The following is a 72,089-nucleotide window of genomic DNA, read 5'->3' as shown; positions in this document are numbered from 1 at the left end:
TTATGTATATTTTCGAACAGTCTTTCTCTTAACTCTATTTCTCTATTTTTCTTTATTCTAAAACATAAATCTGTCCTTTGTTTTTTATTTTTTCACTTCAAATTGTTTGAAATTCAAATGCAAAGGTAAACCCATGTTTTAAATAACTTCCAATGCTGTATTCAAAGGACAATAGGATTACTGTCTTAGCATAACTAATCAAAAGAAATTGTCCATATTTGTAGCAGGAAAAAATATATCTAAAAATTGCTAAACCTTAGTACTACAGTAACTCTCATAGTAAAGAAAGAAAAAGGCTGGGATTCCTCAGGGAAGCATACTTGGTCCAATACTTTTTTGAGCATGTGGGTTAGGTCGTTTTGGCACTGAGCGCCTCGTATATACCTACTTTTGTTGTGTTTTGTGATACACAAAAGTCTCTTATGGTTTAATCATAAAAATAATCTGCACTTACAAAATTGTGTCCACTCTATAAATTTGTGTAGAATTACATGTCTCTGATATTTATGAATTAAACATATTTTACTTATACATTTCAATTTATAATTTATATACATTTAAATATGCGTTTAAAAATACATAATTGCTAATAACTTAAATATAACTTTGGAAATTTTAAATTATTTAAAATACTTGTTTTGTTTTAAATCTGAACAAAACATTATGGCAAGTTAAGGATTAAATAAAAATCTACAACACAATATACCTAATAATGGATTGTTTTTAAACAAAGTTAAATATATACATACCAGATTAAATACGTATTTGCATTGGTTTAATTGTATTTTTTAGTGAATTGCTGTCATTTAATTTGTTTTTGTAATAAATCTATAGTTCCCGATTAAAACAATTAGTTTTATTATTTGTTAAAATTGGGAGAAGTATAATGTGTTTCGACATTTGTATGTTCTACATGATTTATCCCCTGTACGACAACATACATTTAACTTGTGCCGTTATTTAAAACTACAATTCCCTAGTAGTATGAAGGAACCCCACAAATACGAAAGTCTCAAGGAAACGTCACCAATCCCCCAATAATTGTCTCCTGTATGCCACACTTTCATCAGTCATGAGAAAGCTAAATGACCTACTTTTAGAAAGTTCACCATTGCGACCCTTTTGATCTTCGGGTAGCAGAAACAGCGTTCTCATCACTGCTGTAGCCGCTCGGCATATATCTGCCTACCAACAGAGGCCACCGGATTAGTAAATGGGAGTGATGAGCTCTGTTGTGCCAACCACATGGACAATAGAGTCAGGGAGCTGACATTGGTAGTTAACAGATTGGTTGCTGAGCAAAAGCTGAACATGTGGCTGAATCATCTGAAGAGTTGCAAAATTGGAGTCGGAATAAGCGAATTGTGGGCAACGGTTAAGTCACTCTCGAACCCTGGATGTTGCGAGTGATATCAGGAACGCTAAACCCGTCAAAACGTTGGGCCCTAATGACATATCAATGGTAATGTTGAATCAAATGTATAAGCCGGGATTCGAGTATATCATCAAAGTTCTCAACGTGTCACTAGCCACTCACATTGTTCCTGAAGTCTACATAAAACTGGCAATGATTCCGGCAAAGGTTAGTCGACCGATTTCGCTTCTGTCGCCTGTAGCAAAGACTCATGGAAGATTCAACCAGAGCTGTGATACCCTACACCACTACCCCTGGGAATTAGCTTCCCACAAATCAAAATTTTTTTATGGAACAAATAAACTTATCGTAAGAAATAACTTTGTGGATTCTGGCACCGTATTACACCAAGCTTTAATAATAATATAATAATTGTTTCACAAACATCCCAGAAGGAACAAGAGAGACTTCTCTCATATCAACGAGTTAGTGTAGACCGATTCATATTCGCTCAATGATATGGGACCCACGCTTATCTCCTAATCCGAACGGGGTGTCCTAAGATAACACTTGTAAAGAAGTTTTACATGGCTGAAATACTCAGAAAATGTCGCCAACATTACTGAAGGGTATTTTGCCACCGTTGAAAATTTGATGTTGCCTGGCTGTGGAATTGTTAAAAAAAAAGGTGGCAAAGCGACCCATGCTGCAATGTATATAGAAAAATCCAATTGGACAATTAAAACGTTAGGGCACCATGTAATTTTCCAAAAAGCAAAAACTGGGAATGGGTAAATGTGGTTCTCTACACAAAACCCATTATATATCAGGGGGAAAGGTCAGTAGTACTTTTTCCACATGTAGGCTACTTTGCCGGTACATGCCTTCCAAGAAATAAAATATATACCAAAAATATTTTTTTATTCATGCAAAAGTAACGGTCCATTTCACCCGCTAAATAATATAAGATCATCGTCCAAAAATGTAGGCATCTTCTTCTATCTAAACTCTTAACTCGTGAAAAATTCGTAAATATTGAGCTATAATTGCGACCTTCAGCGTGTTTATGATTACACTACAAACAAATAACTGGGTATATTATGCTGTAACTCAGTTATCTTATCATGTGCACCAACCTAATTTACATTAATAGAAAGGTCATGCGTTCCACTTCCAAGCATAGCTTACTTGCCCTTAATGTCTCTTCCAGGAATAAAGATATAAGCTGTATATTAAAAAGTTCCACAATTTTCACACAAAAATTTTGGTCCATTTAACCCTCTATATATTATCTGATCGGCATATCAAATTGCAAGCTTCTTCTTTGTCTATACTCTTACCTTATTTAAAAGTTCGCGTTGATCGGACTATTATTGAGACCTGCAGAGCCGCTACAAAATTAGATAAATGTTATGTTTTTGGTCCATTTCACTCGCTAAATAATTCACGATCATCACCAATAACATAGGGATCCATTCTGGTCTGAGCCCGACCTCCATACAAAATTTCGTGGCGATCGTTCCATAATTGCCTCCTGGAGTTTGATTACAATTTATAATGGACATACGGGCGGACGTACGGACACACATCTCAAAATTGCTTTATCTCGTCGAGATATGAAGATTGGTATACCACATTGGCGGTCTCCGACGAATATTTCGTGGCGTTACATGAATTTTTACCAAAAAAAATTATAATACCCTTCCCACATAGTGGTGTAGGGTATAATGATGGTGGCACTCGACTTATCAAAATCCGTTGATACTGTTAAGCACTCCACGTTATATGAGAACATTGAGCAGACTACCCTCGGGCCAAGTTTGAAACGTTGGATAAACATTTAGATTGTGGACGCCAGTCGTACTTGGAATTCAGGAACAATAAGTCCAAGCCTCATAGAGTGAAACTGGAAATTTCCCAAGGTGGGGTGATATCTTCGAAGCGGCTTAACTTCTGCCTGTATTCCTGTATTTCATTGAGATCATAAAGCGTGAAGATGATTAAATTATCTTGGCGTCGAGTTCATTATACCCTACACCACTATGTGGAAAGGGTATTATAAGTTTGTTTTGGGGAAAATTCATGTAACACCGCGAAATATTCGTCGGAGACCCCCAATGTGGTATACCAATCTTCATATCTCGGCGAGATAAAGCGATTTTGAGATGTGTGTCCGTCCGTCCGTCCGTGTGTCCGTCTGTCCATTATAAATTGTAATCAAACTCCAGGCCGCAATTATGGATCGGTCGTCATGAAATTTTGCATGGAGGTCGGCTTCACATCAGAATAGATCGCTATTTTGATTGGTGATGATCGTGAAATATTTAGCGGGTGAAATGGACCAAAAACATAATTTTTATCAGATTTTGTAGCTGCTCTGTAGGTCGCAATAATAGTCCGATAACCTCGAAATTTTAAATAAGGTAAGAGTATATGACAAAGAAGAAGCTTGCAATTTGAGATGCCGATCAGATAATATTTAGAGGGTTAAATGGACCACAACTTTTGTGTGAAAATTGTGAAAATTTTTAATAAACAGCTTATATCTGTGTTCCTGAAAGACACCTTCCCCACTCGTGAGTTATATTTGGAAGACGATCTCTTGACCTTTCAATTGATGTCAATTATGTTTATGTACGTGATCAGATAACAGAGTTACAGCCTAAAATATCCAGTTTTTTGTTTGTAGTGTAATCATAAACCCGCTAGATGTCGCAATTATAGCTCAATAGTCACGAAATTTTGCACGAGGTAAGAGTTTAGGTTGAAGAAAATGCCTATAATTTTGCATGATTATCTGATATTATTTAGCGGTTGACATAGACCATTATTTTTGTATAAAAAATATACATATTTTATTTTTGGTCCATATTTTCATTCCTGGAGGGCATATACCGGCAAAGGAGCCAACATATGAAAAAATGATGCAAATTGCAATAATGTGTCTGCTAGATAACGCATCTTCTGCCTGATATATAATGTGTTTTGTGTAGAGAACCACAATTTCCTCCAATGCTACAAATTGTCTCTACCATGATAGAGAAATTTTCAGTTCAGTTGTCAAATTGAACTTTTATACAAATATTGCAACATGGGGTCGCCTCGCCACCTATTTTATACCTCAGGATTTAGGGTAAAGGGGATACAAACAAAATACGACCAAAGATGTGTCTCATCGAAATATAGGTTTTAGACCCCAAGTATATTTGGACGAAATTCGTTTCAGACACTTTGGAGTCTATTTAGCCCTGTCCGTTCGTCTGTCTCTCTTAATGTCTAGCTGGCTGGTGCGCACGATAACTCTCGAACGGATCTACCGATTAGAACCAAATTTTATTCTTCGTAATATTTTGCCCAAGCTTGGTTTAAGTTCGAAATAATTTCAAAATTATTTTCGAAAATTTGTGTGAACGATAACTGGCGAAGTGAGCAATCGATTTGCTCCAAACTTTCCATATATTATTATTCCTTCCAGATATAGATCGGATAAGACTATATCGGTCCTTAGGGTACCTCCCACACAAAATTCGGAAAAGGAAAATTTAAGAGTCCCTTTGAATCGTTATGATTTTTTTAGCAGATTGTACTTGCGCCACAAATAAGCAAGTTCACTCTTAAGGGTATTTTCTGATTGGTCGAAACTTTACACATCGTATTATTTCATCCAGTCATGTGTCAGGTCGGAATATGGACTATATCTGTCCGTCCTTCGAGTACCTCCCACACAAAATTTGGGAAAGTGCAGTTTGAAGACCCGTATCGGATCTATTTGATTATTATTTTCTTTTTGAAGAAGGTTATTTTTACGTTCCGTATTCTGGTCCCTTTCCCGGGGTAAGTCATACTTCCTGATATAATCGTTCAGATGCTCCAAAAACCCCTGCCGGCTCCAACTAAAATTACAAATTTGAACAAATAATTCTCAAATATTTCCAAAACTTAGAATTTAACTTAATAAAATTGATTTGGTATATCCCCATATTACGATACCTACAGATTCCACGTATTTTGAAGCATACTCGTGTTACAAAATAAATATATTTTTAGAGGCTAAAGGTATATCACCGTTAGCGCCGCTGACTTATACTCCCTTCTTTGCTGTTTAATTGAATATGAATAATTTTGGGATTTATAAATTTGTTTGCATGCAAAATTTTTGAATTTTTATTCATTGTTAGTTATTTCTACCGGTATAAAAAATATATTTCAGATATCACAATATATGCCCACAATGAACTATTTTCGAAGCATATGTGAGGAACAAGTGCACAATTTTGGACGATAGATCTTCAATAAACTTCCAATTTTCCCAATTATGAAATATACCAAATTGCGTAGTATATGTATATGTATTTATTTTAAGTGTATTCCAAAGAGGAACCTGATACTCAAAGACAATTTGAAGATGTAGCAGGAGGGGCTAATCAATGTGAATTTTCCAATTTTCGAATATTATTTAGAAATGTATAATTAATATATATTTCCACAAACATCCCAGTAAAGACAAGAGAGGCTTCTCTTATATCAATGGATTCATATTAAGTTATTGATAGTGTCCTAAGTTGCCACTTGTAGAGACGTTTTTCATGGCTGAAATACTCAGCAAATATCGCCAACATTACTAAGGGTTGTTTTGCCACCATTGATATTTTGATGGGAATCGAACCCCGAAATTCGGCGTGCAAGGCGGTTGCAGATACCTAATTCCGACAGGTTGTGGTGTAGGGTATCAAATGGTCGGCCCCGTCCGACTATAGCCTTTGCTTACTTGTTTTTTTAATGTCATTTGTAGGTCTAAATTCCTATTTGACTAAGCTTACCATCTCTTTCCGTGCGAGCAGTATGCAATCTATGGTCACTCTGTTCACCACATGGACTGCAGAGGTGAGGATTTGAATATCATTATCGATGGTAACAGAATTCCGACCACCAACTACCCTAAGATTCTAGGAGTCACATTCAACAGGATGTCCACTTTGTCTGTGCATGCCACAGCTATCTCCCTTGCCGGCAGCACTTGGAGAGCAAATAAGGAAATCTGTTGATCACATACAACGCGATAGGCTGGCCTGTGGTAAATAAATAAATGCGAACTTAAAAAAGTCAAAAGTCAAGAAAGGCTTGTCCTGTTATCCTCTATAATCCAAACTCACTTTGCTCAAATTACTTAAAACCATTTTTGATCAATGTTTACATGAAAAGTATTGAACAATAGTTTATTGTAGTTTTTGTTTTTGCTGAAATTTGTTATAAATTACAATTTAATCATAAAAAAACACGACATAGTTAAATAAACATAATGTCAATGGTTGAACTGTTGTCAATACCTGATTTGTATGATTAAATGTATGTATGTGCCACATTTTAATACAAGTAAATATTTGAACGTGTTTGTTAATGAGTCTGAACGCATTTTTGTGCTTGTTAAATATTTGCTTTTTCTGATTAAGCCATTAAAAAGATTCATGGTTGAAATAATTAAAAAGTTTTGAAATGACATACATAAATATTCGCAAACACACGTTTTCTATGTGGAAAAGTACGATTATAAATGAAATGGAAATTGAACAAAAACTATGTACGAACGTACAGTATGTTTGTTTGACACATATACTTTCACATGCTAACATTAGGATGTCGAGGAGAAAATATATGCACGTATTTTGTGGCAAATATCAACTATATATTAACGTACAACTAAAAATATTAAGGAAACACCCAAACGATACGCGTTTTTGGAATTCACCGATACCTCTCAGAACCCTGCGATTCTACGGAATCTATTTGTAAAACCCTACCGGAAAATCGCAGAAACAAAGAGATCAATGGCATAGCAAATTGATAGTTTATTATTAACTTTCTGTTGCAAGCACCTTTCAGCAAGGTCACATGGAGACTCCACCTTTAGAAGATTTCCACCTGTACAGGTCGATTCATTCGTTAAATGCCATTATGCCTACTTTAAGATTCTATCACTCCCGACTTTCCGTTCACATAGAAACAGTTCATAACTCAAAACGCAACACTATTATTTCCTTATACAGCTCCTGCTTATTTATCTAAGGAATTGATTCGCGAGAATTTAAAAATACATTTTTCGCCATCGATTTGAGTATTTTTTTTATACCCTCGAAAATAGTATGGAGGGAATCTAAAGTTTGTTTTTCCGTTCGTTACGCATTGATATTATCATTTGTGGCACTATAAAGTATATGTATGAGGAAAAGTCAATATGTTGAAGTTTTCCATTAAAAAAAGCTTTAAAAGTTCTTTTGAAGCTACATTAAAGATTTTGGTACATGGATTGAGAAAAAATTCCTCCTCTCAAATCTGTTCGAGATACTAATTAGCGCGCAAAAGTTATGGCGGGCTCAATTCTGATTATAAGAAAAAAATCCTATAAAACAGCTACTGATTATATTGAGAATCATTGTTAATTTATGGCTTTCTACATACTATATAATTACTGAGGTCCCATAACTTTAGTGAAGAAGTTGCAACTTGTTGGCGGAAATTAAGAATGAATTCGAAAAAGTTGATAGTTTGCAATTTGGTTTAATAAAGTTCAAGCTATCTATGCATCTTATACATATTTAAAAACAATTTAAAAATATCAGTCGGCCTTGCCGACAGAGATACATATACCCTCAGCCTGTGTGGATTGAAATTCTTTTTTCCAAAAAAAACTTATGTATGAACCGAAAAAAGTATAGATTGAATTAAAGCTCAAAAATTTGAGGGGATAACGATATATAGAACTTTTTTATCTCACTAGTCTACGAAAAACATAATATCGCTGTAAACAGGGCCACTAGGAAAACCTTTGGTAAAAATTTCAAAGGATCCTCAAACAGACCCTTAACCACACAAAAATGTTGAACATTTGTGTTGGTGGTACCACAAGGATTGGACAAATAGGGCTCAAATTTGAATATAAACTAAGTTTCGGCAATATTTAGAGATCCAAAGTTTGGACAAAATCGGTTGCTACGTGTATGAGAAATCGCACGTACCATTTTAGCGAATATTTTCGAACTTTTGTGGGGGAGGTATCAGAAGGAGTGGACCTATAACCACCACCTTCGAATTTCATCTAATATTCGAAGAAATATTATAATATCCAAAGTGTGGACGAACGCAGTATTCGGTTCGAGCACTCCAGCCACTACATATGGTGCCATAGGGGTGTTTTACAACTTTCGGGCTGTTTTCTAAATGAGTATGGACTTACCCCTTGAAAAAACGTTTACTGTCGTGATTGAGGCGGCGGATGCAAGTTGCTTCAACAAAAAAACAAAGTGATTTGAGAGTAGGTCTTGAAGAGAATTTATCCAAAATTTTGTGTGGAAGGTACCCGAAGGAGTGGACAACTTTTGTCCATATTAGAACCTGATCTATATGTGGTAGATATCTTGCGCTCCAACCACTACACACGGTGTCATAAGGGGTTTTGTACCTTTCAGGCTATTTGCTCAGAAAGTATGGACTTGCCCCTGATGAAACTTCTACCGTCGTATGGGTGGCTGTGAATACAAGTTGCTACAACAAAAATCAAAGCGATTCGAGAGCAGGTCTTAAACGGAACTATTCCGAAATTTTGTGTGGGAGGTACCCGAAGTAGTGGACCGATTGAGTCTATATTGGAACCTCATCTAAATGTGGTAGAAATTTCGCGACGTGCAAAGTATGAACCAAATCGGTTACTTCCTTCAAGAGTTATCGTGCATACAAGTTTTCCGAACATTTCCGAACTTTTGTGGGGGAGGTACTGGAAGGAGTGGACCCATGTAACTCATCTTCGAACTTAAACTACGTTTGGACAAAATATTACGACAGCCAAATTTTGAATCGGTTAATCCGTTCGCGAGTTATCTTGCGCTCCAAATTGTCCAAACATACTTGGAGTCTAAACCCATCATTTCGATGAGGCACATTTTGCCCTTATGAAATTGTATATACCCTTGTTAGCATAAATGCTGAGGGTAGAAACAAAAAATACCTAAAATCGAGCGGTACCGTTATATGGAGGTTATACCAAAACGTGAACCTATATAGCTCATCTTCGAACTTGACCTGCCTAAGGAAAAAGGATACTAGGGGGCAAAATCTATAGCGTTCCATCTCAATTATTGCGGACGCTAGAGTGATTACAACAGACGGACACGGCTAGATCGTTTTAGAATTTTATCCAGATCAAGAATATATATCGTAACATTGTGCGGCTGTGGCCCTGGGGAGGCTTTGCCACCGCAGATTTTCTTGAAAACTACAAATGCTACAAAAAAACCTGTTAAAAGGAAAATTGTGAGTTTAGCGAAGATCTATCATATCTCAAAAGCTGACATTTGTATCAAAGGTATAATTGAGGATTCAAGCAGCTTTGTGTTTTTCAGGGTATTGCGAAAAAAGTTCATCTTGTTTGCCTTTGGTGACATCCAAAATACATTTTATACCGTTAAAAGACAACTTTTAGAGAATAGGAATCCAAATAATTTGTATTAAAAAAATAATTTTAAATGCCAATGCTATTTATATTATGAAATATGTTGGGGGTGGGGCGCCCATGCCAGGATGGGGGTGGGTGGGTTAATGTGAGAAATTTGTCGGGTTTAACTTATATTGTTTATGTTATAGATATACCACACTGTAATGTGAAGTCAAAATAAAATTTTATACTAAACGTATCGTATTGATACAATATTATATCTTTTGTACCTAAATTCAACAAACCAACGTCAATTGAATGCTAGGATCTGTTTGTTTTTGTCAATTTTAGTATAATTTTTTATTATTCAATAGATAAAACGTCCCGTTATTGTAAAATTTTGATATTTAAGGAAGAAGTATTGTAAATGAAGTTTTAGAGTCCCTTGGCGTAGGCATCCATGTCGGTGGCAAAGCCGCCCCATGGATGGGGCCACCCTTATAAATGTATGCATTTCACTAGATATGTTTCAGTATTAATTGTGACACGAGAAAGAAACATGTTTCAATCTACATTGGATCTGTGCAAAAGTGAATATACATATAGATACATACTATAAGTATGCATATCTGTAGGGTAGTTTATACATACATATATGTGTAACAATGTGTGACATGAGGTATTTGAATGAATCCATTTGCATACGAAGCTGAATGTGTATTTACTATTTATGCAAACCTTGACATGACAGATACAGATGACATAACGAATGTGCGTGTTACATGGATGTATGTGTGTGTGTAAGTAGCATTGTGTGGAAAAACAATGTCAGATAGTTTTTTTTTGTTCAACATTAAGTATTAAATGGATTTTTTTTCCTTTTTTACTTAGTTGTTGTAGTGGGAATAAGGCATGATAATGCTAACAGATGTACGTGTGTATAAATAAAGACCGATGCAATGATGTGAAAAACATACATACAATTATTGTGGTATAACTTATTCACTTATGACCAGTTAATAAAATAATTCAATGAAAGTGTGTTGATAAAATAAAATTATGTAAAAAGGATTTAATGAAACGTACAATGCACCTGTAAGGATGCTTTGAGACAGGATTTGTATCGTGCAAAATGAATGTACAACTTATCAAAGCAAGAACAAAAAAAAAAGATTTTCTAGAAAATTCATTTTAAGTTACTTATTGCATTTTGAGTTCCTATATTTAGCAGGTCAAGTTCGTTTTGGTATAGTCCCCATATAACGATACCGCACGATTTTGTGTGTGTTTGAATCTTTAAGCTACATTTTCCGACCAAATTAGGTTAAATTGGCATTTAGGGTTCCCAGTGGACAGGAAAATTCTCTAACAAAAATTATGGACAAAATCTATTATAATAATTTTATGCTGATAATTTTCTTTGTGGAAATTGTCTGCCCATCGAGATTCCAAAATCACAGGTTACATCCACTTCAGACGGAAAATGTTACAACACTGTTTAAAAGAGTTCATCGTTTTTCTTTCAATACTTTGATTAAACACAATACCGAATCACAGCAATCTCACTGCGAAAATTTGACTGAAACCCTTGGAAATACATAAAATTGGGCAATACCGATACATGGGGTTTAGACTAAACCTACATATGCACAATAAGCCCAATCGCTAGTTTCTGAAGCAAAAAAGTCTATTTTTAAGTCATATATTTGATTTAAGTGGTAACGGTTTTAGATTCTTGACACTTGACATAAGAAAAACATTTTAACCTAACAACGATTCATGATCACGTACCGGTCTGTCAAAGTTATTACATCAAACATTGTAAAATTTTATAATATTCAATCAAAAGAAGAACAAAATTGTTTCGCTTGACAACTAAACACCGTTAACATAATTAACGCTTTTTTAGATCCCCCGCCCCTCCCTTTGGTATAAAACCTACCTTACGATCTATGCTAAGACCTAAAGAATCTACAGTCAAAGTTTTATTAAATTCAGTCCCGCCATTTCAGAGAATTTTTATTTTGTACATCATGGCAGACCTGAATAATTTTCTATATACAGTGTTGTGCATATCAAAAGCAACAAATCGAGGATTTTACATTTATTCAATTTTTGGATCCGTTAAAATTTTAAAAATTTAATATTTTGTGCCCATTTGTTTTTTTATTATGTACTGAGAGCTTTCAACAAGTTGTTTCTGTACTTTGTAGTTGGATGGAATAACAACAACAATATTGACTGATCCTCGAGAACGGGGATTGCAAAACAAAAGCAACAATAGAATATTATTAAAAATGGTAGTGTCATCGGTGGAAATTAACTGTACTTTTGACTTAAATTTTTCTTCTGGGACATGGTAGTGTCATTTTAGAAAGAATTTGCATTTGTTATCCTAACAGGGTTGCCACTTTCTACCACTTTTCCCAGGGTCTGGGGAAAATATCATAATACCCTCAAATCAATTTTTTTTCCCTCATATAAAAATTTAAATTTTAAAAAATTCATTCGAAAATTGGATTAATTTCAACCGTTCTTTTGTTTGCCGCATAATAAAAGAGTTAAACAACCGCCTTCCTTTGGGTATGACAATGGTTTCTTGGCCAGTGTATAACTTTTCAAATTGTTTTCAAAACTTCTACTGCGAAGTACTCTGAGCCATATATCGGAAATAAGAGCCCCAACTAATACTTCGGGGTTCCTATTCGCATTATTTTTAAAGCTTCCTCAACGTTTCTAGCCACAATGTGCCGATGGCCTCAAGTGGTTTACACCAGGATGTATTGTGTTTACCACTATTCGGTTGTTTAACTTTTTTATTATGCGGCAAACAAAAGAACGATTGATATTAATCCAATTTCCAAATGAATATTTTAAAATTCAATTTTTATATGAGGGAAAAAATTTTGATTTGAGGGTATTATGATATTTTCCCCAGACCCTGGGAAAAGTGGTAGAAAGTGGCAAATTCTTTCTAAAATGACACTACCATGTCCCAGAAGATAAATTTAAGTCGAAAGTACATTTAATTTACATCGATGACACTACCATTTTTAATAATATTCTATTGTTGCTTTTGTTTTGCAATCCCCGTTCTCGAGGATCAGTCAATATTGTTGTTATCCCATCCAACTACAAAGTACAGAAACAACTTGTTAAAAGCTCTCAGTACGTAATAAAAAAACAACGGGGCACAAAATATTACATTTTTAAAAATTTTAACGGATCCAAAAATTGAATTAATGCAAAATCCTTGATTTGTTGCTTTTGATATGCACAACACTGTATATATATGTAAATATATATACCTGAACCGATCAGAACCAATTTTTCCGGACGTAATTCTAAATTTAACAGGATTTGCCATATCAAATTTTAAAGCGGATGCAAATTGTGACCTTAGTGAGGCTTAAATATGAAATCGGATAAAATCGGTTGAAACATATATACAAGGTTGCGCAAAAGTAATCCTCCTATCAGAAAATGCTTTAATTTTTGTGATTGTCCCCTAATGTCGGTTCTGTTTTGACATTTGTGTAGTAAACACATGCGAAATACACGTTAATAAACAATGTTACGCTACACTGCTCCAGAACGCGGAATATTAGTGACTATTTATTTGACCAATAATCGGTCGGTGACTTTGGCACAACGTGAATTTCGTCGCAGACGTTTAGCCGCTCGCCTCGAAGAGACTGGCACAACACGAGATGCTGCCAGGCATGGCATACCCCGAAGTATCCGTTTTGCAGAGAATATTGCTGCTGTAGCCGAGGATGTCATGGAAGCGTCGTCGACATAGACCAGACGACGTGCCACGCAAATTGGTATCAGTTGACGGTCTTTACAGCGAATTTTGGTACGATATTTGAAGATGTTTCCGTACAAAGTCCAGACGGTGCATCAGATGCTGACCGCCAATCGCGTCTAACATACGATCAAGCCATCCTTAATCACCACCAAGAGGAAGATGATTTTTCATCAATAATAATCATGAGTGATGAGGCGCTCCAGACTTCTTTTTGTGGGGCTTTTTGAAGTGGCGGGTTTATGTCAACAATCCCCAGACTCTTTCAGCTCTTAAAGACAATATCCGCCAAGAATGTGAGGACCTATCGCCGGAAGTTTTAACCAAAGTGATGGAAAATGTCATTAAAGTGATGGAAAATGCCAATAAACTGTGACTGCTGCCATTTATCTGATATCATATTCACGACTTGATGTAAAAAAAAATAAAAGACCAAGTAAAAATAATCCACAAGAAGAATCAAACTTTTTAATTTTTTTTTAAATTACAGCCAAAAAAAAAAACATCGGAAGATTACTTTTTTGTCACCTTGTATAAAAGCTATATCTATATCTGAACCGATTCCTTCCTGCAGATGTATTTTTATGCTCATTATAAACATCGGGACGAAATTTGAAAGGTCCAAAAACCTGTCGTTGGGCCCATACTGATATGGTAAAAACAATATTCAATTCCATTTGAAAAAATTAAAAAAAATGCGGGCACATCTATTATTTTTGGTATAAAGGTAAAGACAAAATGTAGGCACGTTCATAAAATTGGCCGATGCGCACAAAATTTATAGCGTTTTTTTATTCTCATATACAGAAAAGATATTTAAAAATGTATTTTTTTTTTTATGAGAAAATGTATGCCTAAATCTTTAACAGCATTCCACATCTATTCGTAGATGTTTAAGTATTTACAAAATGTATTTTTATTTTCGCGGAAAATCGACAAATAATAAAAACATCTAGAAGTAAATACAAATTATGTTGCCCAAGAGTCCGTACAAAAAATTAAAAAATAAATTAAAAAAAAATATCTACAGAGTCTGGACAATGTTGAAAAATATGAAACCAAATTTATAGAGATTGGGTATATAAATTGCATATTATAGCAACAACAAAAGAGAAAAGATTATTGTTGAATTATTGTTCCAAATATATTTTTTGGTTTGATTACACTGTGTGTAATTTCCATCAAACTTCATCTGCATGGTCAAAATCGCCATGGTCAAATTTCTTTTAAATTGTTTTCTCAAGTTTTGTTATACAGATATCAAACCGATGAAATTTGAAGCGAACAAAAAATTACAAAAATGTACTTAAGATATCAATAAACATCTTTCTAGAATATACGAATTCTGTAGAAACGGATCTTAATGGTCAAAATAGCAAAACAATTGCGATTTTTATCCTCTTCTCTCGGCTTCTGCTCCATAGATACTAAACCGTTCAAAATTCAAGAAAACAATCAACCAAAATAGTGTTGCAAAGGCTTCAATAAACAACTTTCTGGAACATGCGAAATGTCTATGAACGGTTGATCGGTTTGATAGCTGTATAACAAAACTTGAGACAAAATTTAAAAGAAATTCGACCATGGCGATTTTGACCTTGCAGATGAAGTTTGATGGATTATATGTGTTCACAATTTTTGTTCTTTAAGACAAGAGCTCCAACTTTGACTCTGAGATAAATTCAAATTTCCTAACGGTTGGGAAGATATAGTCCTGACTAAATGACCCTTTTTACATCAAAGCCTCAAACCATTGGAGGCCTATAACCGCGAAAGTTGATGAGTTACGAGAAAACGGCGAGACACGTGTCCTCTCTTTTTTGGTATTCTATCTCGCTGCGGTGTCAGAATATGGTTAATAATTTTCGTGTTGCACAGTGTTATTAAAATTAGAAAAAACAAGTAAAAAATTATCAGTCGGCTTTGCCGACATAGATATACCCTCAGCCCTCAGGAATTGGAACTTTCATCTACAGACAGATCGAATGTATTTAGGGTCTTTTAAGAATTTTGTAGCACTTTTTGGACATTTGAACTTACTGACAAAAATGTGGATTAGGATTAAAGTTCAAAAGTGTTGCAGAGGAGGTACTTAAAGGAATGGACAGACATAGTGCATTACGGAAGTGGATCTTATTTTGAGAGTCAAATCTTTTCGATAGATATCGCGCCCACTAGTCATTTCAATGGGTTATCGTACACCTGTTGGACCAGTATGCCAGGAAACATCATCGGTATAATTTGTAAATGATCTCCGAACAGACATTAAAGTGCACATGGACACTATTGTTGACTATGTTAACTTTTGTATCCTAAGGAGAGGAGCGATATGGGCAATTTTAGAAGTTAAACAAAGTTTGGACAAAATATGACGAAGGCCAAATTTTGGACCAAATCGGTTTATCAGTTCAAGAGTTATTGTGCTCTCCAGCTACTACATATGGTGCCATAGGAGTTTTTACAACTTTCGGACTATTTTCACAATAAGTATGGACTTGTCACATAAAAAAAAAACGTTTACCGTTGTAATTGAGACAGCGATTGCAAGTTGCTTCAACAGAAATCATAGTTAGTCAAGAAGCTCTGTGTGGGAGGTACCTGAAGGAATGGGCAAATATATAATCAAACCTGATCTATATCTGGTAGATATGGATGCGTAAAGTATAGACCAAATCAGTCCGTCCCTTCAAGAGTTATCGTAGGCACAATTTTTCCGAACATTTTTGAACTTTTGTGGGGAGGTACCTGAAGAAGTGAACCGAAAAAGTGAGCAGGTCCTAAACTGAATATTTCCGAAATTTTGTGTGTTAAGTACCCGATGGCGTGGACCGATTGAGTCCATATTGGAACCTCATCTAAGTTTAGTAGAAATTTCACGATATGGAAAGTATGGACCAAATCGGTTACACCATAAAATCGACTCAAAATTGTCGGAAACACATTTCCTCCAAACATAATTGGGGTTTAAAACCATTATTTCGATGAGGCACATTTTGCCCGTATGAAATTTTATATACCCTCGTTAGCATAAGTGCTGAGGGTATACATATTTGGGAGTTTTCCAACTATTTCGCTAAAATCCCATACAATAATGAATGTATTCTGTTAAAACTTCGTCAAGAAATATGGTTTACAATCACGAACGCTTTGTTGCTTAATGTTATAACGTTAAGGATAGGAAATTAAGAGTAATATTGAATTTCAATCCGATTTTGGCTACAGCCAATCAATCTCTTTCAATATCTATGCATATTTCGATGTTTCACTCAGCGGCCAAAGTGTGCCGTCAGTTGCATCACACAATGCAAAAGAGCTAAATGGGCAAAAGTCGCACAATGTGCACACGATTTTGATGCGCATCCGATTTCAGTAGCACCCATAAAAAATACGTCAATATACATCTATTTCATCAAGATTCTTCATGAACCGCATTACATTCTATGTTTGGTAAAAGACCCATATTTCTCGCGTATCTCTGTAATTTATGACATACCTTTTCGTGAATATTATAATCGTAAATATTATATTCCATTTATGTAAAAATTTTCAAAGAAAATCGGGGTTCAGTACGCCGATTTGACAAAATATATTTTTGCAGATTTTCCTATTTTCAAGGTACCTGCATACATATATCCACCGTTTTAGTGAATGGATGCGAACGCGGAAGGGCTCGTTAGATCCGTCGCGTAAAAAAAAACTAAATTCACGCGGGTTTCAAAGAAAATTTAATGACACTTCTAAATTTTACAAGCAAAAAATAGTTTTTTTTTAAGAAAATTCACGCATCAAATTTAGGATGCTGTTCGTAGCACATTAAACGGCGTAAAATCACGAGTTCTATAATCCTATTATGAGTATTGAATATAACCTTGTTGCGCGTCCGGATTATTAAAAAATTGTAAAACCCATCGAAATTCCGGCTTCAAAATGTCAGCATCAATTTTAGGTGGATCACTGCCTCACTATATAATTGTTCCACAAACAACCCATACGGGACAAGGGAGACTTCTCTCATAACAATGAGTGCACCCCGATTCATATTAGTTCATTGATATGGGACCTACTGTTTATCGCCGAGTCCGAATGGCGTGTCTTAAGACACCACTTATAGAGGAGTTTTACATCGCTGAACTACTCAGGAAATGTCGCCACCATTGCTGAGGGGTATTTTGCCACCGTTAAAAACTTTAATGTTGATTGACCGGGGAATCGAACCCACGACCTTCAGCGTGCAAGGCGGGTGTGCATACCATTGCAACATGGTGGCACTCACTGCATCACTGATATATCTAAAAATCATACACTAATATCGTGTTGTCCATGGAGTATTTTTTGATTTTTTTCGTTGGACATAGGTATATTAAATTTAATGTTAAGCCGGAAGGGAACATAAAAAATTATTGGATTCAATCTATTTTTACCCATTTTTCTACGTTGATGTTAACACAGCTTCCACGTTATTTCCAATGGTCGATATTATGGGATCTAAACACTTAATTTTGAAGAATTTCAGTCATACTATATTGACTATGTTAAAAGTTCGCAAATTCTGAAAGGATGAAACTCGGATTCATCGATTGTAAAATATTGTTGGTTTTACCATATGTATATGCATTTGGATATTTTTTGCGAGTAAAATTTCTATCTTCTGGGAACACAAAATTTCAATTAACAACCAATTCTGTAAGAAAATGTGACTAAAATCTTAAAAGAGCATAAATTGGGTGGTACCCTTATATGGGGCCTTTGGCAAAACGTGGACGTATGCAGTCTGATCGGTGATTTTTTGCGGATGTTACCGTTCGGGACATACCGTTCTATGGGGGCTATATGAAGACCTGGACTTAAACCGACAAATTTTTAGTGGAAAATTTTATGCTCCCAAAGAAAAAAAATAAAAAAATTCATCCATTTCGGTGGTGCATAGAGGCTAAAACCTAGAAAACACCGAAAATCGGAAGGTACCGCTCCATGGGGGCTATATGAAGACCTATACCCACACATTTCAAGTGGAAAGTTTTATACCCCAAACAAAGACATAATACCAAATTTAAGCCATTTCGGTGTGATAATGAAGCTAAAATCTTCAAAATACCGAAAATCGGGAGGTACCGTTCTATGGGGGCTATATTAAAACGTGGACCGATATAGCCCATTTGCAATACCAAAAATCGTAGAAGTAATAGAAACCGATATAGCCCATTTGCAATACCAAACATCCTAGGAGTAATATACACTTATACTCCAAATTACAAAGCTCTATCTTAAAAATTGCGAGCAGTATCTTGATTTCAACAGACGGACGGACGGACACACGGACATGTCTATTTCGACTTAGAATTTTATGCTGATCAAGACTATATATTCTCCGACGACAATTTCGATGTGTTACAAACGGAATGACAAATTAAGTTGTACCCTCCAAGATTACAGAATTCGACTTTTTCAATGCACGATAATGCCAAGTTTATACTTCCGCTCCAAAATCCACTGGATTTCACGAAATCCTGAAATATACCCCGGTGTTTACACTTATTTTTTTGTTGATTTCAAACATATCACAATGATCAAGGTAGATGCATATGCGCAGCTGATCGAACATGAATTTTCAAAACAATATAGAACTTTAAAACTTTATTTGGAAAATTATCGTAAAATGATCTATATATCGTATTAATTGTGTATAGTACTAACAAATGTAAATATCAAAAAATGATTTTATCGTTGAGACTTCGTTATAATAAATTTTAGCTCTGTTCCAGAACTAAAAAGTTTTTACAATTTTTACCACTTTTACACATTTTCGTTCCCTTACACAAAATTTATATGAAAATCGTTTACGACTTTTACAACTTTTACCACTTTATAAAGTACGGGAACAGGCCGTTTGATAGATAAAAATTGTGCTCAGAACCTGCACAATATTAGTACTTGCAGTAGCTTTCCCGTTTAGTGCTAAAAATGCGTTCCCATACTCCGAAATCTAGCAAGACTTGCACTTCTCTTTAAACAAAAATAGCGCCGAATAACACCCTCTTCTCCTGTTTTCTGCCATACAATTTTGGCCTAGTAGAAACTAGCAGCAAGCATGTTCATTGGCATCTAATATGAATTATTTTTTAAGAAATTTTGGGGAAGCAAGTTTTGACAATTCGCTCTTTTTTCTAACATTACCATTAAAAAGTACGGGAACACAATAAAAAATATCATTGTAACAAAGTAATTTAATATTTTTTTCACATTGTTTACAAATTTTGATACTAAAATTTTTTGTTGCAGCAATTGACCATCTACCTTGTTTATTGTGATACGTGAAAAGTGTTGCAACTTTTGGTACTTTTTTAGGCAAAAGCAGGGTTGTATATCATGTGTACTGTGATTTCGATGTTGATTTCGCTGAAATCACGAAATGAGAGGATTTCATTTTTGTATGCGAAATCATGATAAATTTTGCTTGATTCCGCGCGAAATCACGAAACGCCTTCGAAATCACGAAACGACGCCAAATGTAAACTAAGCATAACTCTGGAACCGAATTGTAATTACACCTCCTTAATTAAAGGGACGTATAAGTTATTATAATTATTATAAAAATGAGTTTTCTTTTCTAAACCCCAGTACCTATTCTAATTTGGCTTTTTTGTGTAAATGGATGTTATTTCACTACTGTACATAACATACGAGCCCTTGAAAATACAAATCAAATCAATGGCCATCAACATTTACAAATATTTTTTTTTTGTTTTTCCGATGTTTCTAAAATCAACGGACTAACACAATTTTTTCGCAATCATAATTTTTAAATAACAGCATTTTACCTGGCTTTTGACAGTTCAATTTCAATAAACTTACTCCATTGCTGATGTATTTTATACAGAACTGAACATTACACTTGACTTTCACAATTGTGCAGTCTAAAAATCGAAAACAATTTTTATTTCAATAAAATTTTTATGTCAAATGGCGAGGTTATTGCATCTGTATTTGAGTGATGGCTTTTGTTGTGTTCGATTGCGTTGTGAAATTTGTCAATCATGGAAGTGTGTTTGTATGTTGAAGGTGGTGAACGCAATGCAATTTACTTTGCAATAGGTTATAGCAAAAAAAAAAACTCATAGTATTGCGATTGAAATCATTTTATTTCATAGAATTAATTAAACTTCTGAAATAGTAGAGAGTTATTTTTTTAGATGTTTTCCTAATATTAATACTTACATATGTAATAATATGTAACATGGATGAGTAAGAACGATTTTTGTCAAAAAAATATTTCCGGGCAAAGGTATGCTTGCTTTTTGTCATTTAGTATTCTTCGGGAATTATATTAAATATATAGCGAAATCCAAGTCAAATGGGACACTTTAGAGAAACGAAGTTTTTATTTCCTATATTTTTGCTATGTTGATACTGCTTCTCAACTGAACATTTCAGTACATTAAAAGAGATACCGAAATTCGAAAAACTCGACTTACGCTGTGAACACAAATTTTGGGGCAGAGATAATTCCTTTTGGAGATGAAAGCCCTTGGTGAGTATATTAAGAATCCTAAAGGACAGATCCGCCGTGTGTCGAACTTCTGCGTTATGGCGTGATGAAGTTTTTGCTAGAGATCCTGTAAGCCTACAGGAATTAGCGTTATATCATTGTTCACTGTTGTTTTAGCTCATTTTTGAGATGACATGTCTTCAGTCAAATCGAATTCTGCTACTGAAGAGAAAAATACGGCATATAGGCCAACTCTATAATCAGCTGCAACGCGTAACGCATGAGAGAGGTATCGTGAGAAAAGGAGAGGGTAGAAACGTCTTTTCCGCAGGAAAAAAGAGAGATGTAAAAGCGGCAGTGTGAAAAATTCGAGATGTACAGGAGCCAAAATGAAGTCCGTAAATTCTACCAAAGAGTGAAACATAAAACTGATGGCTTTGGTACAGGCACGTCCTCCTGTAGGGACCAGCAAGGTTATTTGGCAAATGATACAGATAGTGTGCTAAGGTTATGGAAAGACCACTTTTCTAAACTGTTGGTATCCAATAGTACTGAAGACAACGAAGATACCACAGATCCAATCACAGACGATGGTATTGAATGTATACCACCCGGCCACGATGAGGTAAAGACAGCAAACGGCTGAAGAATAATAAGGCAGCAGGAGCCGATGGTCTACCAGCCGAGCTGTTCAAAAGCGGAGGCGACACGTTGATAAGGTGTATTCATCAGCTAGTTAGCACCATCTGGCAGGAAGAACGAGTACCTGACGATTGGAACCTGAGTATCTTGTGGCCCGTCCACAAGAAGGGAGGTAAGACCCCAGCAAAATAAATTGGAAGTAGTGCAATGTGGACTAGTTCTGTCACAGCATGTTTTGATGCAGTTCAACCGGAGTCGTGAAAAAGGCACTCCAGTCCTCACATTTTAACCGTATTTGGATGCAATCCAAAGAATCACATCCACTTGTCACATTTTAACAACATCCGGATGCAGTTCAGCGGAGTCGTGCAAAAGGCACTCCAATTCCTCATAATTTAACAGCATCAGGATGCAGTCCAAACGGTGCACTGTGGGTGAAATCCAAATCTAGCGGGGAAAAATTAATAACTTTTAAACTAGTTAAGATAGACTATTGAAATTTTGATCATATGTTTTTTATGACCGTAGGCCCCATGTTATGGAATATAGTCTATATTGGCCCACATTTTGGTGTAGATCCCATATAGCGGTACCGCCCGATTTTCGGCGTTTTGAATAACTTTGCTAAATTTTCTGGCCGAATCAACTGTATTTTGACATTTCGGATTCCCTGAGGTCAAAAAACTTCTCCACAAAAATTGGGGATATAGATCCACGTTTTGGTTTAGCCTCCATATATAGGTATTGTCCGATTTTACTTATTTTAAAGTTTTTAACAAATTTTTCTGATCGACTTAGCTGTATTTTGGCATTTAGGGCAACCAGTGGCCAAAACAACTTCTCCCAAAAAAAGTTTAGGCATAGCTTCACGTTTTGGTATAGGTTCTATGTAATGATATCCAAACTAAACGACTTTTTTACTTCAAAATAAAATGGCGATAAAATGAAGAGTTGCAAATAGTAGCAGTCGGAATTTTTGGAGTAATTACCTCGGAGTATGTATTTTAAGAAAAACAATATTCGGAAGTGATCCCCGGTTATCCCCGGTTAGTTGTACTTTATATAAGATACTTAAAGTCGAAAAGTTTGGTCTTAATAATTAAAGATTATTTTTTTGAATATTTACAACAGTAAATAATTAAGCAATCACTTTCTTTTTAAAGCAGCACATCCAAACTGTTGGAAAAAATTCAATTATGCACTCTTTACTTTAATTTTTCCCACAATTTTTGACGATCAAAACAAATACCAAAAAAGTCGATTTAGCAATCACGAATAAAAACTCCCAATGTATGTACCGCTATAACAGCCAACTACAATAAAATACAAATTTGTTTATTGTTTTCGGGTGCCGCAAGATGTTTAGAACAGGACGCCACTAATTATTTCCATATAACATGAGGTCAGTTTTCGGACTTTTGCTCCGCTAGATTTGAATTTCGCCCACAGTGCGGTGTCGTGAAAAAGGCACTCCGTTCGCTACATATTATTAGCAGTTGTTAGAGATCCCTACATGTACATAAATCAGTTTGTACATCTCTACAGGCAGAGGTATACATTTTCCAATAAGAGATAAGCGTGTTAACATTTTCAAACATTTGGTAATACAAACTAAATAATATTTCATTTGTGAACATTTTTCCGGTAACTCGAGAGAAGAAAATTTCCGTATGGAGTGCTGTTGGAGTACATGTCGAAATCTTAACTGGTGATGGGAAGACAACCCATTAAGCAAATGAAGCAAAAACAGTTCAGCTTGGAACAAATGGAGAGCGGAGGAAACACGCATGTTTGCGATTGAATTTAATGGAGGATTTTCATAATTGCTTTGTTTCAGAACCCGATAGAAGCTACTATTTTTTACTACGATAGCATTTTTCCCTTTATGTTATCGGAAAAAATAGTAAAAATTAGTAGATTCTTGCAGTTCTGGAACAGACCAAATTTGTGTTAATGTAATAAAGTTCTTAATATTTTTGTTTTACACAAATAATGCATTTTATTTGTTCTGGCATATTTTGTAATGGCTTGCACAATTTCCGCAGAATGCCTGTATCAAAACACGTGCTTTAGACTGCCTCCTATTCTACCCCAAAGGGTTAGTTAAAATGCAATGCCAAAGGGTCAGTTAAAATGCAGTGCCAGAGGGTCAGTTAAAATGCAGTGCCAAAGGGTAAGTTAAAATGCAGTGCCATGGAGTGCCTCTTTCCGTAGTCACGCTCTTGTAAAAATCATGAGTGAAAATGCATAATTTGATGCACTTCCAGATAACTTGTACATATCATTTAACTGCCTCTTTGGAGGCAAACTTTTTGCTGGGACTGTATGCTCTAACTATAGGGGCATAAGTCTACTCCCTATTGCCTACAAGATCGTGTCAGGGATATTGTGCGAACGACTAAAGCCTATGGTCAACGAGATAATTGGACCATACCAATGCGGCTTTAGACCTGGCAAGTCCGCCATTGACCAGATATTTACCCTGCGGCAAATCCTGGAGAAGACCCAAGAGATGCAGATCGACACATATCACCTTTTTGTCGATTATAAAGCAGCATTCGACAGCCCGCTGCGTTCAAAGGTATTCCAAGCCATGTCTGAATTTGGTATCCCCGCAAAGCTCATCCGGCTTTGTAAAATGACTTTAACTGACACGAGGTGCTCAGTTAAAATAGGAAAGAACCTCTCCGAAGAGTTTGGTACCAAAAGAGGTTTCAGACAAGGAGACAGCCTTTCGTGTGATCTTTTCAACATCCGGCTGGAAAAGGTTATACGAGAGGCAAACGTCAAAATAAGTGGCACAATCTACACCAATAGTCACATGTTACTTGCTTATGCTGATGATATAGATATCATGTGCGATCAGAAAAGAAGTAACTGATACCTTTATGAAGGTCGAAGGAGAATCTGCTAAAGTGGGTCTGGCGGTAAATGGTGAGAAGACCAAGTTGATGGTGTCGACGCGCAATGCGTCTATTGAGCTCGGACCGACTGTGGAAGTTGGTTCCTATAATATTGAGGTAGTAAAAGACTTCGTCCTCGGCATCTCCATAAACACAACAAACGACATCAGATGTGAAATAAAAAGAAGAATTGTATTGGCTAACAGATGCCACTTTGGTTTAAGTAAGCAGTTTAAAAACAAAGCCACATCTCGTCAAGCAAAAATAACGCTCTACAAAACACTGATACATACGTGCTGATGTATGGCTCCGAAGCCTGGGTAGTTGCGCAAACAGACATGGCAGTGCTTGGTGTGTTTGAGAGAAAAATTCCTCGAAAGATCTACGGAGCAATCTCGCGGTATTCCAGAGTGCGAAGCAACAAATAGAGAGAAATGGAGATCTTTTCTTAGTTCGAAACAAATGTTCTGTAATGGGCCAGCTAAGTAAGTACGTAAAAACGGTCACCACCGATATGTGGGAGCTATAGGAAACCGCAGGACTATGTGGTCCATATTTATCCACATACAACCCTTAACTATGAGGAACATTTTTGGAAAATTTTAGTAACCTACGTTCTTCACATTAAAAGTTGTGAATAAAGTTCCACTAAAGTGTCCATATTTCGCACTTTGCGTTGGGGAATTCCCTGTTTCACTCCATACGTTTTGGACCTCTTGTTCCTAAATTCCACGTACGACTGACGACCATACATATATGTAATTTATTATCCAACGTTTTAAACCTGGCCGTAGGATAGTCTGCTTGATTTCCTCAAACAGCGTGGAATGCTTGACAATAACAAAGGCTTTTGACAAGTCAAGCGCCACCTTCACTGTTCTATTACAATGTTTGCTCTAGTTTACTCCTCGACTAATAGATGTGGAGATGGCATGATCGACAACTGGATACCTATTTCTGGCGCTGGGGAGGACTAAAGCCTCGAGTGTATTTGCTGCCTGCGACAAGAGCGAAACGGTCTGTACGATGATGTTTCCGTGCCTGGCTTCCACAGCTGCCCATTTTCCAGACTTCGTGAACACTCGACTCTCGGCTCATTGAGTTGTTTCAGCACTACCATGGATATTCCATCAGGGCCCAACGCGTTGGATGATTTAGTTGTCCTGATGGCATTCTCAACATCATCCATTGTTAATTGCGGTGGTTCCTCTTCACTTATTCTGGTAGGGACGTCCTCATTGACAGTGCAAAACGTAGAGCTATCGCTCTGCTCAGTCAACAAAGTAACTCTCTGTTCGTTTCCTTGGACCGAATGCCGAAACACATGATGAGCAATGAAGTCCTCCACAACCAGAAGGACAAGACCTTTCAAAAGCGGGAACTTCCGTTCAGCAACTCTATCTCGGCAGTTTTTCCCCTGACTGCAACCTCCATACATTCCATGTACGGGTCATTAAGGCCACCGTGCGATATAGGTCGGTATTGAACAGACTGGTGAAATGGGAAAGCTAATACTCCACCTCACTTCTGCAAAATGGTGTCACTTGTCACTTGTCAAATTAAGAATGTTTAGAAGCGATTTGCATCTTTATATTTTATAACCTTCACAACGCTGTATGCTGCAGTTGTTATTGAGCTTGGTTTCCTGCAATGACATTGCAAAAAGGATGTGGGAGTCGCTTGTTCTTCTGACAACTACGACTTACTGGAGACTGTGTTCACGCAGCATGCAACAATATTTTCCCTGTCGTAGTCTCTCGCATGGACGAGTCCATAACAACCCCTGAGATGCATCCACTCTATTGCATCTCATCCGTCCTTTAAAAAATTGTAATCAAACTCAAGGCCGCAATTATGGAACAATCTTCACGAAATTTTGTATGGCAAAACAATGGTATTAATATCATGTAATGGCACCTTCATACTTCAGGCATTTTGAACATGGTTTATATGTGTGAAATTTCCTCCAAAAATTTGCTGCTGATATGTATGATGCCTTGTACTTCACACAATGTACATTTCTCAGTCTTTTTGTTATGCGGATATCCAATGAACGTTTTTCATTCGTTCGTTAACTCAAGTATCATGTTGAATCTGCTACAAAAGGTAAAAATGAGTATGAAATATGTGAAAATATATTTTAATAAAAATTTCGCAAATGTTAAACTTTTTTAACATGTTTCAGATGTGTGTTATGCTTCACTTTTTTCCACATCATTGCCATTGGGTTGTTAATAAAACATGATTTTGGGATTTTTGCTTTCCTTTGTTTGAATCTACACATTATACGCACATAATTAAATGTGCTGCATATAAATTGTGGTTTTGTGTGAAACCGCATAACAGCATCCATAGCACAAACATAACATTGTATTTATGATATTATAAATAAGATACATATAAAAACTGTTCGTAATAATAGCAAAAAATAAACACTTTTGGTGTTGCTGTCATTATTGAGAGCATTTATGCAACCCTTGTCTTATGTATTTGAATTCAGTCTATACAAATTAATATCTAAAACAAAATAAAGTAATGAGAGAAAGGCTATAGTTCGACGGGCCTAAGCATGTGATACACTGAAAACAAAATTACAGCCACGCCAGTGTAAAAACTTCAAATTAGGTTGATACGGAAGGTATCGTCATATGGGGTACCTACCAAAACATGGACCTATATTGATCGTTTTCTGGGTAGATTTTTCCAATCCAATAAGTTCGTTTGGATCGAGCTATTTATATCCTCCAACAGTAATTATAATCTTCAACATTTTTGAGGTAATCGTACAACTCCTGCCAAGCATTTTATGAAAATAAAGACCCAATGGAAAATGTTCTAAAATTTTAATATTATGTTTTTTGTTGTCAGGTCGGGTTTTAATGTTATGGCCCCATCTAAACATGGCTTATATTGACATTTTAGAACAAGTCGGGGCTATATCTCCGAAACCGATACGAATATTGTTTCGACTTCAGCTGTAGACTTGTTGATACGAGGGCTGAAGATAACCATCTGGCCTAACAATGAAAACGAGTTTTCTTAAGTTGTTGACGACTTTAACGCTAAAATGAGTTTTTGATTTTTACATATTTTTGGAGTTTATAGCAAAATTTTATGGCTAAACAATTTGTGGAATATTTTAATCTGATACGATTTTATTTAAAACAAGTAAGAACGGCGTTAAGATCTACCGGGATAAACTTTGTATACTCTCCACCACGAACTGTATTGAAGTGAATAAGAACAATTAGTTTATTTTCGTTTATGACAGTACTAAGCTCTTCCTCTTATTGCAGGAGTAGTATATCCCAACTGTTAATACTCGTACTCCCATGAAAAGAGCTCATATAGGGCGTCATCGTAGTTCTTTCCAAAACATGGATCAATATTTACAACTTGCTGAATTGATCCTTTGAGCTCCTGGCAATCAAGTTTGGAAAATTTCACAAAAAATCCCTCTAAATACATAAAATTTGGGCAATGCCGGCTAGAATTAAACCTGGAAATATATAGACAATTTGTTTGATAGTAACTTTTCTGCCTTCAGGGAACACAAAAAATCTAATTAACGACGAATTAGGTAGAAAAATATGACTAAAATCTTCAAAAAAAACCATAAATGATGACTACTCTTATATAAGGGTTAAACCATGACGTGAACTTATACGAGACGTTTTGTACCTGTATAAATGTATCGTACGGTTACAGGAGAATTTCAGTTATTCCGTTCGAATAATGTGGCTAAAACTTTCAAAATACCGTAAATTGGAAGGTACCGTTCTATGGGGGCTATATGAAGACATCATCGACCTTTACGAAGACTAAATACCAAATCAGGAATTTCGGTGGGATATGGAGGCCACAACCTTAAAAATAACGAAAATCGGGAGGTACTGTTCTATGGGGGTTATTTAAAAACGTGGAACTATACTATATAAATACTGAAGATCAGGATGTGTTGTTCTATGGGGGCTATATGAAGACGTGGACTTTTACCGACAAATTTCATGTAGAAAGTTTTGTACCCCAACGAAGACTAAATACCAAATTTCAGCCATTTCGGTTTTTAATGAAGCCAAAACCTTCAAAATAGTTAAAATTAACTAAACTTTTCCGAAATTTTGTATGGGAGGTACCCGAAGGAGTTCACCGATTGAGTCCATATTGGAACCTTAAAGTATGGACCAAATCTGTTACTTCCTTCAAAAGTTATTGTGCGCACAATTTTTCCGAACATTTTCGAACTTTTGTGAGTAAGGTACCGGAAGGAGTGGACAAATATAACCCATCTTTGAACTAAAACTATGTTTAACGAAAGCCAAATTTTGGACCGAATCGGTTGATCCGTTCGAGAGTTATCGTGCGCTGCAGCCAGACAGACCGACAGCGGACGGACATGGCTAAATCAACTCCAAATTGTAAAACCATTATTTCCATGAGGCACATTTTGCCCGTATGAAAGTGTATATGGTAAATTTCAAATTTCCTTTACAATTACATAGAAAAACAATTAAAAACTTTTTTGGCGAGCACATCCTCCATTTTTGGTACATGGGTTACGAAAAAAATCGTGGTTTCAAATCTGTTCGCGTTCACAAAATTGGATGCTGCACTCAAAAGTTATATGCGGTTTTACTCTCTTGTAAAGAAAAAATATTTAAAAATTCCTATTGTGTTGTAATAAGAACATGTATATATGAATCGTTAGCATTATTTGATATCTATCCGTAGATGCTAAAATAGTTGCTAAACTTATTTTTATTTTCGCGGAAAATCAAAAAATATTGAAGAAATCTTGGAATAAATTTTATTTATTCTAAATCAGAGTCCAAAAAATCTCTAAAAAATAATTTAAAAATACGTACAGAATCTAGACAACGCGTAGAAAAATGTGTGACCAAAATTATAAAGATCGCGTTTATAACTTGCATATTACAGCAACAACAAAGAACGGAAACTTATTGTTGGACATTATTTCAAAAATATATTTTTGGTTAAATACGAAAAATTTGAAAAATAAATGTTGGGAGTTATTCTATTATTTCGCTAAATTTCGATCCAAATCCTGAAGTATTTTGCTTAAACTTCTACGAGAAAAGTAATTAGTCATCGTGAAAGTATATTTGCCTTCTGTGATAAGCAATATAAATAAGAAGTAGAGAGTAATATTGAAATTACAATCAAAGAAAAAACATAGAAGTTAAAAACCGTATAATTCGCGAATTGGTTTAAATCGGTTGAGGTGCATGTGCTTTTCGGATACAGGGAGTCCATGTCTATCAATATGCATGGATTTTCCCATGTTTCATTCAGCGGCCAAAGTGTGCCATCAGTTGCATCTTACTATTCAAAAAACCTTCAAGTGGGCAAAAATTACGCGATGTGCATATGATTATAAGGTGCATCCGATTTCAATGGTCCCCTATTAAAAATACGTCAATATAAATTATTTTAGACAGATTCGTCAAGAACTGCGGATGTGCCACCGCATTCTATTTTGGGATAAATAGGGATATTACTCCTGAATCTTTGTAATTTGTGGCACACCTTTTTGGCAAATATTATAATCGCGTATAAAGGATTACATTTATGCAAAAATAATCAAAGAAAATCGCGGTTCAATTCGCGGAATTGTCAAAATATATTTTTGCAGATTTTCCTACTTTCAAGGTATCTATATCCCGCGTTTTAGTAGATGGATTCGACCGCGGAAGAGCTCATTAGATCCGGCACGTAAAAAAACTAAAATCACGCGGCGTTCAGGGGTACCTGTACGACAGTTGTAAATTTTAAAGCCAAAAAATAGTTTTTTTTTTCAGAAAATTTACGCACCAAATTTTCGCCTTTGGACTCCTATTACTAGGAAGCTGTACGGAGCACACCACCGACGTAGCCAGGGGGGGGCCCGGGGGGCCCGGTCCCACCCCCCCCGAAATAATTTTAGTTCCCATAGGATATTAGCTTATGTTACAATTTTTTTTAATTTTTGAGTAAAATTTTAAGCTATTTTAAATTGTTCAAGAAATATGTAAAGTAGTTGGAAGCATTACAGAGAATTATTTAACTACATTGGTATACTTATTGGTCAACATATTTGAAAATATAAAAATAATGAACAAGTTAGGCTTTTTGAGCAATTTTATGCATAGTTCTTGTTAAGTTTTAAGGTGTTGTTTAAGCGTTTAATCGGAATTTTAGGTTGACGGTGTTACTGAGTTCAGAACAATACGTTTATTTGTATTTATTGAACGTTTGTTTGTAGGCCGAATACTTTGGCTTGGCAACATCCAGAAAAAAAATTTTGCGACATTTTGTTTTTGAAATTTTTTATAAGAGCAATTCAACAATAAAATGTAAAACTGTTGCTTAATCTTTGTGGTTTTAATTGTTTGTATATTTTCTCTAACACGTTTTTATAATGAACTATTTTGAAATTCATAACAATTACAAATTCTTTATTATGTTTGAAATTTGCAATATAAAAACTATGTATATCAACCATTTTTTTGATATAATTTCTGTTCCACCGCAGTGTCGTAAATGTCTTTTGTACAAAAGGATTTTTCTGTCGAATTTTTGTGTTTTGTTCGACCTTTCGAATGTTAATAAAATCAAGATTATTGAGCTTGAGGTCAATGTTTATATTTTATTAGCTGACCCTGGTGCGCTTCGCTTCCCCGAATAAGGTAAAATATATTTTGACAAATCTATTTGTAGGCCAATCTTCGTCACTCATTGCAACTTTCATTAAAATCGAGTATATAAAGCGTGTTTGGTGCATCAGATACATTAATCGGAGGAAAATATATATATGAGCTATATCCAAATCTGAACCGATTTCAATATAATTCGAAAATTTTATTTCTAGACCCAATTCCGTCACGCATTCCAAATTTCATTAATATTGTACATACATAGCGTGTTTAATGCATAAAATACATGAAATCGGCCGAAAATATATATAGGCACTATATCCAAATCTGAACCGATTTCAATTCTAGACCATTTTAGACCGATTTATTTCTAGACCAAATTCCTGCACACATCCAAAATTGGGAGACATTATCTGTTACCGTTCTATAGATATTTGCATAAAAAATCTAAATTTTTGGAGGTACCTCCAATTCTGATGCTATATCTCCGGATCAACGCTGAATTTCAGAAATTTTTATAGCCTATGTTACTTTCAGGCCATGTAGTGATATACGAGTACTCTGAAAATTTCAGGAAGATCAGTACAGCGGTTTTTGAGTCCATAAACTTCAAACAAACAAACGTACAAACATTTTTCTACTTTATATATATATTGATTTATTGCATATTATTTCCAATATTTCAAAATTACAATGAATTTCATCTTCAGAGATTTTTCTGTCGATTACTCTTTGAATAAAACCAGAAGAAAACGTCATAGAAACCCACAGCAATTGTGTTTTGGGAAGTACTTTCAATGGATGCACATTTCTAAAAATGTTAATTTTTCCAGCTTCAGTAAAGGACCTTGTGACGACAAACGAAATCTAAAAACTGATCGGAAACAGGTTCTTCTTCGTCAACATCTCAACAAGTACTACTCGATTTTGCGGACAGGAATATACCCTGAGCCTGTGTGAATTGAAGCATTCATCTGTAGACAGATCGAATAGCCACTACACAGCCAAAATCCTTAAACCCAAAAACTATGCATTAGGAGCTTTTCAGAAATTTGTAGCCATTTCGGACGTATGAACTTGCAAACAAAATATGGATTTGTATCATTGATCACAAGTGTTGCGGAGGAGGTATGGAGAAATGGGCCGGACCGACATTGTTCATTTTTGGAGTAGATCTTATTTTCGGAGTCATTCCTTTTAAAAGATATAGCGCCCACCAGTCATTTCAGTTCGCCACAGTATAATTTTCAACTTTTGACTCTTATGTCAGGAAATATGGACTTGCCCACGAAAAACTTAATACCGCTCTAAACTGCACTTAAACAACTATTTTGAAGGTTTGTGAGGGAGGTACCATGGCCCATTTTCGAGCAAAAACTAAGTTTGGAAAAAATATTACTAAATCCAAAGTTTGGACCAAATCTGTTCCTCCGTTCAAGAAAACTCGCGCATACCACTTTAGCTAAAATTCTTGAAATTTGGGGGGGAAATACCAGAAGAAGTAGACCGAAAAGCACCATCTTCGAATTTTGTATATATAAGGCTTGCTGAAATATTGCGATAAACAAAGTTTGGACCAACGCAGTATCCTGTTCGAAAGTTGTCGTGTGCACTAGCCACTACACATGATTACCTTAGGTGTTGTTTAAAGCTTTCGGGCCATTTCCCCTGGAAGTATAGACTTGTCTCTGAAAAACGTGTACGGTAGTAATAGGAGCCCCGAGAACACTTGTTGCAAAAAAGCAAAGCGTTTCCAGAGAGTTTATTTTATATTTACTTATAACTAATTATTAGCATAAAGGAAGTGAAGCCATGTCCATGGAAGTCTTAAGCTTGCACAGCTTATCCATAGAGGTCTTAAAATGCACATCGCTGAAAATTTTTGAAATACTCTGCGGAAGTTTGCCGAAAGAGTAGATAGATCAAAATATCACGAAGGCCAAATTATGGACCGAATCAGTTGATCTGTTTGAGAATTATCATGCTCTTCAGGCGGCTACCCAGACGAACGGACATAGCTAAGTCGACTCCAAGTTTTCTGAAACAGATTTCTTCCAAACGCCTTTTGGCCCTAAATCCACATCCGATGAGGCACATTTTGGCTAAAGGCTGAGAGTATAAAAAATGTAGATTGGGGAAAATTGTGTTTATGGATTTTTGCTAAAAGAATGTATACATGTATAGACCTTGGATTGGGCGACATAATTTCATTTTAAACGAAGTTAAGACTGGATTCCAGTGATTCCCTTGTTCCTGATAAATTTATGAGAAGATCCAGAATTTCTATAAGTGAATTTGTCATTTACATAACCGCTATTAGGTGCTAGAATTTCTTGATGGATAGATTAACTATTGCTCGGCATTAGTTCTCGGCCTTCAGAAATTTTTTGCGATATGTAGACATCGGAATTTTGCATTTTTTTGAAAATTGTAATGTTAAGATATTTGAAATTTAAATGTTATGATATTTCTAAGGTTTTCCATTGTATTCGCTTTCTTTTGGCCTTACCGAAGTGATAACACTGAATTTCATAACATTCACTGTAGTTGTGAATTATTTGATAATGGATCCGCCGAAAAATATATGGGATTATTAATATATTCATTGTTTTGGCCATATATTAACTGTGACATATTGTCAAAAAAGTTCTAAAAGATAAAATTGGCCAAGAAGTCTTGCGCCATATGAACTGAAAAATAGTATTGAAAATTATTTCATCAGTAGAATAAGTCTAAAATAAGGTTTGCATCTTTGCTAAATATTACATTTTCGCTAACATGAACTTTCAAAATTTTGCTCAGGTGGGCCCCCCCCCCGAAATGAAATCCTGGCTACGTCCCTGGAGCACACTCATGAGATACACATCGAACGACGTGGAATCGCGAGTTCTACAATCATATAAACTAGTTTGGATTATTATCTAGTTGCACCCTCTAACTATAAGAAAAATGCGAAAAACACTGAAATCAAAACTTTAAAATGTCAGCATCGATTTTAGGGGATGCAGTGTATATATCCAAAAGTCATACACTAGAACCATGTTGCCCAAGGGGTATTGTTTAGTTCTTTTATTAAGCACAGGTTCGAATTTTGCGTGGTTTGGCCAGAAATCAAAAAAGGACCCAAAAAAACATGTTTACTTCAACACATTTTTCCCATTTTTTTATATTACCACCAACGCAGCTTCCACGAAAATTATTTGTTATGGTCCATATTATAAGATAGTGGCTAAAACACTTCAATTAATATAAATATATAAATATTTTATAAAATATATTAACAGTTCGCGACTTATTAAATGGTGAACCTCAACTTCAACGATTGAAAAACTTTTTTGAATATTACCATATACCCTTGTTAGCATAAACGCTGAGAGTATAAAAACGGCGAGACACGTGTCCTCTTTTTTTGGTCTTCTATAACGCTGCGGTGTCAGAATATGGTTAATAATTCTCGTGTTGCACAGTGAAACTAAAACCAATATTGGAGAGTTCTCCAACTATTTTGCTAAAATAATAATTATTGTATACTAATTAATAATAATTATTGTATATAATTATTGTATACTGCTAAAACTTCCTCAAGAAATATGGTTCACCTTCGCGAAAGCTGTGATAACTTATAAGGATAGGAAATTAAAAGTAATACTGAAATTACTATCATTCAAAAATGTGAAAATTAAAACGCCTGTTATTTGTGAATTAGTTAAAATCAGTTGATGCGCATCTGCTTTTGGATACAGCGAATCAATCTCTTTCAATATTTATGTATATTTCGATGTTTCACTGCTAAAGTGTGCCATCAGTTGCATCACACACTGCAAAAAACCTTAAAGTGGGTAAAAGTCGCGATTTCAGTAGCACACTTCAGAAATTCGTCAATATACACCCATTTCAAATAGATTCTTCACGAGTATGTGCCTCCACATTCTATTTTTATACCCTCAGCATTTATGCTAACGAGGGTATATACACTTTCATACGGGCAAAATGTTCCTCATCGAAATAATGGTTTTAGACCCCAAGTATGTTTGGACGAAATGTGTTTCAGACAGTTTGGAGTTGATTTAGCCATATCCGTCCGTCTGTCTGTGTGGGTGGCTGGAGCGCACGATAACTCTCCAACGGATCAACCGATTCGGTCCAAAATTTGGCTTTCGTAATATTTTGTCCAAACTTAGTTTAAGTTCGAAGATGGATTATATCAGTCCACTCCTTCCGGTACTTCCCCCAAAAAAGTTCGAAATTGATCGGAAAATTTGTGCGCACGATAATTCTGAAGAGAGTAACCGATTTGCTCCATACTTTGCACATCGTTAAATTTAAATGAGGTTCCAATATGGACTCAATCGGTCCACACCTTCGGGTACCTCCCACACAAAATTTCGGAAAATTTCAGTTTAGGGCCTACTCTCGAATCGCTTTGATTTTTATTGTAACAACTTGTATTCACTTCCTGAGCAAATAGCCTGAAAGGTGCAAAAAACCCCTATGACACCGTGTGTAGTAGTTGGAGCACAAGATAAATCTCGAACGGATCTGCCAATTCGGTCCAAAATTTGACCTTCGTAATATTTTTTCCAAACATAGTTTAATTGCGAAGATAAACGATATCGGTCCACTCCTTCAGGTACCTCCCTCACAAAAGTTCAAAATGTTCGGAAAAATTGTGCGCACAATAACTTTTGAAGGGAGTGACCGATGTAATCCATACTTTGCACATCCTAATATATCTACCAGATATAGATAAGGTTCGAATATGGACTATATTTGTCTACTCCTTCTGGTACCTCTCACGCAAATTTTCGGATAAGTTCACTTTAAGACCTGCTCTCGTATTACTTTGATTTTTGTTGAAGCGATTTGCATTCGCTACTTCCATTACGACGGTAAAAGTTTTTTTCAGGGGCAAGTCCATACTTCTTGAGCAAACAGCCCGAAGGTTGTAAAAGCCCCCCTATGACACCATATGTGGCAACTGTGCAACCGATTTGGTCCAACATTTGTTCTTCGTCATATCCAAACTTAGTTTCATTGGGCAATACCGGTCCACAACTTCAGGTATTTCTCTCCAATACTTAAAAATGTCACTTAAATACGATACGATATCATTTGAATGGGGCAAGCAATTTGGTCCAAACTTAGGATCTCCTAATATTTTGTCAAAATTTAGTTTATCTTTCAAAATGCCCCTTTTCGGTCCTCCCTACGGGTACCTCTACCACAATATTTCTACATTTGTGTCTTAGTGCAGTTAATTCCTAATCCACATTTTTGGCGGCAAGTTCAAATGTCAAAAACGGCCACAAAATTCTGAATAGACCTTAAATACATTCGATCTGTCTGTAGGTGAAAGTTTCATTTCACATTGGCTGAGGGTATATACCTGTCGGCAAAGCCGACTGACACTTTTTACTTATTAATATTTAAAGAGCTTTAACATAGATGTACATATCGACAAAATCCTTTCGGCTCCGTCGTATCTGATGTGCAAGAAAGGAACGCAATCGCATATAAAAAATAATATCGCATTTTGTGTCCACTGAGGCAACACTTACTCAACTCCTGTCCGACAGTTTTCAAAAAATTGCGTTACACATGAACCGGGCTATATTCGTCTGAAACTATAGGAAAAGCACAGTAAAATGACACTTAAGATTTTTAATTCTCTCATCATGCTGACCTTGTTAATTATAATTAACAAACATAAAATGTAGAACATTTTTTTTCTTCAGCATAGATTTATACTTTGACTTTGTTCAACGAAACCCCTTTTAAAACATAATTTAACATTTAGAACTGAAACAATTATTATCTGCTTTATAAGTATGTATGTATATATGCACCTATTTTAAACTAACTACAAGCGTTTATAAAATAAACCATGAATGTCATCCTGTGTTGAAATAATTAAATTTCTTTATAACGCTAACATATTTATTAGTCTTGTAATTAGCAAATAATTTGCTAACCAACAAACAAAAGAGTGCTAGCCTTCGCATGCCACTATTGGCCTTTTCTCTTTGCTACTGCTGCAATAAACTAGTCACGCATAACCTCTTTCTTGGTGCGAACAACATACATAAATATTCCGTTTTTCTTGTCCGTCTTATATAATATTTTACGGATGTTGTAAAATATTTGTTCCTTTGGCAAAACAGAAGTGGCAAGTGGAGCATGCTGAAAATAATTAATGTTTGTACCAAAAAAAAAGGATGTTGAATAGGAAAATAATTACATTAAAATTACGAATTACAACGACAACAATTTATGTTCTTTTGAAGTGGAATAACAATGTTGGAGAAGAGAACTACATTTGGCATTGTAGAACATTAACTCCAAATTCAAGACTCCAAGAATGATACGGAAAATAATATATGTGCATTGAAATCAAAGTCTCCCTTCCCATGTCCGTTCTGGAATAATTAGTTTAGGATAGATTAATTTATAACGCTAATTGGGGAGGCTAGTTTTGTGGTGATAAAATTTTGGTGTGACCAAAATAGTTTGCGAAAGATATTTTCATCCAAAGTTGTCATAAATTCACTTTGTACCAAACGAAACTACCAGGTGTAGGTGAATGCACTCATTCTCTAGGTCAGTCTCTGTAAAGACCGAGTTTTGTTATGTCTGCGCCTAACAATGTGATTCAGTATGCCCCCAACGAAAGTGTTAACCCTTTCGGTGATTCTATGCCATATGGCATAACCAGTTTTTGAAGCCCGTTTTAAGGCAAAATACTTATGGGCACTCTTTTTTTAATAATTTTGTATTTTTCCCTGAAGTGTTATCTAAAAATAATTCGACAAAAATTTTTGATTGGTGGACCCTATACATTGTTATGTCTCAAAGAGCAAGCGCTCCTCGTTCGATTTAAAATTTGCATGTAAATACCATCTTATAATTTTATATATTTTATTAACAAAAATATTTTTTTTGTTAACTTTTTGTATTTAATTTAGTAGATAATCATTGCCTTAATAATTAAAACGAAAAAAAGATCCGAAATATAGTTCAATGGAGCTGCCAGATTTTTTATATTTCATACTATGCCATATGGCATAGATTTTTCCCAACGGAAATGTTTCACTTTGTTTGACTCCCAGATCTTCTATTGTAAAACCCCTAGATCTTCTATAAGAAGACCTCCAGATCTTGTATAAATAGACCTCCAGGTCTTCTATAAGAAGACCTCCAGATCTTGTAAAAGTAGACCTCCAGGTCTTCTATACGAAGACTTCCAGGTCTTTATAAGGAAACCTCCAGATCCACCATAGGAAAACCTCCAGATGATGTATAACAATTCTTGCAGATTTTCTAAAATAACTTCTCCAGATATTATATAAGATGGTCCCCACGTCTTCTACAAGCTGACCTCCAGCCCTTCTATAGGATGACATTCAGGTGTTCTATAAGAAGTCCTTCAGATCTGCTATATGAAGACATTCAGGTCTTCTATAAGAAGTCCTCCAGTTTTTCTATAAGAAGGCCTCAAATCTTCCATAAGAAGACCCTAGGTTTTCTATAAGAAGACCCTAGCTTTTCTATAAGAAGACCCTAGGTTTTCTATAAGAAGACCCTAGGTCTTCTATAAGAGGCTTTAAATGTTCTAAAAGAAGACCTCCAGATATTCCATAAGAAGACCTTCTATGTGAAGACCCCCAAATCTTCTAATAGTAGACCTCCAGATATTCTATGAAAAACCTTCATGTCTTCTATAAGTAGACCTCCTGGTCTTCAAGGAGAAGATCTTATGCTTTTCTATAAGAAAGGCCCCTGATCTTCTATGAGAAGACCATTTGGTTTTTATAAGAAGGTCTCCTGCTCTTCTATGAGAAGACGTCCTGCTCTTTTATGAGCAGACCTCCTGGTCTTATATAAGAAGACCTCCTTCTCTTCTATAAGAATACCTCCTTCTCTTCTATAAGAATACCTCCTGCCCTTCTATATGCAAACGTCCTTCTCTTCTATGAGAAGACGTCCTGCTCTTCTATGAGCAGACCTTCTGGCCTTCTCTATGCAAACGTCCTGCTCTTATATGAAAAGACGTCCTGCCCTTCTATATGCAAACGTCCTGCTCTTCAAGAAGAGGACCTCCTGCTCTTCAAGGAGAGGACCTCCTGCTCTTCTATAAGAAGACCCCTTGCTCTACTATAAGAAGACCTCCTGCTCTTCTATAAGAAGACCTCCTTCTCTTCTATAAGAATACCTCCTGCCCTTCTATATGCAAACGTCCTTCTCTTCTATGAGAAGACGTCCTGCTCTTCTATGAGCAGACCTCCTGGCCTTATATAAGAAGACCTCCTTCTCTTCTATAAGAATACCTCCCGCCTTCTATATGCAAACTTCCTGCTCTTCTATGAGCAGACCTCCTGCTCTTATATAAGAAGACCTCCTTCTCTTCTATAAGAATACCTCCTGCCCTTCTATATGCAAACGTCCTTCTCTTCTACGAGAAGACGCCCTGCTCTTCTATGAGCAGACCTCAAGCTCTTGTATAAGAAGTCCTCCTTCTCTTCTATAAGAAGACCTCCTGCCCTTCTCTATGCAAACGTCCTGCTCTTATATGAAAAGACGTCCTGCCCTTCTATATGCAAACGTCCTGCTCTTCAAGAAGAGGACCTCCTGCTCTTCAAGGAGAGGACCTCCTGCTCTTCTATAAGAAGATCCCTTGCTCTACTATAAGAAGACCTCCTGCTCTTCTATAAGAAGACCTCCTTCTCTTCTATAAGAATACCTCCTGCCCTTCTATATGCAAACGTCCTTCTCTTCTATGAGAAGACGTCCTGCTCTTCTATGAGCAGACCTCCTGGCCTTATATAAGAAGACCTCCTTCTCTTCTATAAGAATACCTCCCGCCTTCTATATGCAAACTTCCTGCTCTTCTATGAGCAGACCTCCTGCTCTTATATAAGAAGACCTCCTTCTCTTCTATAAGAATACCTCCTGCCCTTCTATATGCAAACGTCCTTCTCTTCAGGAGAAGACGCCCTGCTCTTCTATGAGCAGACCTCAAGCTCTTGTATAAGAAGTCCTCCTTCTCTTCTATAAGAAGACCTCCTGCCCTTCTCTATGCAAACGTCCTGCTCTTCAAGAAGAGGACCTCCTGCTCTTCAAGGAGAGGACCTCCTGCTCTTCTATAAGAAGACCCCTTGCTCTACTATAAGAAGACCTCCTGCTCTTCTATAAGAAGACCTCCTTCTCTTCTATAAGAATACCTCCTGCCCTTCTATATGCAAACGTCCTTCTCTTCTATGAGAAGACGTCCTGCTCTTCTATGAGCAGACCTCCTGGCCTTATATAAGAAGACCTCCTTCTCTTCTATAAGAATACCTCCCGCCTTCTATATGCAAACTTCCTGCTCTTCTATGAGCAGACCTCCTGCTCTTATATAAGAAGACCTCCTTCTCTTCTATAAGAATACCTCCTGCCCTTCTATATGCAAACGTCCTTCTCTTCTACGAGAAGACGCCCTGCTCTTCTATGAGCAGACCTCAAGCTCTTGTATAAGAAGTCCTCCTTCTCTTCTATAAGAAGACCTCCTGCCCTTCTCTATGCAAACGTCCTGCTCTTATATGAAAAGACGTCCTGCCCTTCTATATGCAAACGTCCTGCTCTTCAAGAAGAGGACCTCCTGCTCTTCAAGGAGAAGACCTCCTGCTCTTCTATAAGAAGACCTCTTGCTCTACTATAAGAAGACCTCCTGCTCTTCTATAAGAAGACCTCCTGCCCTTCTATATGCCAACGTCCTGCTCTTCTGTGTGAAAACACCCTGTCCTTCTACGAGACGACCTTTTGCTCTTCCAGGAGAAGACATCCTGTCCTTCTATGAGAGGACCTTCTGCTCTTTTATGAGAAGACGTCCTGCTCTTCTATAAGAAGACCTCTTCCTCTTCTATAAGGCCTCCTGGTCTTCTATAAGATGAAATTTAATTAAAAACTTGAATATTTTAGTTTTGTTTTTTTTTTTTTCCTTTAAATACATTCTATGCCATATGGCATAGTGTCCAAAAACCACTTTTCCAAACAAAATGTTAAAAAATTAGTTTTGATTATTCATAGAGTGGGCTTAAATATAAATAAAATTGGAAAAATATATTTTTCAGATCAAAAACAAAAAAGAAGCACCGAAAGGGTTAAGAAATGTAATTTTAATAATTACTTTTACCATAACGAATGAAAACAGTGAAGGAATATAATAACAGACATGGTAATAATTATTTTTTAAGTGGATCAATTAGAAATAGTATACGTATGTACATACTAAAAGGACATAAGGCACGCCATATTCGTATTTAAATTAAAAAGTGTTCCACCGCGAAATAGTTTTATACCCTCAGCATTTATGCTAACGAGGGTATATACACTTTCATACGGGCAAAATGTGCCTAATCGAAATAATGGTTTTAGACCCCAAGTATGTTTGAACAAAATGTGTTTCAGACAATTTGGAGTCGATGGACGATAACTCTCGAACGGATCAACCGATTTGGTCCAAAATTTGGCTTTCGCAATATTTTGTTCAAACTTAGTTTAGGTTTGAAGATGGTTTATATCGGTCCACTCCTTCCGGTATCTCCCCCACAAAAGTTGGAAAATGTTCGGAACATTTGTGCGCACGATAACTATTAAAGAGAGTAATCGATTTGGTCCATACTTTGCACATCGTGAAATTTCTACCAAACTTAGATTATGTTCCAATATGGACTCAATCGTCCCACACCTTCGGGTACCTCACACACAAAATTTCGAAAAGCTCAGTTTAGGACCTTCTCTCGAATCGCTTTGATTTTTGTTTTAGCAACTTTTATTTACTGCTCCCCATACGACGCTATAAGTTTCATCAGGGGCAAGTCCATACTTCCTGAGAAAATAGCCTGAAAGTTACAAAAAAAAAAAAACTTTATGACACCGTGTGTAGTGGTTGGAGCGGAAGATAACCCTCGAACGGATCTGCCGATTCCGTCCAAAATGTGGCTTTCGTGATATTTTGTGCAAACTTAATTTAAGTTCGAAGACAAGACATATCGGTCCACTCCTTCAGGTACCTCCACCACAAAAGTTCAAAAATGTTCGGAAAAATTGTGCGCACGACAACTTTTCATGGGAGTGACCAATTTGGTTTATACTTTGCACATCCTAATATATCTATCTATCAAATATAGATCAGGTTCGAATATGGACTATATTTGTCCATTCCTTCGGGTACCTCCCACACAAAATTTTGGATAAATTCACTTTAAGACCTGCTCTTGAATTATTTTGATTTTTGTTGAAGCAACTTGCATTCGCTTCCTCAATTACGACAGTAAAATTTTTTTCAGGGGCAAGTCCATACTTTTTGAGAAAACAGCCCGGAAGTTGTAAAACCCTCTATGGCATCATATCGACGCCTCCAAACAATAGTATGCTAAGTCGACTTAGCATGTTTTCTAGTTCTTTGCATTTTTATATTTAACGTCCTTTTACTTAAATTCTGTCAAATTTTGGTAATGATCGGACAATCCGAACAGAAGTTATAAACAAATATTTCCTTAGCATAGTACTGAAGTTCAAAAAAATTTCCAAACTTTGAGAGCTTCTCCTGCAAAACTCACTTTTTAGACTTAGCATACTATTTTTTGGAGGTGTCGATATGTAGTGGCTGGATAGCTCAAACCAAATACTGCGTTCGTCCACACTTTGGATATTATAATATTTCTTTGAATATTATATGAAATTCGAAGGTGGTGCTTATAGGTCCACTCTTTCCTTTACCACCCACACAAAAGCTCAAAAATATTCGCTAAAATGGTACGCGCCATTTATCAAAGGCGTAGCAACCGATTAGGTCCAAACTTTGGATCTTTAAATATTGTCCAAACTTAGTTTATGTTAAAATTTGGGCCCTATCTGTCCAATCCTTGTGATACCAACCACACAAATGTTCAACATTTTTGTGTGGTTAAGGGTCTGTTCGAGAATTCTGTGGACATTTTTACCGAAGGTTTTCCTAGTGGCCATGTTTACAGCGATATTATGTTTTTCGTAGGCTAGTGTGATAAAAAAAAGCCCTATCTATCGTTATCCCCGCAAATTTTTTATACCCTCCACCATAGTATGGAGGGTATATTAAGTTTGTTTTTCCGTTTGTAACGCATTGAAATACTCATTTGCGACCCTATAAAGTATATATATTCTTGATCAGGGTGAAATTCTAAGTCGATCTGAGCACGTCCGTCCGTCCGTCCGTCCGTCCGTCTGTGGTAATCACTCTAGCATCCACAAAAATGGAGATAGGACGCTGAAATTTTGGGAAAATGCGTCTTTTGTTTGCAGGCAGGTCAAGTTCGATGATGGGCTATATCGGTGCACGTTTTGGTATAGCCCCCATATAACGGTACCCCCCGATTTACGGTATTTTGACGTTTTTAGCTACATTTTCAGACCGATTTGGCTATAATTTGACATTTAGGGTTCTTAAGTATCAATAAACATATATAACAAAACTTGTGGACATAGGTCCATGTTTTGGTATAGCCCCCATATAACGGTACCCCCCGATATACGGTATTTTGACGTTTTTAGCTACATTTTCAGACCGATGAAGCTATAATTTGACATTTGAAGTTCTTAAATGTCAATAAAGTTATGTGACAAAACTTGTGGACATAGGTCCACGTTTTGGTATAGCCCCCATATAACGGTACCCCCGATTTACGGTATTTTGACGTTTTTATCTACATTTTCCGACCGATATTGCTATAATTTGACATTTAGGGTTCTTAAATGTCAATAAACCTTTATAACTAGTGGACATAGGTCCATGTTTTGGAATAGCCCCCATATAACGTTACCGCCCGATTTCAGGTATTTTGAGAATTTTACCTACAAGTTTTAACCGAATTATCTGTAATTTGAACATTTGACATTTGAAATTCTTAGTGGTCACCACACCTCTCCACCAAAAATTGTCAAGAAAGCCCCCATATAACGGTACCTCCCGATTTTCAGCAATTTGATGATTTTACCTACAATATAAAACCGAACTAGCAGTAATTTGACATTTGAAGTTCTTAGTGGTCACAACACCTCTCCATCAAAAATTGTCAACATTGGTCCATGTTCGGATATAGCTCCCATGTAACGGTACCTCCCAATTTTCAGTAATTTGGCAATTTTAGCTACAATTTTTAACAGAACTAACTGTAATTTGACATTTGAAGGTTGTAGTGGTCACCACACATCTGCATCAACAATTTTCAACATAGCCCCAATATAAAGATACTTCCCGATTTTCGGTACTTTGAGGATTTTACTTAAAATGTTTAACCGAACGTAGGTCCATGTTTTTGTGTAGCCACAAAACAAACCTCCCGATTTTCCGTACCTTAGCTTTATTTTTTTGGGCGAACTTTCTGTAATTTGTTCATTTAAGTTCATATTTTCGTATAGCCCAGATACCTCTGAACTAGCTGTTAATGACATTTGAAGTTCCCACGTTATGTTCCGATTTTCGATATTTTGAGGATTCTAGCTAAATTTTTTAACCGAATTAGGAGCTATTTGACATTAAAGGCTCCCATAAAAAACTGTCAACATAGGTCCATGTTTTATTATAACCCCTATATAACGGTACCTCCCAATTTCTAGCGCACCAAAAATTGTCTACATACATAGTTAGATATAGGCACCATAAAAAAGGGGCTTCCCGAAGCATTTTATACACATTTTAACGTACCCACTTAAAGGAATGAAAACTAATAATTCATTTTAGTTCAGAATATTTTATGGTGGAGGGTATGAAAAGTTCGGCCCGGCCGAACTTAACGCTTTTTTACTTGTTAGCTTTAATCCTATCCATACTTTTGTCGGTTCATACGCCCAATACTTTGAAAACCCCCTAAATACATAAGTTTTTTTTTTGAAAAAAAAAAAAAACATTTCAATCCACACAGGCCGAGGGTATATCTATGTCGGTAAAGCCGACTGATACTTTTTTACTTGTTATGAATTGATAAGGTACACAGCCCAACTCGATTTTACTCAAAACTATTTTCATCACATATTGTGAAATTTACCATGAAAAAAATCAACAAGTACGGACATCAGTTATTAAAGAACGCACACTTCGTTGACGTCACTGAACATCTAAATACGTTTCACATACCTTTCATTTCAATTACAAAAAAAAAAAAAAAACAAGTAAGATAGGGCTACAGTCGGACGGGGCCGACCATGTGATACCCTACACCACTGCCTCTGTACACCATTGATTGTCATACGTCGTAAACCTAGCCAAAAAAAGCAAGGTTTTTGACAGAATAAACAATCGAATTTTCATTGATATGAAGGAAGTCTCCCTTGTCCCTTCTAGGATGTTTGTGGAAAAATCATATATATTATCTATATATATAAAAAAGGATGATCTTAGTTACTACGCTTATAACTCAAGAACGGCTGAACAGATTTTGACAATTCGCGCCAATTCGGAATGGTCTCATGGCAGAAAAGGATAAAACCTAAAAAAATCGCGAAACTTTGCGAATAAATTGCAAAAATATTTTTTCAAAAAAGTCAAATTTTCCACATATTTATATCGAGCTTCGCGTTTGGAGTATACCTATTTGGACAGTTTTCGGCGAAAATGCCTCTGTTTTGTAAATTTTTGAAAGTTGTATAGAATTTTTTTTTTACAAGCAAACCGATTTTCTTTTATTTTCAAGCTTAGTTTTAGGAAATTAACAAAGAAGAGGGCTTAGACCATGTTTATATTATAGCCTTTTGCAGGGTTAGTCTTCTCAATGAGAATTTGTTTGAAGTATACGCAAAGGAATTGACATTTGGAACCCAGTGGGTTTGTTAAATCCGGTTATATATAAACATACTATTAGTTTAGAGTTTGTAAAGATTAGTGGTGGTTTCAGATTCCGATTGAAAAGATGAAGATGATAACGCCGAAAGTGGTTCCCACAGTTTTGAGGAAAAAGGTACAAATCCACATAATTGGTGGGTTATTTGAAAAATCAAGAGCTCGGAGGTAATTTCATTGGAAGTGAAGTTGTGGCATACATACATATATGTATAATATTAAACCGTAAGTAAAACATCTTAGAAAGATCAACTTCCGATTTATGCGGTATAAAATTTAAGCTGTACCAGATATATATCGATACCGTTTAGATCCTGTCATGATACTAAAAATGATGTCCCCACTGAAAAGAAGTATGAATTCAATCAGTTTAATTCCCGCAGAGCCGGAAGGTGATTACAATTGGCCAAATACATACATATGTACACTGGTACTGTTGATACACTGTACGTATGTACATCGAAAAAGGATGATATTCAAAATTGGAAAGAAAAAAAACAAAAAATTGAAGGTACTGACATTTATTCATTATCGGGCGACATAAGTAGGTAAATACTTATTAAACGTTAATTAGTTTGTGATATTAATCTGACTATGTTATTTACGTGGATATTAAATATAGGGTGACAACAGTCACGTGTTAGTGTGACAAGACTTCAAGCATCCGAAACACACAAAGAACGGCAACTAATAGAATAGCTCTGCTAACAAGAATCAATGTATCAAGTACTGGATTGTACAGTCCCAATCAAAATTAAATTACCGCATTTGTCCGTGTTACCAGAGCCATTGCGTCTAATTCCGAATTTGCATTCACGTTAAACATAGAAGTCAGAAAAATGTAGACGAAGGTGGTTACCTGATAACGATCGTATCCCTCTGCTCAAAATATGTTAATTGATTGAAACGCAAATTTAAAGAAGCACTATATTCAGCATTAAATTTAAATTCCTACGATCGCATTCCTTCCTTCGTATTCAATTGCTTGAGTGAAATATCGTGTTCAGCGATGAAAACAAGAATTGCAGAAAACCATCGATTATGAAACGAATAACGATATTATTTTGCTTCAACTGTGCTACAAAATATTTTTATTTACTTCGCAAAACGTGTTACTTGCTTAAAAAATATATCTTATAGTCCAGTCAAAATAGACATGCATATAAGGGGGAAATAGCAAAAATTCCCACAAAGCTGAATTTTGGTGGAGAGCTAGGGTTGGCCATTAGAAGCAACGTCCTAAAAGTCCCCATCGATCCCGTGTGTGCAAAAAAAGTTATTCGGGGTCAAAGGTCAAATTTTGGGCCTTTTTTTTGTTTTTTGGTCATAACTCAGAAATTATATGTTTTTTCATTTCGATACAAAGGAGAGATTTGTAGACTACAAAATTTTCTATGAAAATGATCTTTGTACCATTGACCTAGAACCTACGGTTCTTGAGATATGAGTCACGCAATATAGAAACTTTAAGTAATTTTACGGCACCTGTGTGTTAGTTGACCTGTCGCGATTATTTTACACTTATTTCGAAAACGGTAGAACCTACCAAAAAGTGTTTAAAGAAAAAGTTTTTTATTACAATATTTCCTATAAGTTTGCTCCCCATGATGTCTGCATATGAGTCACCGTTCCTAAGATAAAAGTCAATCAATACACAATATGCACACATTACTACGGCACCTAAGAGGAAATTGACATGAGACAGTTGTTTTTCATTTGCTTCGAAAACGCTTGGTTCGATTAAAAAGTGACTAAAAGTTGTAGAGTAGAAAATTCTCTACAATTATGGTCTTTACAGATTCTACATAAAATCTATTATTCTTGAGATACGAGTCAATCAAATCATGATATGCACACATTTCCACACCACCTGTGAGGTAGTGCATTGGGCGCGTTTTTTTAATGTGGTTTCCTCTATAGGCCTACTCCACTATCTTTTGTGACAATTTTAAAGTTTAGTATATATATTTTAGTTCTAATCATATCCTTCTACGATAAACTCTTCTTCTATTTCTTCTTCCTCTTGGAGGTTTATAACACTGTGCGACAAAATGGAGGTGAACATCTGGGGAAGAGATAATTCCTTTTGGTGATGAAAGCCCTTGGCGAGTATATTAAGAACCCCGAAGGACAGATCCGCCGTGAGTCGAACTTCCGCGTTATGGCGTGATGAAGTTTTCGCTAGAGACCCTGTAAGGCATCAGGAATTAGCGTTATATCTTTGTTCACTGTTGCTTTAGCTTATTTTTGAGATGACATGTCTGCAGTCAAATCCAATGAGGATTATTTTCGTTAAGCACTTCGACCTTCTAACTCGCTTCCTTCAATGTCCTTTTCGTCCTTTATTTTAAGAGCCGCTATAAATTACCACAAGATGACGTTTTTCAGTTTGAAAATGTTCTGCAAAAATGTCGCTCAGAAAATTTTAGGTATGGCTATCATTGACAACTAATCGATTTTGTCGCGTTTTTATAGTCATTTTTGACATTTACCACTGTGTTTTGTGTTTTTGTATGTTCTGTAACGAATATACAAAAACCAAATATAGTATTTTTCTGAACAAAAACAGGGTAAATGCACAAAACGACCACGAAAACGTGACAGAATCGATAAGTTGTCAATGAGAGCCATACTTAAAATTTTCTGAGCGACATTTTTGCAGAACATTTCGAAGCTGAAAAACGTCATCTTGTGGTACTTTTATAGCGGCTCTTAGAATAAAGAACGAGAAGGACATTAAAGGAAGCGAGTTAGAAGGTTGAAGTGCTTAACGAAAATAATCCTCATTGGATTTGACTGCAGACATGTCATCTCAAAAATAAGCTAAAGCAACAGTGAACAAAGATATAACGCTAATTCCTGATGCCTTACAGGGTCTCTAGCAAAAACTTCATCACGCCATAACGCGGAAGTTCGACTCACGGCGGATCTGTCCTTCGGGGTTCTTAATATACTCGCCAAGGGCTTTCATCACCAAAAGGAATTATCTCTTCCCCAGATGTTCACCTCCATTTTGTTGCACAGTGTTATAAACCTCCAAGAGGAAGAAGAAATAGAAGAAGAGTTTATCGTAGAAGGATATGATTAGAACTAAAATATATATACTAAACTTTAAAATTGTCACAAAAGATAGTGGAGTAGGCCTATAGAGGAAACCACATTAAAAAACGCGCCCAATGCACTACCTCACAGGTGGTGTGGAAATGTGTGCATATCATGATTTGATTGACTCGTATCTCAAGAATAATAGATTTTATGTAGAATCTGTAAAGACCATAATTGTAGAGAATTTTCTACTCTACAACTTTTTCTTTAGTCACTTTTTAATCGAACCAAGCGTTTTCGAAGCAAATGAAAAACAACTGTCTCATGTCAATTTCCTCTTAGGTGCCGTAGTAATGTGTGCATATTGTGTATTGATTGACTTGTATCTTAGGAACGGTGACTCATATGCGGACATCATGAGGAGTAAACTTATAGGAAATATTGTAGTAAAAAACTTTTTCTTTAAACACTTTTTGGTAGGTTCTACCGTTTTCGAAATACGTGTAATTAATCGCGACAGGTCAACTTACACACAGGTGCCGTAAAATTACTTAAAGTTTCTATATTGCGTGACTCATATCTCAAGAACCGTAGGTCCTAGGTCATTGGTTCAAAGATCATTTTCATAGAAAATTTTGTAGTCTACAAATCTCTCCTTTGTGTCGAAATGAAAAAACATATAATTTCTGAGTTATGACCAAAAAACCAAAAAAGGCCCAAAATTTGACCTTTGACCCCGAATAACTTTTTTTGCACACATGGGATCGATGGGGACTTTTAGGACGTTGCTTCTAATGGCCAACCCTAGCTCTCCACCAAAATTCAGCTTTGTGGGAATTTTTGCTATTTCAATGTCTATTTTGACCGGACTATTAGTCCCGATTTTCAGTTGTGTTCTGTACCTAACAAACTGCGAGACGAAGTTCGCCGGGTCCCGTAGTTAAATATATTTATAAAAACTTTAACGGTAGCAACACCGAGTAGATTTTGAAAAAAAAAGTGGCGAAGCGACACGTCTGTCAATGAATGCATAAAAATGCAATTAGATAATTAAGAAGCTAAGGCTCCACGTAATTTTAAATAATGCAAAAACTGAGTATTTCTCTGTCATGATAGAGCAAATTTGTAGCATGGGATATTAACGAGCAGACACATTTTTGCATTTTGCATCAGGGGAAAGGTCTGTAGTTATTTTACCATATGTAGCCTACTTTGCCGGCATATGCCCTCCAGGATTTAATATATGGACCAAAATTAAAATTTGTATATTTTTCATACGAAAGTAATGGTCCATTTTCACCCGCTAAATAATATTAGATCATCAAAACTTTAACGGTAGCAACACCGAGTAGATTTTGAAAAAAAAAGTGGCGAAGCGACACGTCTTTCAATGAATGCATAAAAATGCAATTAGATAATTAAGAAGCTAAGGCTCCACTTAATTTTAAATAATGCAAAAACTGAGTATTTCTCTGTCATGATAGAGCAAATTTGTAGCATGGGATATTAACGAGCAGACACGTTTTTGCATTTTGCATCAGGGGAAAGGTCTGTAGTTCTTTTACCATATGTAGCCTACTTTGCCGGCATATGCCCTCCAGGATTTAATATATGGACCAAAATTAAAATTTGTATATTTTTCATACGAAAGTAATGGTCCATTTCCACCCGCTAAATAATATTAGATCATTAGATCCAAAATTGTAGGCATCTTCTTCGACCTAAACTCTTACCTCGCGCAAAATCTCGTGACTATTGTGCTATAATTGCGACCTGTAACGTGTTTATGATTACACTACAAACAAATAACTGGGAACATTAGCTGTAACTCTACTATTTACCATGTACACCAACACAATGGACATCAATAGAAAGGTCAAGCGTTCCTCTTCCGATTGGACTATTATTGCGACCTACAGAGCAGCTACAAAGTCGGACAAAAATTATGTTTTTGGTCCATTTCGCCCGCTAAATATTTCACGATCATTACTAATAAAAATAGGGATATATATTCTGGTCAGAATCGGACCTTCATACAAAATTTCGTGACGATCGGTCCATAATTGCGGTCTGGAGTTTGAATTCAATTTATAATGGACAGACGGATGGACGGACACACATCTCAACATCGCTTTATCTCGCCGAAATATGAAGATTGGTATACCACATTGGGGGTCTCCGACGAATATTTTGCGGTGTTACATGAATTTTTTCCAAAACAAACTAATAATACCCTTTCCACATAGTGGTGTAGGGTTTAAAAATTGTGAACTGTGAAACTCCAAATTTCCACATTGCGGTGTAGGTTATAAAAATACCATGATGTAAAAACTGGGAATGATAGAGACAATTTATAGCATGGGAGGAAAATGTGACTCTCTACACAGAACCCATTATATATTAAGCAGTGGGACCGTTATCTAGCAAACACTTTATTGCAAATTGCATCAGGGGAAAGGTCAGTCCTTTTTTCCATATGTAGGCTACTTTGCCGATATATGTCCTCAAAGAATTAAAATACGACCAAAAATAAAATTTGTATTTTTTTCATACAAAAGTAATGGTCGATTTCACCCGCTAAATAATATCAGATTATCATTTAAAATTGTAGGCACCTTCTTTGACCTAAACTCTTACCCGGTGAAAAATTTCCTGACTATTGGGGTAAAATTGCGACCTCAAACGAGTTTATGATTACACTATATACGAATAACTGATAATATTGGGTTGTAACTCTGTTATCTGATCATGCACACCAACACAACTGGCATAAATTGAAAGGTCAAGCGTTCCATTTCCAAGGGTAGCTTACTTGTCTGGAATGTATCTTCCAGGAATAAAGATATAAGATGTATATTAAAAATTTTCACAATTTTCACAATTTTCACACAAAAGTTGTGGTCCATTTAGCCCTCTAAATATTATCTGATCGCCATCTCAAACTGCAAGCTTCTTCTCTGTCATATACTCTTACCTTATATAAATTTTCGCGTTGATCGGACTATTATTGCAACCTACAGAGACGCTAGAAAATTAAATAAAAATTATGTTTTTGGTCCATTTCACCCGCTAAATATTTCTCGATCATCACCAATAGAATAGGGATCTATTCTGGCCTGAACCCGACCTCCATACAAAATTTCGTGACGATCGGTCCATAATTGCGGCCTATAGCGTGTTTACAATTTATAATGGACAGACGGACGGACACACATCTCAAAATCGCTTTATCTCGTCGAGATATAAAGATTGGTATACCACATTGGGGGTCTCCGACAAATATTTCGCGGTGTTACATGCATTTTTACAAAAACAAACTTATAATACCCTCTCCACATTGTGGTGTAAGGTATAAAAATTAACAAGTAAGAAAAGCGTTAAGTTCGGTCGGGCCGAACTTTTTATACCCTCCACCACAAATTTCAGCCGTTTCGGTGGATTAATGTGGCCACTACCTTCAAAATACCGAAATTCGGAAGGTACCGTTCTATGGGGGCTATATGATGGCGTGGACCTATACCTACAAATTTCTGGGGTAAAGTTTTATACGCCTAAAGAAGACTAAATACCAAATTTCAGCCATATCGGTGTGATAATGAGGCTAAAACGTTCAAAATATCGAAAATCGGGAGATTTGTATTATGGGGGCTATATCAACACGTGGACCTATATAAACATTTTGTGGTAGAAATGTTTCTTAGCCTCTGGAAACACAAAATACAAAGTTGCAACCGATTCTTTGGTCAAATGGGTCTAATACATTCAAAATATATTAAAATGACGCGTACTTTATAAGGGGTCTTATGTGGGGACTATACCAAAACGTAGACCTATATAACCCAACTTTGGTAAGAATGTTTTCTGGCCTCTGAAGACACAAAATACCAAATTACAACCAATTCTGTGGTCAAATGGGTCTAATACATTCAAAATATGTTAAAATGACGCGTACTTTATATGGGGCCTTATATGGGGGCTATACCAAAACGTGGACCTATATAACCCAACTTTGGTAGAAATATTGTTTGGCCTCTGGAGACACAAAGTACCAAATTACAACCAATTCGGTGGTAAAATGGGCCAAATATCTTAAAAATTCCTTACAACGACGCGTACTTTATATGGGGTCTTATATGGGGGCTATATCAAAACGTGGACCTATATAACCCAACTTTGGTAGGAATGTTGTTTGGCCTCTGGAGACACAAAGTACCAAATTACAACCAATTCGGTGGTAAAATGGGCCAAATATCTTAAAAATTCCTTAAAACGACGACGCGTCACGCGTCATTTTGTATGGGGGCTATACGAAAGCGTGGACCTACATAGCCCGCTTTCAATACCAAAAGTCCTACGTAAATATAACATATTTTCCCAAAATTTCATCAACCTACGTCAATCCGTTCGGACGCTAGAGTGATTTCCACAAACGGACAGACGGGTGGGGTCTACAATGATTATTTCGAGTAGTTACAAACGTAGTGACAAACTTAATATACCCCCATCCTATGGTGGAGGGTATAAAAACCGTTGTTTATTTTGGATATTATCATAGTTTTATAAACAACTTAAATATTGAGACAAATAATTAATTCCAAATAGGGTCACTTTGTCCTGTTTTTTTTGTACCCACTTATTACGCAAGAAACGCATATATTTTTGATTCTATTTAGTGTAAATTGATACAATCTTTTTTCGATGTTTGGTCAGGTTTTTCGGAAAATTTGACACTGTGCTTTGTCTTACTTTACATTGTTTTCTTAGTCATTCTCTCCCTTTATTTGTTTTGAGCATTCAGTTGTAGCTTACATTGTGACCTCATTCATTGTAACGCCTCTGCTATTTACTACGTCTGTCCATTTCTTGTTTATATTCATACGTCTGTTTGTACGAGGGCAGTTCGGAAACTTCTTAGCCTAGCACAAAAAGCGCGGTATAAACAGAAAAAGTTAAGTGTTTTGGAAACTTCCATCTCTGTTATGAGCACATGTTAAATTTTGTTGCGATCTGGCAACTCCTTCATATAGAAACAGGTCTTCAAAAAAGACGCATCCGCAATTTGTTTACAATGGAAAAATTAGAAATGGGTGCTGTCATTAAATATTTACAAAAAAAGGTTTATCGGGACAAGAAATTCATATTGATATGGTGAATGTGTTAGGTGAAAGTGCTCCTTCATATGTAACAGTAAAAAATTGGGTTGCTGAATTTAAACGTGGTCGTACAAGCATTGAAAATGAACCACGTAGTAGACGTCCAAAAACAGCAACAACAACAGAAATTGTAGCCAAAGTGCATGATATGGTATTAAATGATCGACGAATAAAAGTGCGTGAAATTGCTAATATCATGAGCATCTCAAATGATCGAGTCCATTCAATTTTGCATGAAGAACTACAGATGAAAAAGCTTTCTGAAAGATGGGTGCCGCATTTGTTAACAGTCGATCAAAAACGCGTAAGATTGAACATTTCTCAAGCTTCTTTGGATCGTTTTAAGAGAAATAAAATGGATTTTAAGCGGCGTTTCATAACAGTTGATGAGACATGGATCCACCACTATACTCCACAGACAAAAGATCAATCCAAACAATGGACTGAAGCCGGAAGAAGTTCCCCAAAGAAGGCAAAAACAATTCAATCAGCTGGTAAGGTTATGGCAACGGTTTTTTGGGACTTCAAAGGTATTTTATTGATGGACTATCTGCAAAAGGGTAAACAATAAGTACTATTGCAACCATTTGGATCAATTAAATGTACAAATTCTAGAAAAACGTCCTGACTTACAACACAAAAAAATAATTTTTCATCAAGACAACGCACCAGCGCACAAGAGTGTTTTAACAATGGCTAAAATCAACGAATTAAAGTACGAGTTGCTTGACCACCCACCTTATTCTCCTGATTTAGCTCCCAGTGACTTTTACTTGTTCCCAAATCTAAAAAAATCCTTGCTGACAAGCGTTTTACCTCAAATGAAGATGCAGTTACAGTTGTAAACCACTATTTTGAAGACCTTGAGGAAAACTATTTTAATCAAGGGATAGAATTGCTAGAAAAGCATTGGACTAAGTGTATTGAAATTTCAAGAGATTATATTGAAAAATAAAAATATTTTTGAAAAACTAACTATTCTCTTTCATTGATAGGCTAAGAAGTTTCTGAACCGCCTCGTATGTGAGTACATATGTGTATTTGCATTTCGCCTAAACATTGGAGAACCTTCTAGATTGGGGAGGCAAGAACAGCCTATGAGCGTTTTCTGAAGAGTGAAAATTCACTGCTCATATCAAGAGTTGCGTTTTTAAGGTCATTTTATACAAGCGTACTTTTTGAACAAAAAGAAATACGGTTTTATATAAAGGTACCAAAAATGTTTATGTGCGTATTGTATTTGAACATTTTAAAGCAGAGTTATTATTGCGAATCCCATAAAATCAGGTAATATGAATAGGTCAATATGAGGCATACCATGTAAATAATACCGTAATAATTTTAATACCTGATAATCTTAATACATAAGTGAAGTACACATTGTCAGTATTGAATGTCGATTTTTTACATATTTCGTGGCTGCATAATGAATGATAAATATGAACGGCCACATTGGCAAGCTGTCATTCAAAACTGACAATGGGTACCCAGCTTAGGATGATACCTGCATTCTAGGTTAACTTTTTCAAAAATTATTTTTTATGAAAAAAGGAGAGGGTATACAACTTGCCGTTTCCAAGCAAAATCCTGAAAACCTGAAAAAATCTTAAAAATGTAAACTTTGACCGCGATTTATTTTAAATTTCCTCCAGCTGTTTTTTTTTTTTGTTCTTGTTTCTTGGATTTTTCGCATCTACGAACATGGCTGTTTCAGAATCAGCAAAAAAATCCCAGGTGTAACCTGTTTTTTAAAGTTAGTTAAGGTGCACCGTGCATGACATTGTTTTATGTGGAGACGATACAGTCATTGCTTTGACCCAATTTGAACTTCTATATCTCAAAAACGGTAAAAGCTACGAAAGTATCATAAACGTCAATCTTGTAGAGAATTTTCACTGCTACAAAATTTTTTAGTCCTATTTCCATAGGACTTGCGGTTTCAAGCAAAATCGCAAAAACCTAAAAATGTGAAATTTGACCGAGATTTATTTAAAGACATTATAGTTTCAGTATCCGCAAAAACTCCCACTGGTAAGCACCTTTCATTTAAAGTTAGTTCAGGGGCACGTTGCTGGGTAAAAATCACCGAAAGCAAGTTATAATGCCTTTGGTAATTTTTTATTTTCCTAATACACACTTTAATTATACCCTCCACCATACTATGGAGGGTATAATTAAATTTGTCATTCCGTTTGTAACACATCGAAATATTAATATATTATTGATTAGGTTAAAATTCTAAGTCGATATAACCATGTCCGCCTGTCCGTCCGTCCGTTCGTCTGTTGAAATCAAGATACAGCTCGCAATTTTACAGATAGAGCTTTGTTATTTGGTATAAAAGTTTATATTACTCTTAGGATGTTTGGTTAGGCAAATGGGCTATATCAGTCCACGTTTTGATATAGCCCCCATAGAATGCTACCACCCGATTTTCGGTATTTTGAAGGTTTTTGCCTCATTACCACACCGAAGTGGCTGGAATTTGGTACTTAGTCTTCGTTGAGTATATAAAAATTTCTCCCAGAAGTTTGTCGGCATAGGTTCACGCTTTCATATATCCTCCATAAAACGGTACCTCCCGATTTTCCGTATTTTGAAGGTTGTCTTAATTTAGGGTATAAAACTATAAAACTTTACATATGAAATATAGGTCCACGCCTTCATACAGCCCCCACAGAACGGTACTTCCCGATTTTCGGTACTTTGAAGGTTTGGGCCTCAATATTCCTCCGAAATTGCTGAAATTTGGTATTTAGTCTTTAAGGGGATATAAAACTCTCCCCCAGAAATTTGTCGGCATTGGTCTACGCATTCATATTGCCCCCATAAATCGGTACCTCCCGATTTTCGGTATTTTGAAGGCTGTGGCCACAATAATCCACCGAAATGGCTGAAATTTGATATTTGATCTTCATTTGGGTATAGGTCAATGCCTTCATATAGTCCCCATTGAACGTACCTCCCGATTTTCGGTGATTTGAAGGTTGTGCCTTCAATGTTCCTCAGAAATGGCTGAAATTTGGTATTTGTTCTTCATTTGGGGCATTAAACGTTCCATATGAAATTTGTCGTTATAGGTGCACTCCTTTGTATCGCTCCCATAGAACGGTACCTCCCAATTACAGTATTTTAAAGGTTGTGGCCTAACTGTTCCACAGAAATTTGGTATTTGCTCTTCATTTGGGATAATAAACGTTCCATATGAAATTTGTCGGTATAGGTCTACTCCTAGAACGGTCCCACCCGATTTTCTGTAGTTTGAAGGTTTTAGCCTCATTATCATACCAAAATGTCTGAATTTTGGTACTTAGTCTTCGTTGGAGGTAAAAAACTTCCTCCCAGAAATTTGTCGGTATAGGTCCATGCCTTCATATAGCCCCCATTTTCTGTATTTTGTAGGTTGTGGCTACAGCAACCCACCGAAATGGCTGAAATTTATTCTTTGTTGGAGGTAAAACCCTCTCTCACAGAATTTCGTAGATATAGGTCCACGTTTCGATATAGCCCCCATAGAACAGTAGCTCTCGATTTTCGTAATCCTGAAGGTCAATATTTTGAAGGTTTTGGCTACAGCAACCCACCGAAATGGATGAAATTTAGTCTTAGGTTAGGTTAGGTTAGGTTAGGTTAGGTTGAAAAGAGGGACGAATATAAGAATCGCCACATGCCCGTATGGGGCATACACTTAAGTCAGTATAGGCCTGTTGTGCGCTCTAATTTCGGAAGCCTAAGGGGAATAAATTTTTTATTGCTTAATTTATTAAAAAGAAAAATAAATTTATCAGTTAAGAAATTCTGTGCCATTGACATAATCTCTTAAGTTTTTGAACTCGCTTGCCCTAATTTGGTGGAGTTCTGGTATAGTGTTATATTCTTAGCGTCGCGAAGGCTGGGCAATGACAGAGATAGTGTTCCAACGTTTCGTCGTCCTCTCCGCATGCTCTGCATTCGCTGCTTTCTGCACAACCGATTTTGTGCAGGTGTGCTTGTAGCCCTATGTGTCCTGTAAGGATGCCTGTCAGTCTACTATTGTCTTTTTTACTTATTTGAAGGAGTTCCTTTGTTTTATCCTCGTCTGGGTTTCCCCAGAGGATTTTTGTATTTTCCCCTTTCTATTCAGTATTCCAGAGGGATGTATGGACGTTTTCTGCCCATGTTTTTAACTCTAGACGCGCCGCTTTTAAAGGCTTAGCATTATCTAGGCTTATCGTAGCTTGCTCTCTGGCTTGCCTTGCCAAGGAGTTGGCTATCTCGTTACCCCTAATCCCTTTATGTCCTGGTACCCATATAATGTTAACAGAACCATGGTGGGAGTAGTCGTTGATTGATTTTTACACTGCAGGACAGTTTTTGATTTCACCGTCTTGCTTGTTATTGCTTTAATTGCTGCTTTACTGTCCGTTATGATGTTTACAGTGATTGGCCTTGTGTTAGCTTTAAACCAGTTCAGACACTCTGTGTCGCTCGGATTTCGGCCAGTAGGATCGTATTATGATCCGGCAGTCGAAGGGAGATTCTAGTTTCCTGGTCTTCGATATATATACCCATACCCGTTCTCCCCCCTAGAACGGCCCCATCTGTGAAACCACAGCAGGGTTCCATCGATCCACATGACCCTGTCTGGTACTAAAATTTCACACAAGCCGGATTCAATTGTTTCAGGTATACGGTCTGATACAATATGATCTATTGACTCACCCGTTGTAACCTGTAATATGCTTTGGTGGTATGTTTGGTGGTCTCTTACGATCCACTCGCTCATCGACTTAAGTCTTATAGCTGCGATGACTGCCTCATACCTTACCTGAATTTCTATTGGGTGGACAAATAAAATTGTCTCTAAAGCCCTAGTTGGTGTAGTCCTCATTGTCCCGCTAATACTTAAGCAGCACGTTCTTTGGACTTTTTGCAGTACTTTTACGTTGCATTTCTTGTCCGTAGCTGTCCACCATACCACAGAAGTGTAAGTTAGAATCGGTCTAATTACGCTTCTGTATAACCAGTGTGTCATCCTAGGATTGAAACCCCATTTTGAGCCTATAGCTCTTCTGCAGGTTGACCAACATCTGTGGGCTTTATTAGCCCTTTCCTGAATATGGTCTTTCCATTTAAGTTTCCTGTCTAGAATTACTCCCAGGTACTTAATTGTTGGAGAAATGTTTATCATCTTATCTAGGAAAACGGGTTCTTCGTAAGCTCCTATTTTCGTTTTCCTAGTTCTATTCACTAGGAAAACGAAAATAATTCTGTTTTTTCCGGGTTGACATTTAGACCTTTCGGTCTAGCCCAGTTGTATGCTATTTTTAGAGCCGTTTCGGCCCTTCTACAGAGTATATTTGGATTCTTTCCCCTAAGAAGTATTATAACGTCGTCTGCATAGCAGATGGGTTCAAATCCTTCGTCGGTTAAGATCCTTAGTAGACTATTTATGGTGGTAACCCATAGGAGAGGTGATAGTATTCCTCCCTGTGGCGTCCCCTGACCAACTTTGTCTATTTTTGTTACGTCTTGTAGCGCGCAGCTTATCATGGTGTCGACCGTCCGTTCCATTGTTTTGAGTAAGACGATAAGATTTTGGTATTGCATAACTTGACTTGCCGGGCTTGGGAATGAATACTACCCTTGTCTCTTGCCAGGCCAATGGAGTATACGCAAAGTTTAAGCAAGCATTGGAAATCTCGACCAGATTGGACGAAATATAGTCCACTTCCCTTTGAAGTAAGGCTGGGAAAATCTGGTCTGGTCCCATAAGCTCGGGTTGTGAGTGAGTTTTAGATAGAAACTTTTTAATTTTAGAGACGTCATTCACGCTATCTACCTGTTCACAAAAAAGCTTCCAGGAGTTCCGTTTGGCGTTTCTTGTCATTTTGTTGTATTCTTTTAGTTTTGTTTGGTAGTTGTCCCAGAATACAGCTGCTTTTTTACGTTTTGCCCTATTGTAAAGTCTTCGGACCTCTTTGCCTTTGTTACGAATTTCCCCTGTCATCCAGGGTTTTTCGTAGGCAGATTTCCTCTCTCGAAGTGGACAACTTTCTTCGAAATACATTATTAGAGCCTCTGTTAGTTTATGGACATTTCTATCAATATCTTCTTTGCTTAGGCAAACCTCAACTTCTTGCCCTAGGCTATCTTTAACTTGTTTTCCGAATTTAGCCCAATAAGTTTTGGATTTATTTCGGAAAGTTATCGGATTCGGCGGTGGCCTTGATATTTTAAACCTAATATACCTATGGTCAGAGAAGGAGTGTTCCTTTGAAACCCTCCATTCATGTACCTCGTTTATTAGATTTTCTGAACATATTGTTACATCTAATACTTCCTCCCTAACTCTGTTAACAAAGGTTGGTGTATTTCCTATGTTAAGGGTTATCAGGTCGTTAGTATTCAAAAATTCTAGAAGGGCTTGACCCCTCTTGTTAGTATTAGTACTACCCCACGAAATGTGGTGAGAGTTAGCATCGCTACCTACTAGTACTTCGTTACCTGTTTGCTTGATTTTCCTCACCAGTTGCTGTAGCTCCGACGAAGGTGGTAATGTCGTATTCCAGAGGGATGTATGGACGTTTTCTGCCCATGTTTTTAACTCTAGACGCGCCGCTTTTAAAGGCTTAGCATTATCTAGGCTTATCGTAGCTTGCTCTCTGGCTTGCCTTGCCAAGGAGTTGGCTATCTCGTTACCCCTAATCCCTTTATGTCCTGGTACCCATATAATGTTAACAGAACCATGGTGGGAGTAGTCGTTGATTGATTTTTTACACTGCAGGACAGTTTTTGATTTCACCGTCTTGCTTGTTATTGCTTTAATTGCTGCTTTACTGTCCGTTATGATGTTTACAGTGATTGGCCTTGTGTTAGCTTTAAACCAGTTCAGACACTCTGTGTCGCTCGGATTTCGGCCAGTAGGATCGTATTATGATCCGGCAGTCGAAGGGAGATTCTAGTTTCCTGGTCTTCGATATATATACCCATACCCGTTCTCCCCCCTAGAACGGCCCCATCTGTGAAACCACAGCAGGGTTCCATCGATCCACATGACCCTGTCTGGTACTAAAATTTCACACAAGCCGGATTCAATTGTTTCAGGTATACGGTCTGATACAATATGATCTATTGACTCACCCGTTGTAACCTGTAATATGCTTTGGTGGTATGTTTGGTGGTCTCTTACGATCCACTCGCTCATCGACTTAAGTCTTATAGCTGCGATGACTGCCTCATACCTTACCTGAATTTCTATTGGGTGGACAAATAAAATTGTCTCTAAAGCCCTAGTTGGTGTAGTCCTCATTGTCCCGCTAATACTTAAGCAGCACGTTCTTTGGACTTTTTGCAGTACTTTTACGTTGCATTTCTTGTCCGTAGCTGTCCACCATACCACAGAAGTGTAAGTTAGAATCGGTCTAATTACGCTTCTGTATAACCAGTGTGTCATCCTAGGATTGAAACCCCATTTTGAGCCTATAGCTCTTCTGCAGGTTGACCAACATCTGTGGGCTTTATTAGCCCTTTCCTGAATATGGTCTTTCCATTTAAGTTTCCTGTCTAGAATTACTCCCAGGTACTTAATTGTTGGAGAAATGTTTATCATCTTATCTAGGAAAACGGGTTCTTCGTAAGCTCCTATTTTCGTTTTCCTAGTTCTATTCACTAGGAAAACGAAAATAATTCTGTTTTTTCCGGGTTGACATTTAGACCTTTCGGTCTAGCCCAGTTGTATGCTATTTTTAGAGCCGTTTCGGCCCTTCTACAGAGTATATTTGGATTCTTTCCCCTAAGAAGTATTATAACGTCGTCTGCATAGCAGATGGGTTCAAATCCTTCGTCGGTTAAGATCCTTAGTAGACTATTTATGGTGGTAACCCATAGGAGAGGTGATAGTATTCCTCCCTGTGGCGTCCCCTGACCAACTTTGTCTATTTTTGTTACGTCTTGTAGCGCGCAGCTTATCATGGTGTCGACCGTCCGTTCCATTGTTTTGAGTAAGACGATAAGATTTTGGTATTGCATAACTTGACTTGCCGGGCTTGGGAATGAATACTACCCTTGTCTCTTGCCAGGCCAATGGAGTATACGCAAAGTTTAAGCAAGCATTGGAAATCTCGACCAGATTGGACGAAATATAGTCCACTTCCCTTTGAAGTAAGGCTGGGAAAATCTGGTCTGGTCCCATAAGCTCGGGTTGTGAGTGAGTTTTAGATAGAAACTTTTTAATTTTAGAGACGTCATTCACGCTATCTACCTGTTCACAAAAAAGCTTCCAGGAGTTCCGTTTGGCGTTTCTTGTCATTTTGTTGTATTCTTTTAGTTTTGTTTGGTAGTTGTCCCAGAATACAGCTGCTTTTTTACGTTTTGCCCTATTGTAAAGTCTTCGGACCTCTTTGCCTTTGTTACGAATTTCCCCTGTCATCCAGGGTTTTTCGTAGGCAGATTTCCTCTCTCGAAGTGGACAACTTTCTTCGAAATACATTATTAGAGCCTCTGTTAGTTTATGGACATTTCTATCAATATCTTCTTTGCTTAGGCAAACCTCAACTTCTTGCCCTAGGCTATCTTTAACTTGTTTTCCGAATTTAGCCCAATTAGTTTTGGATTTATTTCGGAAAGTTATCGGATTCGGCGGTGGCCTTGATATTTTAAACCTAATATACCTATGGTCAGAGAAGGAGTGTTCCTTTGAAACCCTCCATTCATGTACCTCGTTTATTAGATTTTCTGAACATATTGTTACATCTAATACTTCCTCCCTAACTCTGTTAACAAAGGTTGGTGTATTTCCTATGTTAAGGGTTATCAGGTCGTTAGTATTCAAAAATTCTAGAAGGGCTTGACCCCTCTTGTTAGTATTAGTACTACCCCACGAAATGTGGTGAGAGTTAGCATCGCTACCTACTAGTACTTCGTTACCTGTTTGCTTGATATTCCTCACCAGTTGCTGTAGCTCCGACGAAGGTGGTAATGTCGGCGAGTCGAAGGGCAGGTAGATTGATGTTAGGTATATATTAGCATTCCCTTGCTTCAACACTGTGGCGTCCGAGGTTGACAACTCTGGGGAGAAAAGAAAGCATAAGTTTTTATGGCATATAATACAGGTCCTCGGTCGGTTTCCTGTATTAGCGTAAAAGAGTTGGTAATTAATGTGTTTTAGTCCGGAAACCTTGTTTTTTACGGTCCAAGGTTCCTGGATTAAACCAATGTGTATATTACCTTTGTTTATTTTATCCATCAGGGCTTGAGTTGCCGTTTCGCTCCGATGGAGGTTTATCTGGGTGACCTCAATCATGAGTCATCCAGTAAGCGTGCTTCTTGGGAGTCGCTGATGGATTCGACCCCCTCTTCGGTATTGCTCGTTGGTTTGTCCTCCTTGCTGGTTTGGTGGGCATCCTCTTCTTCTTCCCCGACTCGTGCCCTTTCAACTTTAAAGGTGACTGCATTACAGATGTAGTACGCCTTGCCCTTTGTCTTTGTAAGACTGGATAGTGAGTGGTCGTCAATTCCAACCACAAGGAGAGTGCCATCCTCTTTCTCCTCCCTGTGGAAGACTTCCCACCTCTTCACTTCCAAGGTCTCATTTTGCTTGCCAAAGACCTCGAGCATGCGTTCTGTCTCGAACTTGCAGCCATACCCTTTGACGTAAACCGTCACTTTAGTCAGATGAGGTATCTCGTCCTTCCTCACCAGCTTCAATTTGCCGCCTTCCCAAGGAGTTGTCACACTGTTGATGACTTCCTCGAGAGCGGCCGGGTTCGCGTGCGGTCCCAAGTGGTATACTAAGAGGTCCCCTTTGAGCTCGCTGCTGACTATTTTTATTGGCCCACTCTTTAGAATGTGTTCCAGTATTTTATCGCTGACCATATTTTCGATGGCCTGCTGATGTTCTTTAGGTAATCTGCCGGACCCTCTACTGGTATCGATCACTGCATAGCACCTCTCGTCCATGTAGTTCTTCCTGGCCACCTTGGCGTAAGTAGATGGCGGCTCCGAGCCAGTCTCTGCGCCCATCTTCCTCTTCGAGCACTCCTTTTCCCCCTCCGTCGAAGGGTTCGTTGGTCTTTGTTGGAGGTAAAAAAAGAATTTCGTAGGTGTAGGTCCACGTTTTGGTGTAGGTCCACGTTTCGATATAGCTCCCGTAGAACAGATGCTCCCGATTTTCGTAAACCTGAAGATTGTGACGTCAATATCCTACCGAAAGGCTGAAATTTGTTATTTAGTCTTCCATATACTAACAATAATAATTGTTCCACAAGCATCCCAGATGGGACAAGGGAGACTTCTCTCACATCAATGAATGCACCCCGATTCATATTAACTCAATGATATTGGACCTACAGTTTTACACCACTTGTAGAGAACTTTTACATGGCTGAAATACTCAAGAAATGTCGCTAACATAACTGAGGGGTATTTTGCCACCGTTGAAAATTGTTTGATGTTGCTTGGCCGGGGAATCGAACCCACGACCTTCAGCGTGCAAGGCAGGTGTGTATACCACTGCACCACGATGGAACCCATGGTATTATAATGGGGTTATAAAATATTCCAGAATAGAATTATCAGTATAGAACCGCGGGTTCCTATATTCCCCATAGAAAAACGTACCTTGATTTTTGGTATTTTAAAGGATTTACCGAAATATCGGAGGCTAACAATTTTCCGCTCGAATTTCTAGGTATAGATCGACGTTTTGATATAGTCCCGTGGAACGTATCTCCCGAATTTCGGTATTTTTATACCCTCCACCATAGGATGGGGGTATATTAAGTTTGTCACTACGTTTGTAACTACTCGAAATAATCATTGTAGACCCCACAAAGTATATATATTCTTGATCAGCGTGCAATTCTACTTCGATATAGCGATGTCCGTCCGTCTGTCCGTCTGTGGAAATCACTCTAGCGTCCGAACTGATTGACGTAGGTTCATGAAATTTTGGGAAAATATGTTATATTTACGTATGACTTTTGGTATTGAAAGCGGGCTATGTAGGTCCACGCTTTCGTATAGCCCCCATACAAAATGACGCGTGACGCGTCGTCGTTTTAAGGAATTTTTAAGATATTTGGCCCATTTTACCACCGAATTGGTTGTAATTTGGTACTTTGTGTCTCGAGAGGCCAAAAAATATTCCTACCAAAGTTGGGTTATATAGGTCCACGTTTTGGTATAGCTCCCATATAAGGCCCCATATAAAGTACGCGTCATTTTAATATATTTTGAATGTATTAGACCCATTTAACTACAGAATTGGTTGTAATTTGGTATTTTGTGTCTTCAGAGGCCAGAAAACATTCCTACCAAAGTTGGGTTATATACATAGGTCCACGTTTTGGTATAGCCCCCACAGAAGGCCCCTTATAAAGTACGCGTCATTTTAATATATTTTGAATGTATTAGACCCATTTGACCACAGAATTGGTTGTAACTTTGTATTTTGTGTTTCCAAAGGCAAAGAAATATTTCTACCATAAAATGGTTATATAGGTCCACGTGTTGATATAGCCCCCATAATACATTATCTCCCGATTGAACGTTTTAGCCTCATTATCACACCGAGATGGCTGAAATTTGGTATTTAGTCTTCTTTAGGCGTATAAAACTTTCCCCCCGAAAATTTTTAGGTATAGGTCCACGCCATCATATAGCCCGCATAGAACGGTACCTTCCGAATTTCGGTATTTTGAAGGTTGTGGCCACATTAATCCACCGAAATGGCTGAAATTTGTGGTGGAGGGTATAAAAAGTTTGGCCCGACCGAACTTAACGCTTTTCTTACTTGTTAAGGTTAGTCTTACCGAACTTGCTGAAGTTTGGTATTTAGTCTTCTTCATAAACGAAAGGAAACTATTTGTTTCATTTTACTTCAATAAAATTCGTGTTGGAGGGTATAACAAGTTCGGCCTGACCGAACTTAACACAATTCTTTCTTGTTCATTGGTCTATTCGGAAAAAATCTGCGAAAGCTATTTCCAAAAGTCTTTTAATATTGTTTTCTTAATAAAATATAGCCAAACAGGTCCTATTGGTACAATAAAGCAAATAACACCTTACATTTCCAGTAACGACGACGTTTGTATTTGCTATATCTCTGGTATGTTGCCTAGTATATTAAGAAATTCCGTCCAAAACTAGTGCCCAGAGGTAGTGAAGTAGGATATCACATAGTCGCCCATGCCCGATTATTACCCCCTCTTATGTTTTTTTATTATTTCTTGACGAAAATTAAATATTGACAACTTACATTTCCGATAAAAATCCTTGTCATTCAATTTGATAGACATTCGGTTGATGATTCTCTCAATCGTATTTATTCATACCCAAATTTAAGCACTTTATTTGTATTGAATTAAGAACAGATTTGTATGTTTCTGATTTTTTTGTGTTCCATTTTATCTTCCTTTCCTTTTTTGTGATTACCAATAGCATTGTCCTTGCCATTAATATAATCTGTCAACAGAATATATGTATGTAATCATAAACAGCTTTCTCAACTAAATCCACAATGTGTGTTTCGAATTTTTAATAAATTCACTGAATATCAACAACAACAAAAAAGGCACATCCCCTCAAAATATTCTCCATTATTTCCAAATCAATAAATTTGAATATGAATGAATAAATGTGTAAGTACGAGACCGAAGAACAAAAGACAACAACATATTGAACAAACATTTGTCTGGTTTTTCTCCAAATGTGCTTTATTTCTTAAGTCATGGGGATTGGAAAGAGGGAAATAATCTCATATGTCTGCATACTTTGTGTAGGATATCACACCCAATATTCAAGTCCAAATAACAATGTGTTGTCTCAAATTATAATATTGACACAGATTGCTGGATATGTCTTGCCAATGCTCAAACTAAAACTACTCAGTATTCTATTGGTAAAATGCCACAGATTTGAGAGTTTTTTTTTCTGTTGAATGCTTTAAAAACCTTCACTCATGTAGATGCCAGGGTCTTCTCTTCATTGCTGTCGACTTAAGTTTTTTTTCTGTTTGTGGTTTACATTAAAACCTTATCACGTTCCCACATCTTGTAAATAGCTTTTCATTACTTATGAATACATTTGTATGTGAGTATGTGTGTGTTTCGGTTGTTTTTTTTTTCCTTGTGAAGACATAACATTCATATTTTTATTCCAACAGTAATCGCCAGTGAATGTCGTGGGAAGGGGAGCGGAGACGTTTTGACTAACAAAAAACAGTCAAGCATATGTTTTTGCTATTCATCGAAATCTTTACGGTCATCTGTCTCCCCGATTAGCTTTTGCCATAGAATGACGATAAGGGAATTATATTGGATTTTCACCATTATGGGTAATGAAGTGTGAATGAATATTCGACAAAATTAATGCCAAATAAAAATATGCAATTACAAGAATTTCATCTATGGTAGATTGGTAAAGTTATAAAAAGGACCACAGCGTTATTTTCCTGACTTGACTCCAATTGGCTAGAGGAGCAATGTGGCGTATGGACAATTTTATTACAATGACTTGCTATAAATTATACGCTTGCATTTTTAATAGCCACGATGAACGTTCATATTTATTTTCGCTTGTTTTATGTATACAAAATTGCAAGTAATCTCAGAGGGATTTATTGATTCTTGACATTGGCTAGCCAAATAAAACATCAGATGGAGATAAGTTTATGGCCAAATTAAGAAAGCATCTGTTCGACATTTATATACGGCAAAAATTAGAAGTCGTTTACTGTTTCGATGTTGTTCGACTGGACTCGTGTTTAGTACATCCAATGAGCACAAATAGTCCTCCAACACAACTTGACTGAATTTGATGAAATTTTGTATGTATTTTCAGTAACTGTAGAAATACATATGTGGCAGGCCATTTTTTAAGACGTAAGCTAAGGAGAGGAAAACTTTCCGCACGTCAATTAAAAAGAAGCTAACCCGAATATGAAAGATGTATTGTTTTGAAAAATTGTGCATAACATGGACTTTGATCACGAACGGTTATTTGGAGGTGTATGAATGCGTTCAGTGACATTTTTTATATTATTTTTATACCCACAGCCTTTAGGCTAACGAGGGTATATATAACCAGCATTACTGGGTATTATTGAATGAAGTTTTTTTGTGCCCACGATAGGTTAAATCCTCTTTCATATTTAAATACTCAAATTCTGAAGAAAAATCACTTTAATATTCGGTTCGAATGCCTATTCATACAAAACCCTAGCTGTAGGTATTTGATTATCAATTTAATTGTCAAGCTGGTAAAATAATTGCCTAACAATTTTCAAAATCGAAAAACGGCGAAGTTTTTAAGATATTGTAAGTTAAATTCCTAAATAAACAAAAAAAAAAAACACAATTGTAGATACATGTAACCTTCTATTTTTTTACAAATTTATATGTGAATAAGTCAAATATACATGGGAGCTGTATCAAAAAAGCAATATTCAAAAAAGTTTGGCAAACTTATTTCTAGACCAAATTTCGTCACACTTTTCAAATTCCATTAAAATTGTACATATGTCGCGTGATTGGTGCATAAAATCGTGCGAAAATGGGAGCTATATCTAAATCTGAACCGATTGCATTATAATTTCGCAAACTTTTTTCTGTACATATATATGGAAGCTATATCTGAAAAGAAATTGGCAAATTATTTCAAATTTTAGTAAAATTGGGCATATATAACGTGAACCGATTTCAATAAAATTAAATAGCGTTAGTCCCTTAAAACAAACTTTACTCACCTATTTTTGTTTGAATTCGACAATAAATGCGACCTGTTCTTTGATTACAAAAATGCATGGACAGACGGATCAGGGACGTAGCCAGGGTTTGATTTCGGATGGGGGGGGGGGGGGGGTGCCACCTTGTGAGGACGAAAATCGTTCCTCATTTTCGGCCACACAAAAGGCCTACGTTCAAACGGGAAGACCTTGTGGAGTCCAGAATTTGTTTTTTATACCCTCCACCATATGGAGGGTATAATTAAATTTGTCATTCCGTTTGTAACACATCGAAATATTCGTCGGAGACCCTATAAAGTATATATATTATTGATCAGCGTAAAATTCTGTGTCGATTTGACCATGTCCGTCAGTCCGTCCGTCTGTCTGTCTGTTGAAATCAAGATACAGCTTGCAATTTTAAAGATAGAGAGAGAAATTTGGTACAGAAGTTGCTATTACTTGCAGGATGGTTGGTATTGAAAATGGGATATATCGGTCCACGTTTTGATATAGCCCCCATAGAACGGTACCTCCCGATTTTCGGTATTTTTAAGGTTTTAGCTTCATTATCACATTGAAATGGCTGAAATTTGGTACGTAGTCTTCTTTAGGGGTACAAAACTTTCTCCCAGAATTTTGTCGGTGTCGGTCCATACCTTCATATAGCCCCCATAGAACGGTACCTCCCGTTTTCGGTATTTTGAAGGTTTTCGCTTCATTATCACACCGAAATGGCTGAAATTTGGTACGTAGTCTTCTTTAGGGGTATAAAACTTTCCTCTAGAATTTTGTCGGTATCGGTCCACACCTTCATATAGCCCCCATAGAACGGTACCTCCCGATTTTCGGTATTTTGAAAGTTTTAGCTTCATTATCCTACCAAAATGGCTAAACTTAGGTACGTAGTCTTCTTTAGGGGTACAAAACTTTCTCCCAGAATTTGGTCGGTGTCGGTCCATACCTTCATATAGCCCCCATAGAACGGTACCTCCCGTTTTTCGGTATTTTGAGGGTTTTCGCTTCATTATCACACCGAAATGGCTGAAATTTGGTACGTAGTCTTCTTTAGGGGTATAAAACTTTCCCCTAGAATTTAGTTGGTATCGGTCCACACCTTCATATAGCCCCCATAAAACGGTACCTCCCGATTTTCGGAATTTTGAAGGTTTTAGCTTCATTATCCTACCAAAATGGCTGAAATTTGGCACGTAGTCTTCTTTAGGGGTACAAAACTTTCACCCAGAATTTTGTCGGTGTCGGTCCATGTCTTCATATAGCCCCCATAGGCCGGTACCTCCCGAATTTCGGTATTTTGAAGGTTGTGGCCTCAATATTCCACCGAAATGGCTGAAATTTGGTATTTAGACTTCGTTGGGGGTACTCAAACTTCTTCTTTAAATTTGTCGGTATAGGTTCACGCCTTTATATAGCCCCCATGGAAAGGTACCTCCCAATTTTTCGTGTTTTGAAGGTTGGGTCTTCAATATTCCACCAAAATGGCTGAAATTTGGTATTTAGTCTGTTTCTGTTCGCCAGAAATATGTCTGTACAGGTCCACTCTTTCATATTGCCCCATTTCTGACTAAAATTCGTCGGTATAGGTCCACGTTTCGATATAGCCCCCATAGAACGGTACCTCCCGATTTTCGTAATACTGAAGACTGCAACGTCAATATCCAACCGAAATGGCTGAAATTCGTTATTTCGTCTTCCAAGAGTAATAAAATATTCCAGAAGAGTATTATCAGTATAGGTCCACGTCTTCCTATATCCCCATAGAAGCGTACTTCTTGATTTTCGGTATTTTTTAAGTTTTAGCCACATTCTCTTACCGAAATATAGGAAATTTGGTATTTAGTCTTCTTTGAGCCTAAAAACTTTCCGTAAGAAATTTGTCGGTATAGATCGACGTTTTGAAATAGCCCCCATAGAGTGGTGCCTCACATTGTTTTACCGAAATTGCTGAAATTTAGTACTAAGTCTTCTTCATACACGAAAGGAAACAAATTATTCCATTTTACTTCAATACAACTTGTGGTGGAGGGTATAACAAGTTCGGCCCGGCCGAACTTAACGCCGTTCTTACTTGTTTTTTAATTATTATTTTGTTTCCGAATTATTTTTTTTTTCCTACATTTTGTTCCCCTGCTTGTCATTAAAGCTTAATTCTACATTACATACAATGTTTCATTATTGCCGAACAGGGTGGGCAAATCTACCGGTACAGTTGAGCCCAAAACACGTGGCTTGGGATCGACCAATTGTTTCGCTGCCAACCAGGTCCCGTTACTCAAAACACAAACAAGGTCTCGTTATCCGAGAGGCCACGTGGTGAGAGTAGAAGCAGAGAGGCAGCGTCGGGAAGGATGTTGGAAAGAAACCTGGAAGTCAATACCGAGACAGTAAAAGCGAGCGAGTAATCAAATTGGGGATCAGTCGTGTACCACCCACCAGTGAACAAAGTTCTACCAGCCGCGACACCAGCGAAGATTACAAGTAAACAGGAGGTGAGTTGACCTAGTGAAAACAGTGTGAAAGTGCGAATAGTGAATTTTACAGCGAGTCTTTGAGTCGACGTGGCCATTGACTTCAACATATCAAAATTGGTAAAATCTTTCCGCGAATCTTTGAGTCGACGAGACCATCGACCATAATATATAGAATTCGTCGCAACGCAAAACCAACCTAGGCCGGAAATTTTCAAGGTCATCGGAACGCGAGACAACGAAGTGACCCGTAGACACCGACGAAACTCTAGCCCTTCGGAGACGGAGCCGACAGTCGGACATCTCCGCCAACGCCCAGCAACGAGAGCCTTGTTCCCGAGCCTAAGCCCCGAACGAGCTTCACAGCCGTTGCAGAGATCCCTCGTAGAATAAGTCTCCTAATATAATAACCTTTGTGAAGTTATATAAACACATCAATAAAGATCCTACACAGAATTTGTACCTCAAACCATATAGTTTCACTCTCAGTCACTGCAAATATACATTTTCTGTGGCGAGCCCTACCCCCGGGAGCGTATCCCAGCAACCGGAGGTAACTTGTCGTTACAACCTGAC

This window comes from Musca autumnalis, unplaced genomic scaffold (assembly GCF_047663935.1).
Source record: "Musca autumnalis isolate F117 unplaced genomic scaffold, ASM4766393v1 scaffold_3, whole genome shotgun sequence".
NCBI lineage: Eukaryota > Metazoa > Arthropoda > Insecta > Diptera > Muscidae > Musca > Musca autumnalis.
This window is presented reverse-complemented; position numbering follows the sequence as displayed.